The following is a 72089-nucleotide window of genomic DNA, read 5'->3' as shown; positions in this document are numbered from 1 at the left end:
GTTCCAAGACTTACCGCGACTGCGTTTGACGGCATGGCGGTTTGAACGCCGGATCCTAAGGGAAAAGGCATTCCGGAAGAGGTCATACCTACCCTGGTCAAAGCCAGGAAGGAGGTGACCGCACAACGTTATCACCGCATGTGGTAAAAATATGTTGCGTGGGTGAGGCCAGGAAGGCCCCACGAAAAAATTTCAACTAGGTCGATTTCTGCACTTCCTGCAAACAGGAGTGTCTATGAGCCTCAAATTGGGGTCCATTAAGGTTCAAGTTTCGGCCCTATAGATTTTCTTCCAGAAAGAATTGGCTTCAGTTCCTGAAGTCCAGACGTTTGTCAAGGGAGTATTGCATATACAGCCCTTGTGTGCCTCCAGTGGCACCGTGGGATCTCAACGTAGTGTTGGGATTCCTCAAATCATATTGGTTTGAACCACTCAAATCTGTGGATTTGAAATATCTCACATGGAAAGTGACCATGCTGTTGGCCCTGGCCTCGGCCAGGCGATTGTCAAAATTGGCGGCTTTGTCTTACAAAAGCCCATATTTGATTTTCCATTCGGACAGGGCAGAACTGCGGACTCGTCCCCAGTTTCTTCCTAAGGTGGTGTCAGCATTTCACCTGAAACAACCTATTGTGGTGCCTGCGGCTACTAGGGACTTGGAGGACTCCAAGTTGCTAGACGTTGTCAGGGCCCTGAAAATATATATATATATATATATATATAATTCCAGGACGGCTGGAGTCAGAAAGTCTGACTTGCTGTTTATATTGTAGGCACCCAAAAAGCTGGGTGCTCCTGCTTCTAAGCAGACTATTGCTCGTTGGATTTGTAGTACAATTCAGCTTGCACATTCTGTGGCAGGCCTGTCACAGCCAAAATCTGTAAATGCCCATTCCACAAGGAAGGTGGGCTCATCTTGGGCGGCTGCCCGAGGGGTCTCGGCTTTACAACTTTGCCGAGCAGCTACTTGGTCAGGGGCAAACACGTTTGCTAAATTCTACAAATTTGATACCCTGGCTGAGGAGGACCTGGAGTTCTCTCATTCGGTGCTGCAGAGTCATCCGCACTCTCCCGCCCGTTTGGGAGCTTTGGTATAATCCCCATGGTCCTGACGGAGTCCCCAGCATCCACTAGGACGTTAGAGAAAATAAGATTTTACTTACCGATAAATCTATTTCTCATAGTCCGTAGTGGATGCTGGGCGCCCATCCCAAGTGCGGATTGTCTGCATTACTTGTACATAGTTATTGTTACAAAAAAATCGGGTTATTATTAGAGATGAGCGGGTTCGGTTTCTCTGAATCCGAACCCGCCCGAACTTCATGTTTTTTTTCACGGGTCCGAGCGACTCGGATCTTCCCGCCTTGCTCGGTTAACCTGAGCGCGCCCGAACGTCATCATGACGCTGTCGGATTCTCGCGAGGCTCGGATTCTATCGCGAGACTCGGATTCTATATAAGGAGCCGCGCGTCGCCGCCATTTTCACACGTGCATTGAGATTGATAGGGAGAGGACGTGGCTGGCGTCCTCTCCGTTTAGAATTAGAATAGATTAGAGAGACACTTGATTTACTAATTTTGGGGAGCATTAGGAGTACTCAGTAGTGTACAGTGCAGAGTTTTGCTGATAGTGACCAGTGACCACCACTTTTATTTATAATCCGTTCTCTGCCTGAAAAAAGCGATACACAGCACACAGTGACTCAGTCACATACCATATCTGTGTGCACTGCTCAGGCTCAGGCCAGTGTGCTGCATCATCTATTATCTATATAATATTATATATATCTGTCTGACTGCTCAGCTCACACAGCTTATAATTGTGGGGGAGACTGGGGAGCACTACTGCAGTGCCAGTTATAGGTTATAGCAGGAGCCAGGAGTACATAATATAATCCGTTCTCTGCCTGAAAAAAGCGATACACAGCACACAGTGACTCAGTCACATACCATATCTGTGTGCACTGCTCAGGCTCAGGCCAGTGTGCTGCATCATCTATTATCTATATATAATATTATATATATCTGTCTGACTGCTCAGCTCACACAGCTTATAATTGTGGGGGAGACTGGGGAGCACTACTGCAGTGCCAGTTATAGGTTATAGCAGGAGCCAGGAGTACATAATATATTATATAGTGAGTGACCACCAGACACACAGTGCAGTTTATTTAATATATCCGTTCTCTGCCTGAAAAAAGCGATACACACAGTGACTCAGTCAGTCACATACCATATCTGTGTGCACTGCTCAGGCTCAGGCCAGTGTGCTGCATCATCTATATATATTATATATCTGTCTGACTGCTCAGCTCACACAGCTTATAATTGTGGGGGAGACTGGGGAGCACTACTGCAGTGCCAGTTATAGGTTATAGCAGGAGCCAGGAGTACATAATATTATATTAAAATTAAACAGTGCACACTTTTGCTGCAGGAGTGCCACTGCCAGTGTGACTAGTGACCAGTGACCTGACCACCAGTATATAATATTAGTAGTATACTATCTCTTTATCAACCAGTCTATATTAGCAGCAGACACAGTACAGTGCGGTAGTTCACGGCTGTGGCTACCTCTGTGTCGGCACTCGGCAGCCCGTCCATAATTGTATATACCAGTGACCTAACCGTGGTTTTTTTTTCTTTCTTTATACATACATACTAGTTACGAGTATACTATCTCTTTATCAACCAGTCTATATATTAGCAGCAGACACAGTACAGTGCGGTAGTTCACGGCTGTGGCTACCTCTGTGTCGGCACTCGGCAGCCCGTCCATAATTGTATATACCACCTAACCGTGGTTTTTTTTTCTTTCTTTATACATACATACTAGTTACGAGTATACTATCTCTTTATCAACCAGTCTATATATTAGCAGCAGACACAGTACAGTGCGGTAGTTCACGGCTGTGGCTACCTCTGTGTCGGCACTCGGCAGCCCGTCCATAATTGTATATACCAGTGACCTAACCGTGGTTTTTTTTTCTTTCTTTATACATACATACTAGTTACGAGTATACTATCTCTTTATCAACCAGTCTATATATTAGCAGCAGACACAGTACAGTGCAGTAGTTCACGGCTGTGGCTACCTCTGTGTCGGCACTCGGCAGCCCGTCCATAATTGTATATACCACCTAACCGTGGTTTTTTTTTCTTTCTTTATACATACATACTAGTTACGAGTATACTATCTCTTTATCAACCAGTCTATATATTAGCAGCAGACACAGTACAGTGCGGTAGTTCACGGCTGTGGCTACCTCTGTGTCGGCACTCGGCAGCCCGTCCATAATTGTATATACCAGTGACCTAACCGTGGTTTTTTTTTCTTTCTTTATACATACATACTAGTTACGAGTATACTATCTCTTTATCAACCAGTCTATATATTAGCAGCAGACACAGTACAGTGCGGTAGTTCACGGCTGTGGCTACCTCTGTGTCGGCACTCGGCAGCCCGTCCATAATTGTATATACCACCTAACCGTGGTTTTTTTTTCTTTCTTTATACATACATACTAGTTACGAGTATACTATCTCTTTATCAACCAGTCTATATATTAGCAGCAGACACAGTACAGTGCGGTAGTTCACGGCTGTGGCTACCTCTGTGTCGGCACTCGGCAGCCCGTCCATAATTGTATATACCAGTGACCTAACCGTGGTTTTTTTTTCTTTCTTTATACATACATACTAGTTACGAGTATACTATCTCTTTATCAACCAGTCTATATATTAGCAGCAGACACAGTACAGTGCGGTAGTTCACGGCTGTGGCTACCTCTGTGTCGGCACTCGGCAGCCCGTCCATAATTGTATATACCACCTAACCGTGGTTTTTTTTTCTTTCTTTATACATACATACTAGTTACGAGTATACTATCTCTTTATCAAGCAGTCTATATATTAGCAGCAGACACAGTACAGTGCGGTAGTTCACGGCTGTGGCTACCTCTGTGTCGGCACTCGGCAGCCCGTCCATAATTGTATACTAGTATCCATCCATCTCCATTGTTTACCTGAGGTGCCTTTTAGTTGTGCCTATTAAAATATGGAGAACAAAAATGTTGAGGTTCCAAAATTAGGGAAAGATCAAGATCCACTTCCACCTCGTGCTGAAGCTGCTGCCACTAGTCATGGCCGAGACGATGAAATGCCAGCAACGTCGTCTGCCAAGGCCGATGCCCAATGGCATAGTACAGAGCATGTCAAAACCAAAACACCAAATATCAGTAAAAAAAGGACTCCAAAACCTAAAATAAAATTGTCGGAGGAGAAGCGTAAACTTGCCAATATGCCATTTACCACACGGAGTGGCAAGGAACGGCTGAGGCCCTGGCCTATGTTCATGGCTAGTGGTTCAGCTTCACATGAGGATGGAAGCACTCAGCCTCTCGCTAGAAAACTGAATAGACTCAAGCTGGCAAAAGCACCGCAAAGAACTGTGCGTTCTTTGAAATCCCAAATCCACAAGGAGAGTCCAATTGTGTCGGTTGCGATGCCTGACCTTCCCAACACTGGACGTGAAGAGCATGCGCCTTCCACCATTTGCACGCCCCCTGCAAGTGCTGGAAGGAGCACCCGCAGTCCAGTTCCTGATAGTCAGATTGAAGATGTCAGTGTTGAAGTACACCAGGATGAGGAGGATATGGGTGTTGCTGGCGCTGGGGAGGAAATTGACCAGGAGGATTCTGATGGTGAGGTGGTTTGTTTAAGTCAGGCACCCGGGGAGACACCTGTTGTCCGTGGGAGGAATATGGCCGTTGACATGCCAGGTGAAAATACCAAAAAAATCAGCTCTTCGGTGTGGAGGTATTTCACCAGAAATGCGGACAACAGGTGTCAAGCCGTGTGTTCCCTTTGTCAAGCTGTAATAAGTAGGGGTAAGGACGTTAACCACCTCGGAACATCCTCCCTTATACGTCACCTGCAGCGCATTCATAATAAGTCAGTGACAAGTTCAAAAACTTTGGGTGACAGCGGAAGCAGTCCACTGACCAGTAAATCCCTTCCTCTTGTAACCAAGCTCACGCAAACCACCCCACCAACTCCCTCAGTGTCAATTTCCTCCTTCCCCAGGAATGCCAATAGTCCTGCAGGCCATGTCACTGGCAAGTCTGACGAGTCCTCTCCTGCCTGGGATTCCTCCGATGCATCCTTGCGTGTAACGCCTACTGCTGCTGGCGCTGCTGTTGTTGCCGCTGGGAGTCGATGGTCATCACAGAGGGGAAGTCGTAAGCCCACTTGTACTACTTCCAGTAAGCAATTGACTGTTCAACAGTCCTTTGCGAGGAAGATGAAATATCACAGCAGTCATCCTACTGCAAAGCGGATAACTGAGTCCTTGACAACTATGTTGGTGTTAGACGTGCGTCCGGTATCCGCCGTTAGTTCACAGGGAACTAGACAATTTATTGAGGCAGTGTGCCCCCGTTACCAAATACCATCTAGGTTCCACTTCTCTAGGCAGGCGATACCGAGAATGTACACGGACGTCAGAAAAAGACTCACCAGTCTCCTAAAAAATGCAGTTGTACCCAATGTCCACTTAACCACGGACATGTGGACAAGTGGAGCAGGGCAGGGTCAGGACTATATGACTGTGACAGCCCACTGGGTAGATGTATGGACTCCCGCCGCAAGAACAGCAGCGGCGGCACCAGTAGCAGCATCTCGCAAACGCCAACTCTTTCCTAGGCAGGCTACGCTTTGTATCACCGCTTTCCAGAATACGCACACAGCTGAAAACCTCTTACGGCAACTGAGGAAGATCATCGCGGAATGGCTTACCCCAATTGGACTCTCCTGTGGATTTGTGGCATCGGACAACGCCAGCAATATTGTGTGTGCATTAAATATGGGCAAATTCCAGCACGTCCCATGTTTTGCACATACCTTGAATTTGGTGGTGCAGAATTTTTTAAAAAACGACAGGGGCGTGCAAGAGATGCTGTCGGTGGCCAGAAAAATTGCGGGACACTTTCGGCGTACAGGCACCACGTACAGAAGACTGGAGCACCACCAAAAACTACTGAACCTGCCCTGCCATCATCTGAAGCAAGAAGTGGTAACGAGGTGGAATTCAACCCTCTATATGCTTCAGAGGTTGGAGGAGCAGCAAAAGGCCATTCAAGCCTATACAATTGAGCACGATATAGGAGATGGAATGCACCTGTCTCAAGTGCAGTGGAGAATGATTTCAACGTTGTGCAAGGTTCTGATGCCCTTTGAACTTGCCACACGTGAAGTCAGTTCAGACACTGCCAGCCTGAGTCAGGTCATTCCCCTCATCAGGCTTTTGCAGAAGAAGCTGGAGGCATTGAAGAAGGAGCTAAAAGGGAGCGATTCCGCTAGGCATGTGGGACTTGTGGATGCAGCCCTTAATTCGCTTAACAAGGATTCACGGGTGGTCAATCTGTTGAAATCAGAGCACTACATTTTGGCCACCGTGCTCGATCCTAGATTTAAAGCCTACCTTGGATCTCTCTTTCCGGCAGACACAGGTCTGCTGGGGTTGAAAGACCTGCTGGTGACAAAATTGTCAAGTCAAGCGGAACGCGACCTGTCAACATCTCCTCCTTCACATTCTCCCGCAACTGGGGGTGCGAGGAAAAGGCTCAGAATTCCGAGCCCACCCGCTGGCGGTGATGCAGGGCAGTCTGGAGCGACTGCTGATGCTGACATCTGGTCCGGACTGAAGGACCTGACAACGATTACGGACATGTCGTCTACTGTCACTGCATATGATTCTCTCAACATTGATAGAATGGTGGAGGATTATATGAGTGACCGCATCCAAGTAGGCACGTCACACAGTCCGTACTTATACTGGCAGGAAAAAGAGGCAATTTGGAGGCCCTTGCACAAACTGGCTTTATTCTACCTAAGTTGCCCTCCCACAAGTGTGTACTCCGAAAGAGTGTTTAGTGCCGCCGCTCACCTTGTCAGCAATCGGCGTACGAGGTTACATCCAGAAAATGTGGAGAAGATGATGTTCATTAAAATGAATTATAATCAATTCCTCCGCGGAGACATTGACCAGCAGCAATTGCCTCCACAAAGTACACAGGGAGCTGAGATGGTGGATTCCAGTGGGGACGAATTGATAATCTGTGAGGAGGGGGATGTACACGGTGATATATCGGAGGGTGAAGATGAGGTGGACATCTTGCCTCTGTAGAGCCAGTTTGTGCAAGGAGAGATTAATTGCTACTTTTTTGGGGGGGGTCCAAACCAACCCGTCATATCAGTCACAGTCGTGTGGCAGACCCTGTCACTGAAATGATGGGTTGGTTAAAGTGTGCATGTCCTGTTTTGTTTATACAACATAAGGGTGGGTGGGAGGGCCCAAGGACAATTCCATCTTGCACCTCTTTTTTCTTTTCTTTTTCTTTGCATCATGTGCTGATTGGGGAGGGTTTTTTGGAAGGGACATCCTGCGTGACACTGCAGTGCCACTCCTAGATGGGCCCGGTGTTTGTGTCGGCCACTAGGGTCGCTAATCTTACTCACACAGTCAGCTACCTCATTGCGCCTCTTTTTTTCTTTGCGTCATGTGCTGTTTGGGGAGGGTTTTTTGGAAGGGCCATCCTGCGTGACACTGCAGTGCCACTCCTAGATGGGCCCGGTGTTTGTGTCGCCCACTAGGGTCGCTAATCTTACTCACACGGCTACCTCATTGCGCCTCTTTTTTTCTTTGCGTCATGTGCTGTTTGGGGAGGGTTTTTTGGAAGGGCCATCCTGCGTGACACTGCAGTGCCACTCCTAGATGGGCCCGGTGTTTGTGTCGGCCACTAGGGTCGCTAATCTTACTCACACAGCTACCTCATTGCGCCTCTTTTTTTCTTTGCGTCATGTGCTGTTTGGGGAGGGTTTTTTGGAAGGGCCATCCTGCGTGACACTGCAGTGCCACTCCTAGATGGGCCCGGTGTTTGTGTCGGCCACTAGGGTCGCTAATCTTACTCACACAGCTACCTCATTGCGCCTCTTTTTTTCTTTGCGTCATGTGCTGTTTGGGGAGGGTTTTTTGGAAGGGACATCCTGCGTGACACTGCAGTGCCACTCCTAGATGGGCCCGGTGTTTGTGTCGGCCACTAGGGTCGCTTATCTTACTCACACAGCGACCTCGGTGCAAATTTTAGGACTAAAAATAATATTGTGAGGTGTGAGGTATTCAGAATAGACTGAAAATGAGTGTAAATTATGGTTTTTGAGGTTAATAATACTTTGGGATCAAAATGACCCCCAAATTCTATGATTTAAGCTGTTTTTTAGTGTTTTTGGAAAAAAACACCCGAATCCAAAACACACCCGAATCCGACAAAAAAAATTCGGTGAGGTTTTGCCAAAACGCGTTCGAACCCAAAACACGGCCGCGGAACTGAACCCAAAACCAAAACACAAAACCCGAAAAATTTCAGGCGCTCATCTCTAGTTATTATTGTTGTGAGCCATCTTTTTTAGAGGCTACTTCATTGTTATCATACTGTTAACTGGGTTCAAATCACAAGTTGTACGGTGTGATTGGTGTGGCTGGTATGAGTCTTACCCGGGATTCAAGATCCTTCCTTATTGTGTACGCTCGTACCTAACTGAGGCTTGGAGGAGGGTCATAGGGGGAGGAGCCAGTACACACCATGTGATCCTAAAAGCTTGCTTTTGTGCCCTGTCTCCTGCGGAGCCGCTATTCCCCATGGTCCTGACGGAGTCCCCAGCATCCACTACGGACTATGAGAAATAGATTTATCGGTAAGTAAAATCTTATTTTTAAATACAGTAGGCAACAATACGTCTCACCGTCGTCCAGTGCATCATGCAGTGTATACAGACAGCACAAATTATCATGCTGTCGCAATGTGCTGTCACTGGGTACATACATCGTTTAGTGTGTACCCAGAATTACCCTGCTTTTCCATCCACCATCACTCCCTTTCTTCTTCCAGTTCTTCATCCTTTACCATCCCCTTCTTCTTAAGTTGAAGGCGAGGGAGTCCTGCTGGTGCCGATCAATAGCAATGTGGAGGAACCAGAGGATGGCAGGTAAGCACAATCTTCTGTTTGAAATATTTTTTTCCCTATAACGCTGCTGCCTGGTGGCAGTAAAATTTGCCAGTTTTCACCAGTGATAATTCCCCATATGAAAGGCACAAGTATTATGGCGGTACTTGCATAGGCGTTCACAGAACATTTTATTAGGGGGTGCACGACTGGAGTGGCGTGCCTAGCACCGCCTACTGGGTGTGCCTAGCACCATGTATTTTAGCAGTCAATACCTTCAGTAGTATAGATATATATAGTCAGTGAAAGGCTGCAGCACTCACAGGTCTTGTAATCTATATGCAGGTTACATACAGGTCCACCTCACCTTAGAAGGACACTCCAATTCATATACAGGTCAACATTTCATTTAATTTCATAACATTTCGTATGCCCTGACAAAATTCAATATAATAAAATACAACGCTGACCTGTATATGGACTGCATACAGATTACAAGACCTGTGAGTGCCGCAGCCTTTCACTGACCACACACACACACACACACATATATGTACATACATAATATATATATATATATACATACATTATATATATATATATATATATATATATATATATGGCGCGATATAAAGGATAATATATATATATATATATATATATATATATATATATATGATGTATGCATATATATTATGTATGTATATATATATATATATATATATAGAACCATATACTGCCGGCACTCCACTAAGCATGCAACTTGCTCCGGTGCCACATCAGGCTAAACACAAATCTATGTAAGAAGGCACTCTGAAGACATCAATATTGGCAAAGTACACGTTTTGCTACTTTGCCAATATTGATGTCTCCAGAGTGCCTTCTTACATGGATTTATATATATATATATATATATATATATGTAAAAAAAAATATCCTTTATTTATATGGCACCACAATATATATAGAAACAATCCAACAGGGGGCACTCTCCAGACTTCTATATATGTAAAATGAAGAATAATAAATTTTTTGAACATACTCAACTTGCACATGTTATTTCCCAAATGGAAGTGGAAACATTTGGGAAGTAACCTGTGCAAGCTGAGTATGTTCAATAAATGTATTCTTCTTCATTATATATAGAAGTCTGGAGAGTGCCCCCTGTTGGACTTTTTCTATATTCATGATACCTTGGTATCCGGTGGACACCCCGGCTGCTGATTTTTCCTGAGTATGTGAGTGCGACGTGTGTTTGTGTGCTGAGCCAAGCAATCAGTAGTTTATTGCGTGCACCTATAGACTATAGGTGCACTCAGGAAACTACTGATTGCTTGGCTCAGCTAATGCATGCCGACTCTCCTGCCTACTGATTACTTTCTCCCACTCCTACCTTCAAGATTTTTCACATGCTCATCCCTTTCTCTGGAATTCCCGACCTCTCCCCCTCCAATTCTCCACCTCTTTACAAAACTTCAAATGGGCTCTCAAGACCCACTTCTTCACCAAACCCAGCCAAATCTCATCCTAACCCTCTGTTCCATGATGTCTATCTAGCTCATCTGTGTCACCCCTGACTGTCTGCCCCTCCCCTTTAGAATGTAAGCTCTCACGAGTAGGGCCCTCTTCCCTCATGTGCTTATCCTTTTCTTACTTTGATTTTCTTCAACTGCACCAAATCCCATAGTTTTCTGCCACCTGATACTTATCCCAGTGTCCTTTGCTGATATAGCAATGTTTATTTACCCTTTACGTGTCATATTTTGTCTTCAACTGTAAAGGCCCATACACACTTGACGATAAAATGAGCGACGTCGTTCATTTCAGCCCTCATCAACGGCGTCGCTCATTATATCGTCAAGTGTGTATGCATCCGACGACCACCGATGCGCGGCCCCGCGGGACGTTAGCGACCCTCGCTTATCTGTGGAGCATGTATGCTCAATTTCCACTATGGTCGTTACCGACCAGAGACGTCGTTGAATGTGTATGGTGTGAACGACCAACGACCAAGCCACTGTTCACCAGCCCTGTTCCCAGCTCATTAGTTTAATAAACTGTTCAGCTTGGATGCTTCAACGATGAATGGTCTTTGGTCTTTGGTCGTTGGTAGTGTGTATGCTCATGTCGTTTGCTCAGCTGTTCAAGGGAAGTTCAAGGGAAGTCGTTAACGATGGTCGTTAACGACGTGTGCATCGTCAAGTGTGTATGGGCCTTAAGTTGCTGTTTTCCGGTTTTGATTATTTGTTTATGTACTCTGTAATTGGGCGCTGCTGAACCCTTGTGGCGCCATGTAAATAAATGATAATAATAATAGTAATAATAGTAATAATAATAATAATTTTAATAATAATGCCCAATAGTATAAAAATGTGCAGTATTCAACTCATGAAGCCACTGATGTTGCTCTAATTAATGATCCTGGGTTATTTCAGTCAGGTGGTGATTTGCATACTGCAGGTAGGTGCACAACATATCATTACCCTGGACAGGCATTATTCCTACAGCCACACTGCTCCACGTGCTTTTGGGTAAAAGTCATCTGAATCAATTTCCTACCAATAAAATGGTGTTTAGAAGCACCAAACGAATGTCTAACATGATTCAATTTATTTGGGGATTTGAAGTTCGATTTAGAGTTCGACATCAAATCGATTTGCAAATCAAGTTTTAGTAAATAAGGGGATCTTATATTTGACTATGGGAAAACATTGATGTTTTTCAGAAATTCGGTTTTTAGTGGGATTTAATTTGAATTTGACATTTTATTTTGCATTTAGTAAATCTCTTCAATCAAAATTGAATGGAAATCAAATTCCAATTCCCTAGAATATCAAAATTGAACTTTAGTAAATATACCCCTAAGTACCAGTCTCTTAACCCATTATTAAGCTTTATAGATACAGTACATTCTCCTGAAAACTGCCATTTTTTAATGGGTAAATTATGCTATTTAAGCCCCTCCAAGTGCCTAATTATTGACTAGGAGGGGCGTACCAGAGGTTCTGCACTGTGTCTGGACATTTTTACCTTGAAATAAAGATTTTTCCCTACCTTTTCATCTGCGCAGAGAGGTGCGCACAAAACAATGTGCAATTCCTCTGACACAGCACTGCCAATTTGGAATTGGATTGCTAAAGTGATTTGCAGCATGAGTACACTGTGAGAATAGCTCTCAGCACTGAACTCGCACCTACCTGTAATAGGATTGAGCTCATTGTCTAGGGGGGCTGTCGGGATTCTGATGGCCGGGATGCCGCTGTCGGTATTCTGACCACTGTCATCCCGTCCATCGATGTATCATACCGAATCCTACCAGGAGATGTTTGTAAAAAGTTCTCAAGTTCTCAAACTTGCTTAAGAATCTTTATTTACAAAGAGATGTTCAATCAGAATACAATATAAGTGCTGTAGACATGGATACAATTATTTTCTTCATAAAATAGGGGGTCATCTCCTACAACAGACTTCTGCTTCTTCAGTGGCTGAAACTATAGGGAACTAGTGTTCCAAATCCAGGGAGGCTGCCTCTGATGTTATACCACACAGGTCAACATTACGCCTCATCTTTGCATAACCGTTCTCTCCCCACATCTTGCCCCAGCTGTGTGAAAATGGAAATGGGAAGAAAAAGGGAAAATGTTTTATTTTTAATACAACAAAACATACAAAAGCAATTTAAAACATTTTAATCAGACCTAGTTACCAGCCCGTCAAAATGACGGAATAACATAACAGTAAAGTCAGCGCCGGCGCCTGTGCGCGTCCGAATGGAGCAACAATTGAATTTCTGGACAGTGACTGGGAGGTAACTAGCAGTACATACTAAATGGTCCATTCAGTGGGTGTATTATTAGGCTTACCATAATATCCTTTTAAACTGGGACACTCATGGTTTACACAGGTTCTGTGGCTGAATAAAAGCAGGTGACATGCAGGCTTGAATTACTGTAAGCCAACCACAGAACCTGTGTAATTTATGAGTGTCCTGGTTTAAAGGGATAGTACGGTAAGCCTAATAATACACCCACAGACTGTATTATGGGACTTAGGAGTTTGTAGGCCATTTGCATGTATAAACTCATAGACAGATGGCCGCCAATACATGCTGCTTCATGTGACTCAGGTCCTTTATGTGCAGTGATCATCTGTCTACATTGCCTGTGTCCAATAGGATTTTTGGCTTACAGCTACAGCTGGGAGTATCCCAATTGTGTACAGCAAATCATATACAGCTCGTCGCAGTCATCATTAGCACGTAACTTGTACCAGAGATTAGGAACCTGCACGTCATGTCCCTCCAAACAGGCACCTATGCAACTTGTAGTTGGCTATCTTGAGTGGATTTCAAGTCAACTACCCCTTGCAGTAAATTGGCCGTATATACATGCCCTCTCCGACCCCTGTCCCATGGAGCCATAAGTGCAAAATACAGGTGAGTCAAAATGGCAAAAGACACTCATCATAAGAAACCACATATGAGCAATAAAAAAGAGCAAGTTGCTGAGAAAATATGATGCAACATGTATTTACAATCAAACTTGAATGAGGCCCAGTATCATTTTTTTGTTAACATTATTACATTTACAAGTTCCATGTCTCAGAAAATACAAAAACTTGCCACTGTAAACATTCACATTTAGAACATACCTGTTCCTTATGATCCAGTAATCAATATCCTCATCTTCCTCTTCATCATGCTCTGTGCCGTATCCCACAATAATGACTGCATGATTTGCCTCTTTGCTACAGTCGCCAGTAAAAATACCTTAAATAACAATGCATATTAATACTACTATAATCCTTTATTGCTATAACATTTTTCACAGTGCTGTATAGTAAAGTTGCTACTGAAATGAAACCATACATTAAGGGGAGCCGAGAGGAAGGTGGATACTAATTATTTGGGCCCAGGTCTGCTGTTCCTCCCCTTCTTCGCTGTCAGTGGCAGTAGCCTGTCTCCTGGGTTGCAGTGAGGTCCAGTGAGGCTGCATGATTTTTATTTTTTCATATTTTTTTTGAAGGGTGCATGCTTATACATCCCCAATTAGGCCACGTCGCCTACAGTACCCAGGTTCTCTCCAGCCCTACATCATCATCTGTGTCCTCCACTTCGGCTTGTTTGCCAGTATATAACTGTCATTTTATATAATGCAGATTCAGGGGTGTGAATTGTCAACCTTTTTGTGAATTATACAAACTACTGTACCTTAAATATATATATATATATATATATATATATATACATTTGTGCACTTTAAGACCTATATTCAATTCCCTGCAATGAGCAGTCATGAAGTAAAGCTTAGCTAATCACATTGAAATATGCTTACTGCGCAACTCTATACGGTTCAACTGAAATTTGTCGAAGTAGGCGGATTGCCCTCCCCAAAAAAATGATAATAATTTGTGGGATGTCCACATTCCGTTATAGTGAAGTGAAGCCCCTCCCAAAGCAATAAGATATTGTTTTCAATTGGCAAAAAATTTGAGACTACAGTTATTTGAGCTGCTGTGACATAAATCCACCTTTCTACACAATAATTTTTTGCAAAGTAAGCTTGCAGGCTTTTAGGTCAGCATCTACCTATTTAGTTAGAAGAAGCCCCATCCCAGCATGGAAACATACTGCAGAGGAGTGAAAGTCTACTTGAAAGACATACACTGTATAATTAAAGAAAAAGTTTTTTTTGTGATATGGATGTTTCTGTAAGGAAAAATGAACACCTCAGTCTGGTATGAAATGCACGGTTAGGTACAGAGAAGTAAGACATGGGCATAGACTTTGGAAGCCCTGGCAAACTCTCAAGGTGGACCTCCTATTTGATTTTTATAAACCCTTACTGTAGGTCTATATGTTTTATCATATCTGAATAACTTTTGTATCATGCATATTAGAAATATGTGAGGTGACAAGATCGTTTCAAAGGTTTGTAAGTGTATAGTTTCTGTGACATGTAAAGTGTATGTACAACATGGCTGCTAAGCTGTGTCCTTTAATTGACATAACTTTATTCAGGAAAATGGGAGAAGGAAATTTTATGTTTAGGGAATAGATAACGATCTCTTACCTAGTACCAGTCATAAATGTTTGGGGGCAGAAAACTGCATCCTTCACTTTTAAAACAACCAGACCTGATCAGGAAAAAAATCCCCAGGATGCAACACTCAGCTGCAATTCTCCTTCCTGTATAAGCCTGCCCCCAAACTCCCATTGGCTAGTTACAAAGGGGTAACAATAGAGTCAAGGATGAGTATGGATAATCTTCCTTTAAAGTAGAGCAGATTATAACAGGACTGGAAAATTATTATTTTGAAAAGTTTAAAAGGATTTAATTTGTTTTAGATCATAAGGCTGAACTATTTGCTATAAGTATATGCTCTATAGCCAAATAAATTTTACTGTTGTATAAATGTGTAAAAATATTTTTTTATAAATATATGCTTTACAGAAATTTGCATAATGTAACTGCACCTACAGTAGACTGAGACAATTGGTGGATGAAGAGGGCATAAATCTTCCATGGACGAAAAATCATCAAAAAATATAAATGGTACATCAAGTTTAGATATTTCATATCATATTTCTTTAGACATCAGAAAATGTAGTCAATAAAATATATTTTAAGTCAGGCTCATCTTCATACAATTACTGAGTTAAACAAGGTTATAATTTTTTCTTACACAGTGTAACTTACCTTTACTATACATCTGAAAGTCATCACTTGCATCAATTCCAACTGTAATAGGTCCATCAAATGCCACAGATGATGCCATATTGTCTTCTCCAGGCAGAACATAGTATTTGCTCACATTAACTGTTACTGCATTATCAGGTTTGTATAAACAGGTGAATTGCTGAGCAGGATGACATGGAAAACAGTGATTGATCAACGGCTAGATTTCATTCATAATATTAGCTACTTGTTAATCCACATCAATTGCACAAATTGTGCATAAACTGTCTACGTAAAACGTCCAGTAATGACGGGTGTTTGTTTTGCTTGAGGATGAAATTCAACTAATACTGTAACTATACAGAGTATATCTTTTCTTTTTTTATAGCTGACAGAGGTTAATTGATCTCTGTGTAACTGGTTTATGGTGGCCTGAAATGCTCTGAAATGTTTTGCAGCTGGATTTGTAGAACCCTGGACAACCTGGTTTTATGAACAGTCTTACTGTATATGGACAGGGACCTCTTTATATTAAAGTACTATTTACTTATCAGTTCATGAAGAATGCCATTAATTGTATAATAAATAATACAAGTCACATGATCCTACTGTACCTTCTGTGAGTACTCATAATCTTTGGCCAGCATGACTCCATGATGTGACAGATACTGCATTGCAGCTTTTGGAAATCCTCCGCAGCAGCCCTCATTTACGCTATCGCAATCTACAAGCTGCTGCTCGCTCAGCACAAGTAGCTCCTTCTTCTTGAGGCAATAATGTGTTTCAAGCACGCCCACCTTAAAACATATAAAGGAGTATTTTAGAATAATATACTGTTGTGATTTTGCAATACAATAATGATATAAAATCACATGTATCTTTCATCACTGGCTGCAAATGGTTGCTCTGGTTTATTGTTCGGGTTATAAATAAAGCATGTACTGTATGCCTTGTTTCCCATTGTATAGTGTCTAGTTCCCCATGGTTTTATGTAGATAATTATCACTGTATCACGGAATAATAAAAGGGTGCTATATTACTGAGCTGCACCATCATCTTTAAATAATATTATGTGTCCCTATCTGTATGGTAATCTCTGAAAAAACATTCTTAGCACTTTCCAAATCTGTGCATAAGTTTTCTTGTAGACACTAACACTAATAAGAGAATGTATGATAGAGTGACCTCGGCGCCCCCTTTCAGTGGCTGGGTGCAGAAGTAATTACTGATGATTCACTTTTTTAACCCGTATAATCAGTAAATATCTCAAAATGAATGCCATCCAATTATATAAAAAAATGACAATAAATTTAATACAATGAGATAAAACAAACATGCATAAAATATTTCTAAGGACAAATGTCCCAAACTCAGAATGAAATCGTACCCATAGGGTAGCAAAGGAGCCGCAGGTGGTATATACAGCAGGGTGGTCCAGAAGTCTATCTGCAAACATCCTGGATCCGGAAGTGTGGATGTCCAATAGCCATCAAGCCCTGAGGAAGATGTTATACACCTCGAAACGCGTTGGATATTGGACATCTACATGTTTGGCTATTGGACATCCACACTTCCGGATCAAAATTAAAAGCGTCTGAGGAGAAGCGAAAACTTGCCAATATGCCATTTACGACACGGAGTGGCAAGGAACGGCTGAGGCCCTGGCCTATGTTCATGGCTAGTGGTTCAGCTTCACATGAGGATGGAAGCACTCATCCTCTCGCTAGAAAACTGCAGTGCCACTCCTAGATGGGCCAGGTGTTTGTGTCGGCCACTTGGGTCGCTTAGCTTAGTCACAGAGCTACCTCATTGCGCCTCTTTTTTTCTTTGCTTCATGTGCTGTTTGGGGACTATTTTTTTGAAGTGCCATCATGTCTGACACTGCAGTGCCACTCATAGATGGGCCAGGTGTTTGTGTCGGCCACTTGGGTCGCTTAGCTTAGTCACACAGCTACCTCATTGCGCCTCTTTTTTTCTTTGCATCATGTGCTGTTTGGGGACTGTTTTTTTGAAGTGCCATCCTGTCTGACACTGCAGTGCCACTCCTAGATGGGCCAGGTGTTTGTGTCGGCCACTTGGGTCGCTTAGCTTAGTCACACAGCTACCTCATAGCGCATCTTTTTTTCTTTGCATCATGTCCTGTTTGGGGACTATTTTTTTGAAGTGCCATCCTGTCTGACACTGCAGTGCCACTCCTAGATGGGCCAGGTGTTTGTGTCGGCCACTTGGGTCGCTTAGCTTAGTCATCCAGCGATCTTGGTGCAAATTTTAGGACTAAAAATAATATTGTGAGGTGTGAGGTGTTCAGAATAGACTGGAAATTATGGTTATTGAGGTTAATAATACTATGGGATCAAAATGACCCCCAAATTCTATGATTTAAGCTGTTTTTGAGGGTTTTTTGTAAGAAAACACCCAAATCCAAAACACACCCGAATCCGACAAAAAATATTCAGGGAGGTTTTGCCAAAACGCGTCCGAATCCAAAACACAGCCGCGGAACCGAATCCAAAACGCAAAACCCGAAAAATGTCTGGTGCACATCACTAATATATATATATATATATATATATATATATATATATATATATGAAAAAGGGAAGGATAAAGGTTCAAGCGACCAAATGGTGTCTATATGTTAATAAATAGCTTTAAATAAGCATAATTACCAATGTATAAAAAATTAGAAAACCAGTTTTCTAAAAATAAAGGGGAATTTATTACAGATAGAGTTAACAATTAAACAAAAAACCCTTGAAGAAGTCTAAAGAATGAAACATGTTGGACATTCCCTCTATGACCTCCTTCACAATAAGATAAGCTCCTCCTATTTTTATTTGTATCCTGATAATCTTAATTTTGTTTTTTAGTGTATTTTATATATGCAAAAATTGTTTTTTACTTGATGCAAAACTCTTTTTATCTAAAAAAATTTTTTTCATTGTTAACTCTATCTGTAATAAATTCCCCTTTATTTTTAGAAAACTGGTTTTCTATTTTTTTTATACATTGGTAATTATGCTTATTTAAAGCTATTTGTTAACATATAGACACCATTTGGTTGCTTGAACCCTTATCATTCCCTTTTTCATAAATTTGTTACAGTATCTCACCAATACTGTATTATTTAAGGGTCAGCTGATGCCTATATATCTCTAGGAGTGTCACTTAAAACAAAAAAATATTTTTTTGTGGTTACTGTTGGTCTTAATCACAATTGGCACCGCCTTTTTTTGGGGGTATATATATATATATATATATATATATATATATATATAATATCTCTGGGATGTGGTTACATGACTGCGGTTGGGATCCCTGCAGTCAGGATGCTGATGCCAGGATCCCGATTGCTGGCAATGCTGACGTCAGCATGCCGACACACAGGGACTATTCCCACTCATAGTTGTCCATGACACCCATAGAGTGGGAAAAAAACGAGCCTGCTGCGTGGCATGCGAAACGAGCCAGCAAGGGGCTCCGTTGTGCTCACCCCCCAGCCAGCATTCTGGCGGACAGGATCCCGGGGTTGGTATGCTGACCTCCGGGATTCTGACCGCCGGCAGAACAATCCCAACCCATATAAGTGTATATATATATATATATATATATATATTTATTCAGATGCACATTGTCTGAGCAACACGTTATTATGCCCCACAAAGTAATTCCCATTGCACCATATTAAGCCCCCACAGTAATGCCCCTGAAAACATATTAAGTCTCAACAGTAATGCCCCTGACTCCGTATTGTGCCCCACAGTTATGCCCATCACCATATTATGCCCACACAGTTTTGGTGCTCAATGCCACAGTACCTGCTTATTGTCAGGGGTTCTGATTGTTGTCAGTGGATCCCGGCCGCCACAGGTCTAAGGCAGGGCCGTCTTTTTTCGTATGGGCTCAAATGCACTTGCCCAAGGGCCCCAGGAGTATAAGGCCATAGACAGACAGCTGAGGCCTCCCACTTTCCAGGGGTACCAGATTTTTGAAAATCGGCCATAGGGAACTTGAGCTATCCGACTTCGAAACAGTGGTCCCCATCCGAGCCTGTTAATTGCTCTTCCCAGCCAGATATCTCGGGTTCTGTCTGACTTAGAGTTTTTTGAGGATATACTCCAAAAGCTAGGACTCTCCCCTTTCAGTGAACACTGGCAGCTTGTCTCTACTATGCCCAGAACCAGACATATCAGCCTTCCAGCAGCTGGTCCCTGCTCCAGCTCCACATGCCTGGTATGCAGTTTTATATTTTCATCAGTGGATTTCTCTGGCTCCTGAACTCTGATACCCAAGTCCCCAGTACCTCTGAAAGGTGGGACTCTTTAGTGTTTTACCCCACTCAAAGCTAAGAAATCTATTTCCAGGAACTGGAGACATCTGCAGTCAAGCAAGCTGTCCTCCTACCAGAAAATGATGAACATTAAGCCACCACTATCAACCCCTTCCCTGTGTTTTAAACACCCCCTGCCACCCTGGAAGTCATGTACCAGGGCCCCTTAATTCAGCCCAATGCCCCTTTTTCAGTTTAGAAAAAATTAGTGCTCCAGGTCCCAGATGCTGAGCGGAAGATTGAACCCCCCCCTACCGCCTTCGGGACATCAAAGCTGCCACTGATTGCACCTCCCACCCCTACCGCTGCAGGATGGGTAGCGGCCCCAGTGCATTGCTTTGCCCAGAGGCCTACACTGCTGTTAAGATTGCCCTGGTTCAAGGTCCCAGCAGACGGCGCTATTAGCGCCTGTCCCCTTCAAACTTTTGAAAATGTCCCTCCCAAAATGGCCACTGCCTCCTCTAGCATCTTTAATAACTGTCTCCTCTGAAGCGATGGCCATTTTGGGAGGATATTTTCAATAGTATTCCACCCGGAATACTGTCTGCTGCACTGACTTAATTGCGGGATGCAGGAGGTGAGTTGTGGGCGAACGGGCGCTGCAGGGCAGTGGCGGCAGCTGGTTTGAGTGGCCTGGGCCCTCCTCTCTCTGTCAGAGTGGCCGGGCCCGGGACAGTTGTCCCCACAGTACTCCCTTGATGGTGGCACTGGTAGGGAGGTGTGATATTACAAATGTAGTACAGTTTATTAGAGGGTATTGCACTATGGGCATCAAATAACTGGAGAATCTGACATCCTATATTGGGGATGACTGTGTGTCAAACAAACCATCTAAAAATGTGTGTGCTTAGTGGGAAATAATTGTGGTGTTGTCTATGAGTCATCAACCCAATCACAAAGTTGTTTAGAAGATCTACTGAATAACATTTCAGTTTAACCACCAGACCCAGTAAGTTCACTGGTCCTGTTGTTGCGTTTTCTATTCCTCCTTTGGTGATCTTTATTGTCTCCTTGGCGACAGCAGCTGCAACCAGACATTGAAAACATCTGTCCTGCTATTTTCCAGCGGCAAGTATCACACTATAGAAGATCACCTGGCTACACACAACTGACAGCAGTGAACCACATGAGTGGCTTTGCAGCATGAAAAGCCTCCCCTTCAACTTCAACCAGCAAAAATAATGCTACATTTTGATAAATGATAAACAGTCATATTTCAAGGGCCTAATTTAGAGGCGATTGCTGTTACAACAGAGATCACACTCTGAAGCCCTTAACACATGTGCACGTACAACGTGCGCACTGCGCATTTGCAGCCAGTGAGATGTGAAAGCATTTTACTGGTTTTATCGCCTCTGCCTGATTGACAGGCAGAGGCGGTTGTGGGGCGGGAGGGGGCATGACAACGGCCGTTGGGGGGGTGCAGTCCAGACAACGCAGGCATGTGCGAGGGCGCGGAGGCTGCATGATGTCACACGCAGCCGCTGCGACCCAGAACGTGGCGGGTAGCCACCTGCCAGCACAGCTGGGCTGCGCAGGCACAGAGCTACTTGATGGGCGCAAAAGCATCGCCACCGTGAGGGAGGAAGGGGGGGTGGGGTGCAGGGCCTGACATGTGAGACAGACTAGCCCTGTGCTAGATGTGCTAAATTTAGCACACCTATGATCAGCTCTGAATCACCCCCCATGTTTCTTTCATCATTCCAACTGTACTGATCATTGGAAATTCCCAACCATTTTTTATTCCTGCTTCTTTATGGTCGGCTCATTCTGTATTGTATTCTCCAGACCTCTTAGATTGTAAAATCATTTTGGCTGGATCATCTTTGCATTCTGTTTTATGTCACTTTATGTCATGTTTGTGTCATATTCCCTCTATGTACTGTGCAATATGTTAAGACTTTATCAATAAAATACAATAACAGATCTTTGATTAATCTAGCTCCAGTTAGCAATAGCAATTTAAGTTTGTTGCAAAGAACATTCTGTGCAATAAGTGTTACTCAATCTCTATTTATTTTTAAAGTTTGTAACATATTCCTGGAAATGTAAGAATAGGACAGTAATTATGTATATTTATAACACACAGTACCCATTTGTCTTATGTGTGGCCTTTATGGGAGCATAGCTTCTTATGGTATAGAGCAGGGGTGGGGATCCTTTTTTCTACCAAGGGCTTTTTGAATATTTATAATATCCTTCGGGGGCCGTACAAAAATTATCAACTTAAAAATTAGCCTGCCCCCAGTCAGTAGTTATGCCCCATTAGATATGCCCCCAGTTAGCTGGGGCCGGATCAAGTGGCTTTGCGGGCCTTATACGGCCCGTGGGCTGAGGTTCCCCACCCCTGGTCTAGAGATTATGTACATATTCAGAATGTCGACACTAGAATGTCAATATGGTCAAAATATAAACATTTCCATTATGGGGACATGGGCCTAATTCAGATCTGTTTGCTCGCTAGCTATTTTTTACAGTGCTGCGAACATATAGATGCCGCCTATAGGGGAGTGTATTTTAGCTTTGCAAGTGTGCGAACGCGTGTGCAGCCGAACAGTACAAAAACAGTTTGTGCAGTTTCTGAGTAGCTCTGACCTTACTCAGCCGCTGCGATCACTTCAGCCTATTTGAGCCCGGAATTGACATCAGACACCCGCCCTGCAAACGCCTCGACACGCCTGCGTTTTTCCAACCACTCCCAGAAAACGGTCAGTTGCCACCCACAAACACCCTCTTACTGTCAATCTCCTTGCGAACGGCTGTGCGAATGGATTCTTCGCTAGAACCAGTGCATAACAATGATCCGCTTTGTAACCATACTGCGCGCCTGCGCATTGCGGTGCATACGCATGCGCAGTAGTTACCTGATCGCTGCGCATGGAAAAACGCTAGCGAGCAAACAGATCTGAAATAGGCCCATTGTGCATTTGTCAGACGCAATGTCATCAGTCCATGTTATTGTTAGTGAGTTGAATGAGGTTAGGGTGTAGGACATTTTGATTAAGTATTGATTGTCAACAGTCTGGTGTCGATATACTGATTGTCAGCATTCTGTACCACAGCTGTTTCGTTACCATCTCTTAATATGTTCTTGTATATTTTACAGTATGTGTTTGCTTTCTCTCTCTATTCTATAATGCATTAGAATTATTACTGTCAAAAAGTAATTATATGTCTACAGTTAATGACGTAACATCTGCACAGATAGAAAGTTGTACTAAATAGCTGAATAAATAATACATAAATAAAATACTACCGTAGCAAATGCCCAACAGGATCCACAAAATTGCCCTTGATTTTTTATCTCTGTCACACATTTTGAATCCCTCCAGTCAACGGATTTTGGTAAGTCCGGGTTTTTTGCATTAACCTGCACAGGAATATTGTTGTGGACCGACAAGTTATCTTTACTGGACAGGCAATTCATGGAGCTACGTTCCTCTGGTGTCTGAAACAATAACATTACATAATATAATAAATGACAGATATTAACTCTGCACAACGTGGGTGGGAGTGGGTGAGCTATTTTTAGCTACGGAAGTGGACTGCAATTTGAATAATGTTTCTAAATCTTTATTACTTTGTAGTTTTATCTTCTTTGCTGGATCAAGGGTGCTGGGAAACAGTTCACTGAACCAAGGGGGCTTGGCTTGAACATTTTTGGGAACAACTGGCCTACAGTACGCTAAACATGCAAAATTAATAATGGTCCTTTTTAGGAATGTTAGTTAAGATATCCTTTGAAACATCTTCTCATTTGTTCTGTGTATATTAATTCTACAGCTTCCTACAAACTATATATTTTGCCAAGTTATTTGTTTAGGACTTGTTCTATTAAAAGTAGACCACAATTGTTCAATATACTGTATGAAGAAAATATGTTAATTTAGGTTACTGTATGTAAAATAAAATTATCCTGTAAATTATATATTTATATTTGCTGGCTATTGATGTGTGTCACATGACTCACTTGAAAATGAAATGCATAGTTCTCATTAATGTAAAAACTAGACTATGCACAGGGTACTGTCTTGCTTCATCTTATATGTGATAAGGCAGAGGTTCTCAAACGTGGTCCTTGAGGCACCGCCAATGCTCCAGGTTTTAGGTATATCCATGGCTCAGCAGAGATGGTTAAATCAAATTGACTGAGGTGCTAATTAAGTCACCTGTGGCCAAGCATGAATAAACTTAAAACCTGGCCCATTGGGGTGCCTTGAAGACCGCATTTGAGAACCTCTGTGATAAGGAATGGTGTTTTATGAACTGTATAAAATGACTTGATATGCAGCATTGTGCTCTTTATATGGTCACATATACTGTATACTTGGTTGGCAGTAATAACCTTACAAAATTACAAAAACAAATAAAAAACATAACTTTTGGAATGCACTCTTTTTTTCTATTGTGATTATTTTAAATTTTTGTTCTGAAGGGCTCATAACTTTTTTTGTGCCACATAATTGTGAGTCGAAAACCGGTCCATTGTGTAAAAGAGAACAAGGTCAGCAATTGCCGGATTGTTAACTTAGAGCAGCATTTCCCAAACACCGCCATTACAGTTAAGGATATACAGTGGGGATTGAAAGTTTGGGCACCCCAGGCAAAAATTCATTTTAATGTGCAAAAAGAAGCCAAGGAAAGATGGAAAAAACTCCAAAAGGCATCAAATTACAGATTAGACATTCTTATAACATGTCAAAAAAAGTTTGATTTTATTTCCATCATTTACACTTTCAAAAGAGCAGAAAACAAAAAATGGCATCTGCAAAAGTTTGGGCACCCTGCAGAGTTAATACCTTGTACTGCCCCCTTTGGACAGCTGAGACCTTGCAGTGTCATGGATTGTTCTCAATCATCGTCTGGAAAGACCAGGTGATGTCAATCTCAAAGGTTTTAAAAGCCCAGACTCATCTGACCTTGCTCCAACAATCAACACCATGGGTTCCTCTAAGCAGTTGTGTAGAACACTGAAACTGAGAATAGTTGACGCTCACAAAGCAGGAGAAGGCTATAAGAAGATAGCAAAGGGTTATCAGATGCCCATATCCTCTGTTCGTAATGTAATTAAGAAATGTCAGTCATCAGGAACAGTGGAAGTTAAAGCAAGATCTGGAAGACCAAGAAAAATATCAGACAGTACAGCTCGCAGGATTGTGAGAAAAGCAAGTCAAAATCCACGTTTGACTGCACAATCCCTCCAGGAAGATCTGGCAGACACTGGAGTTGTGGTACACTATTCCACTATAAAGCGATACTTGTACAAATATGGTCTTCATGGAAGAGTCATCAGAAGAAAACCTCTTCTACATCCTCACCACAAAAATCAGCGTTTGAAGTTTGCAAATGAACAAGCCTGATGCATTTTGGAATAAACAGACAAGCCTGATGCATTTTAGAATAAAGTTCTGTGGACTGATGAGGTTAAAATCAAACTTTTTGGCTGGAATGAGCAAAGGTACATTTGGAGAAGGAAGGGCACAGAATTTAATGAAAAGAACCTCTGTCCAACTGTTAAGCATGGGGGTGGATCAATCATGGTTTGGAGTTGTATTGCAGCCAGTGGCACAGGGAACATTTCACAAGTAGAAGGAAATATGGATTCAATAAGTTTCCAGCAAATTTTGGACGCTAACTTGATGCCATCTGTGAAAAAGCTGAAGTTAAAGAGAGGCTGGCTTCTACAAATGGATAATGATCCTAAACACACCTCAAAATCCACGATGGATTACATCAAGAGGTGTAAACTGAAGGTTTTTCCATGGCCTTCACAATCTCCTGACCTCAACATAATGGAAAATTTATGGATAGACCTTAAAAGAGCAGTGCGTCACAGACAGCCCAGGAATCTCAAAGAACTGGAAGACTTTTGTAAGGAAGAATGGGCGAAGATACCTCAAACAAGAATTGAAAGACTCTTGGCTGGCTACAAAAAGTGTTTACAAGCTGTGATACTTGCCAAAGGGGGCAGTACAAGGTATTAACTCGGCAGGGTGCCCAAACTTTTGCAGACGCCATTTTTTGCTTTCTGTTCTTTTGAAAGTGTAAATGATGGAAATAAAATCAAACTTTTTTTGACATGTTATAAGAATGTCTAATCTGTAATTTGATGCCTTTTGGAGATTTTTCCATCTTTCCTTGGCTTCTTTTTGCACATTAAAATGAATTTTTGCCTGGGGTGCCCAAACTTTCAATCCCCACTGTACATACTTGAGCACATGTCAGTGAAGTGCAGTCAGGGTAGGCAGGGGAGGCAGAGCCTTTCCTGTCATACTCCATTACATTCCAGAGATTTGACTATAAAAATGATTACAATAATACAAAGATGATATTTAGGACTAATAAAGCTCACCACCAAATTTATATATATATATATATATATATATATATATATATTATATACAGTATACTGTGTAAATCGAGACACGGAATTCTAGTCTTTAAATTTCAATTTATATACTCACTTTATCGGCAAACTGGTTCATGGCCATTGTATATTTAGTGAGACCTTGTTCAAACAGTTGATTGTGTTTCTGCACCTTTTTCCAGGTTTCATCCCAAGCTTTCCTCCGAAACTGCTCATCATGTACAGTGACATATTTCTTTTCTGAATACAATGTATTATATACAATCAGTGATTACAGGATTGTATCATTATTGTCTCAATATAATGCTTACTTCATACTTTATAGACATTTATAAAATGCTGCGGCTATTATTGTCAAACAAACAAGACTCTAGAAGAACCTTTAAAGTAATCAATATATTAACTGAATGCTGGAGGTGTTGCATGTTTATTGATGGTCAAAGTCATTAGTATATGTACAATTATTAAAATAATAAACTGTATATACCAGTTAACATATACTGTATATACCAAGGTTATTTCATCATCAGAGGGGGCCTGTGTGCTCTCTTCAGGGCAAATCCTGTGCATAGGAGGTCTAGATAGTGGCCTAGGGTGACCTAGCCCAGAGAGAGGAAACGCCTGGTGGCTGTGGCAATGAAAGGGCCGGCAGCCAGGACTGCAACATTACAGTACTATAATGAGTCTGAGTGACTCAGTATAGTACTTCGTCACTGCAGTGCGTGCCACGGAAAGTGAAGAAGGGGGGGTTGCGGTCAGGTCAGAGGGGAGCCCATCTTCTCTCTCCTCCTCTGCTGTGGCAGTGCTAAAAGCAGAGGAGAGGAGCCACTGCTCCCCTACCTCTACAATACATGAGCCTGACTGACTCAAATCAGTTTCTGACTAACTCATTTTGTAGGTAAGTGCAGACTGGAGAGGGGTGGGGTACAGTACATTGTGGGATGCAGGGCTTGGTGGGGGGATGGGCACTGTACAGTGTGGGATGTAAGGGGGGGCTCAGAACAGTGTGGGATGCGAGGGGAGCACAGCATTGTGTGGGATGTGGAGGGGGCAATACAGCACAGTGCAACACAGTACAACACAATGTGGGATGGGAAGCACAGCACAGTGTGGGGTGGGAGCACAGCACAATATGGAATGGGAAAAGGGGAGCACAGCACTACGAGGCAACGCCCTTGTTGTTGGGCCATGTCCCCTTTTCAGGCATGCACAATGGGTCCTACGTGAAGCAGCTCCAGCCAAAATCTTGCCTAGGTTACCAAATTGGTCAGGGCTAGCCCTGACTTTCTCTGAATGCCTCACCTCACTCCTGGGCAAGAGTCTAGCACTGTATCAGAGTCAACTGAGCATGCACATTTGTTCAGAAAAATGGTGCTTCCTGGTGATTCTTTGACTAAATATGACATTGGCTACAAGGTCAGTAAACTTAATAATGCAGGTTATGCGGATGACTGCCCCTTTACTCAGGGACACGTGTTAACACCAATGGCAGATCTACATTTTTGTGGCCCTGAAGTTTGAACTGTTATGGGGGCCTTTTTGCAACTAGCAACAATAGGGCAACATCCAACAAGATCCAAAGGGCCTTGCTGCCCTTGAAAGGGCCTCCAGGCCTAAATGGCAGAGAACAGGCTGGTGGGATGGAATCACCTCACAGACACTCTCCTTTCAATAGAATCCCCACTTCATTAAACACCTCTCAGGTCTTTCTTTTCTCCCTCTCTTCAATAAACACTTGACAGTACACACCACTCAGCCCTCTTGGGCTCCGCCATTACTGGGAATGTCACTAATATAAGTTCTACAGGCTGTTGGGAATTGTAGCTTAAAATGGATACACATTTTACGCTATTTGTAGACTGTATTATTCCCCCCATTACTTCACTCCTTCATATTGGCTACATTCACCCAGAAACCGATGTGCGCAAAGCACAATGCCAGCTTGCTGACCAAATTTTAGAAGTGGAGAAAGGGAACCCAGATTTGCTGGTTTTTGTCCTCGGGGACTTTAGCAAGGGGAATTTAACTTACAATCTCCCCAAATACAAACAATTAAATGTCCGATCAGGGAAGAGAAGATTTTGGATCACTGTTACAGCATTATCAATAGAGCTTACCATGTGGTGCCCCAAGCGGCTCTGGGACTATCTGACCATGCTCTTATTCATCTGATCCCGGCATATAGGCAAAAAGTAAAACTTTCTAAACCTGTCATGAGGAGATCCAAGAATTGGAACAACAGAGAAGCAGTGAAGGAACTGCATGACTGCCTTGAAAATACAGACTGGGAAATGTTTAGGACTGTCTCCAATAGCTTGGATGAATATACAAAGGCTGTGACCTCATACATTAGTTTTTGTGAGATGCTTGTATTCCAACACAAACCAGGGTGAGATACAACAATGATAATCCCTGGTTCACACCAAGACTCAGACACCTTTGTTTGGAGAAGGAGATAGTTTTCAAGCGTGGAGACAGAGACAGCTTTTAATTGGCCATGTCCACGTTTGGCAAGGTGATCAAGGGGGCCAAACGACAGTACTCTGAGAAGCTGGAACAACAATTTTCAGCCAATGACTCATCATCAGTCTGGAAGGGACTTAAGGAGATTACAAACTGCAGTTTACCTACAGAGCCAAAAGGTCAGTAGACGATGCAGTTAACATGGGACTCCATTTCATTCTCCAGCATCTAGACTCTCCAAACACCTATGCCTTGATCTTGTTTATAGACTTTAGCTCTGCATTCAACACCGTTGCCTCAGTACTTCTCCAAGACAGACTATCCCAGCTGAGCATGTCTTAGCTCATCTGCAGGCGGATCACTGATTTCCTGACAAACAGGAAGCAGTATGAGGCTGAGTAAGTTAGTCTTGGAGCCCTGCACCACCTCCAAAAGGCTCTGTGTTCTCTACCCTGCCCTTCTTGCTCTACACTAACAGCTGCACCTTTAGCCACACATCAGTAAATCTCTTGAAGTTTGCTGATGACACAACCTTAATTGGATTAATCTACAGTGGGGATGGGTCTGCCTACAGAAAGGATATTGATAACTTGGTTCTTGGTGCAGACAGAAGCACCTGTAGCTGAATGCTCCAAAAACTGTGGAGATGGTAGTTGATTTCAGGAGGAACCCAGCGCTGACTGCCCTCCTCATCATATGTGACTTCCCAGTTAACTCTGTGGAGCCACTCAGATTCCTGGGCACTATAATCTTCAAGGACCTTAAGTGGGAGGAAAAAAATCACCTCCATCATTAAGAAGGTGCAGCAGAGGATGTTCTTCCTGAGGCAGCTGAAGAAATGCAACTTTCTGCAAAAAAGTATGGCCCAGTTCTACATGGCCATCATTGAGTCCATCCTCAGCTCATCAAGTACCATCTGGTACACTGTTTCCAATGCCAAGGACAAAAGCAGACTACAGCGGATTATAGGGTCAGCAAAGAAGGATATCGGCAGCGACATGTCATCTCTCCTGGACCTATACCCTCCAGGACCAGGAAGAGAGCAGGAAAGATCATCGCTGACCCTTCCCACCCCAGTCACCACATCTTTCAGAGATTGTCATCTGGAAAAAGGTTTCGATCTATCAAGATCAATTTCTGACGCCACATGACAATTTCTTCCCCATCGCAGGGGGCTCATCAACAAGCCCCCTGCCTCTCACTGTCTGTGGGATTTACTGCCATACCTTAACCCCACTCTTGCTTATACAAGTGCAATTATTATATTTTATTTATATTTATTGTAATTATTTTTTTACTTTTTAGCTATATCTTGCTTATGCAGCAACCTCACCAAGTTAGTTTCCTTGTATATGCAAATGTACTCTACTTGTCAATAAAGAGAATTCTGATTGAAATCACAGAGCTAGACTACAACTCCCAGCAGCTTCTGCGGTACTAAGCAACACACATCCAAGCTGTAATAACAGCTATGCTGTACTAGAAGTTTGGTTGTGATGGTATCAATGATTTTATTGAAAAATGAATTCATTAGAAAAAAAGTAACTTAAGGGCCCCTCCAGAATTAGGGGCCCTGATGCTTTAGGAGCCCTGAAACTTAAGCTTCATTAGTTTCAATATAGATAGAGCACTGCTTACCAGAAACCCAGAACCCATTATTGATATGATGCTAATGTACAGTATACTGAATTCTGCCCCATCCATTGCCCTGACAACAACTACCTGATCTCAATTATACTTTGATATACAAGTACTGGTAAATCTGTACCCTACTGTATTTGTATGCAAATCTAGAGCTTAAAGGGTCATCTTTATCTGCTACAAAAAACCTTATTACAGTTCCCTCGCTATGCAACTTGGACAAATACATATGACTGACTGTAGTTTAATGTACAGTATATATATATATATATATATATATATATATATATATACACATACACCTAGACTCACATTCACCATATGCATACTTTTATTGTGTTTTTCATACATGTAAATTATACTGTACGTTACCGTATTTGGATTTCCATGCGTCCCACTCTTGGTCAAGGAAATGTGAGGCAGAGGCACAAATGACGACAGCAGCCAGAATGCACAGCTGCTTATCCAAATGCATCCTGAAAGTGACATTTACCAGCAAGTTAAACCTAAAATGTTACATAAGGTAATATAAAAGAGTAAGTTTTGTTAAGTAGAATCTAATTACAATATTATATATATATATATATATATATATATATATATATATATATATGAGAGCAGTGGAGAACAGCGCCTAGGTATATCTAATAGAGACCAAAGTCAGGAGAAGAATTTTTTCTTTTTACACAACACTCCTCATCTATAAATGAGTGGCAGCTTATATACAGTATGTGAATAAAATGTGAAAAAAAAATGAAGTAAAACAAGCGCCTAATCGTGTTGGTGAAATAAAAACCTGTGCAGTCAGGTGCAGTTATTAAAATAAATAACAACTTAGCTTTAAATACTTTCAGGCTGATGACATTTGAAAGCCGAACATGTAAAGAGAAAATAAAAGCAACATAGTGTGTACTGTTTTTAAGACACAATATTTTCTGGTGATATCAGAAATTAGGAATGTGGCTCATTCCAATTATATAAGTAAGCAGGATTGATGATAAAAACTGAAATGTATATAAGATGAAAGCTAAAAGAGACAAAAATTTCATTACAGCTTAAAAGCTAGGAATGTGGCTCATTCCAATTAATGTTAGGCAAATGTAATAAAAAATAACAATTTAATGGACACAATCCTGCCACGCTTAAAAGTAACAAACGTACAAGACAATTAAAACAAGTAGGCAATTCATCTGTCCATAAATGCAGGTAGCACACGTACACGATTGAAAAATAAAAACGGCTTATCTATCCGCATGTAGGGAGTCCAAGGGGTAAGTAGCAGGTCCCTGATCCAACGCGTTTCGTCCTATTAGGTGGACCTGCTACTTACCCCTTGTACGTTTGTTACTTTTAAGCGTGGCAGGATTGTGTCCATTAAATTGTTATTTTTTATTACATTTGCCTAACATTAATTGGAATGAGCCACATTCCTAGCTTTTAAGCTGTAATGAAATTTTTGTCTCTTTTAGCTTTCATCTTATATACATTTCAGTTTTTATCATCAATCCTGCTTACTTATATAATTGGAATGAGCCACATTCCTAATTTCTGATATCACCAGAAAATATTGTGTCTTAAAAACAGTACACACTATGTTGCTTTTATTTTCTCTTTACATGTTCGGCTTCCAAATGTCATCAGCCCGAAAGTATTTAAAGCTAAGTTGTTATTTATTTTAATAACTGCACCTGACTGCACAGGTTTTTATTTCACCAACACGATTAGGCGCTTGTTTTACTTCATTTTTTTCACATATATATATATATATATATATATATATATATATAAAATGATCTCAGCGTAGCTAGGCAATATATGACACGTATAATTTGACAGCAGATAAGAACCACTGGGCCCATCTAGTCTGCCTATGCGCGCGCACGCACGCACGCACGCACGCACACACACACACACACACACGCACACACTAACACACACACACACACTAACACACACACACACACACACACACACACACACACACACACACACACACACAAACTAAGGTTAACTATTGTCAAGAGCCAAGTAACCTACCAATATGATTTTGGAGTGTGGGAGGAAAACGAAGCACCCAGAGAAAACTGGCACAATGCTAACCATTACACAATCTGTGCTGCCCTGTAATTAGCCACATAAGCAGGCTACTGTATGTGAAATGTTTTGACATAAACATTTATCTGAGATTGATTTTCTTATAAAATCCCTTAATTGTTTCTGAAAAAACAAACAAACAAACAAACAAACAAACAAACAAACAAACAAATAAATGGCTCAGGGGCTGAGTCTCAGTCAGATGCAGCCACATCAGTGTCTATGTAACTTGCATAGTTGCATCTGTACTTATGCTAATGCCGCTACAAAGCCCTTTCCTGGTATACAACTGCATGTCTGACTGTGCAAGGACTAAGGAGCCCACTTTGAGTGGCTATCAGACTCAGCAATCATGCTTGGTGCATCTTCAGTCACAAGATTAGACATACCATAGAAACTTGCTCTATGGCAGGTGCAGATGTTCCAGCTGAGTATGATCTACTATGTGAGTGACTCAGTGTCTCTGTATGCAGCCACTATCAGCAACATGCCCATGACACGCCCATAAGATGCAACATTTGCATGCATCTGATTAGCCACCACCCTTGTCACTTTCCACAAATGCCCAATACATTTCCAGTATACTTCCGGGACTGTGTTTCTAAATCTGTGCAGATGAAAAGCATTGCTGCACTGCGTCTGACATCGCCTCTGTACCCAACTCAGAATCAGACCCTCTTTGTGCTAATGCTCTAACATAAAGTGGCCTGTGTGCTGATGCTCTAGCATAGAGTGCTCTGTGTGCTAATGCTCTAACATAAAGTGGCCTGTGTGCTAATGCTCTAACATAGGGGGTAATTCCAAGTTGATCGCAGCAGGAAATTTTTTAGCAGTTGGGCAAAACCATGTGCACTGCAGGGGGGGGCAGATATAACATGTGCAGAGAGAGTTAGATTTGGGTGGGTTATTTTGTTTCTGTGCAGGGTAAGTACTGGCTGCTTTATTTTTACACTGCAATTTAGATTGCAGATTGAACTCACCACACCCAAATCTCTCTCTGTCTGCACATGTTATATCTGCCCCCCCTGCAGTGCACATGGTTTTGCCCAACTGCTAAAAAAATTCCTGCTGCGATCAACTTGGAATTACCCCCATAGAGTGCTCTGTGTGCTAATGCTCTAACATAAAGTGGCCTGTGTGCTAATGCTCTAACATAGAGTGCTCTGTGTGCTAATGCTCTAACATAAAGTGGCCTGTGTGCTGATGCTCTAGCAAAGGATGCTCTGTGTGCTAATGCTCTAACATAAAGTGGCCTGTGTGCTAATGCTCTAACATAGAGTGCTCTGTGTGCTAATGGTCTAACATAAAGTGGCCTGTGTGCTGATGCTCTAGCATAGAGTGCTCTGTGTGCTAATGCTCTAACATAAAGTGGCCTGTGTGCTAATGCTCTAACATAGAGTGCTCTGTGTGCTAATGGTCTAACATAAAGTGGCCTGTGTGCTAATGCTCTAACATAGAGTGCTCTGTGTGCTAATGCTCTAACATAAAGTGGCCTGTGTGCTAATGCTCTAACAGATGAGGTCATTCAGATCTGATCGCTGCTGTGTATTTTTGGCTTTTTGCACAGCGGGCGATCAGGTACTAACTGCGCATGCATATGCACCGCAATGCGCACGCACATCTGACAGCAACAAAGGGCTTCGCTGGTCAGCAACGGGATGGTACAAAAAAATCTGTTTGCACGTGCGTTTTTTGTAGCGCTGCGATCAGGTCAGAACTGCGCATGCGTATGCACCGCAATGCGCAGGCGCATTGCACAGGTACAAAGTGGATCGTTGCTGTGTGATGGGTTTTATGAAGAATCCATTCGCTCAGGCGATCGCAATGAGATTGACAGGAAGAAGGCGTTTGTGGGTGGCAACTGACCGTTTTCAGGGAGTGGTTGGAAAAATGCAGGCGTGTTCAAGCGTTTGCAGGGCGGGTGTCTGACGTCAATTCCGGACAGGCTGAACTGATCGCAGCGGCTAAGCCCTGGGCAATTCAGAAGCTGCACAAAGGCTCGGCTGCACATGCGATCGCACATTTGCACAGCTAAAATACACTCCCCGGTGGGCGGTGACTATGCAAACGTAGGACCCCCATATCCACTCTTTCCTTCATAATTTCACCGGGACGGCAGCTTTGTGTGACATGGCAGGATGAAGAATTAGGCCTTACAATTAGCTTAATCATGTGATTGCCTTGACCCCAAATTATATATACAAAACACACCACATATAACTATAAGTGTATAGCAGTGAGTCATCTATTTCTATTTAAACAATGTATTACACTATTTTCAACAATTAATAATCTATAAATTACTCCCAATTGAATGAAGATAAGATATCAATAACCCAAACAGCTGTATGGCATGTGCTGAGTGACAACTCTCTTTTACTACCTGACCACAATTATACTATGATATACAAGTACTGCTTGTGTCATGTTGTCCTGCGCTGTGATCATTGGAAAGTGACCGTACACCAGACACTCAAAGTCTTGAGAGAAATATGAATATGATGATTGAGTTACAATGTTCACAGCAGAGAACTGACCAACTAACAGGGGTTGTTCTGGATTATAAAAGTGCTTGTTGAAACTGTTGTGAGTACTGCATTTGTTATTGTAATCAATAAGTCACTAGCTGACAAACAAGTTCTGCATCCTTTCAGTAACTGCAGCTCAGGTCAATGCACTCCCAATGGATGTAAAACTGCCTATTATGTACTCTTAGCAAGGGTGTAAATAACAATCACTGGGCACCATTTTAAAAGAACTTCCGGTGTCTTCAACCACCAAGAAATACCTCTTTGGACCCTGAGGCCGTCCATTCTGCTCTTCTGATCCTGCACGTATAGTACACAGTGGATCTGATTGCCCCAAATTGTCTCAGAAGAGCAGAGTGGGGTCCTCTGGTATAATACGGTAGGTAATGCTTTCTTCTCTGGTTATGAATTGTTAGGCCCCTGAAAACTATGCTTCATTCTTAAATATTTCTGGTGCATATTGAATTGATCCACATTCACATTTTAATACACTTTTGATACAGTAACAGTATAAATAATGTAATCAGGCACTTGCATTTACAGTATGCTTTGTACATATAAATCTCCTATGAATGTTTTTTTGACCGCCTGTTTAGGCTGGGACAAAGGTACTAAAAGGATACAACATGTCATTTAAAAGCATTTTATTTTATTATTGTTTTCATTATTTTTTAGCATTTGTTTTCTAAAAAATAAATGCTTTTGCACAAATAATCTTACTTGTGTGAATGTTACACTGGGGTATTCAGGGTCCTCCAGAAAATCCAGATACAGCAGTCAACTGTAGAATATAAATTATTTGACATAACATTTTTTAATTTCATACCATCAATGCATAATATCATGTACATCAGGCATTCCCAACCCCAGTCCTCCAGGCAGTCTAGCAGTCCAGGTTTTAGTGATATTCATGGTTGAGCACAGGTGACTTAATTTGTACTTCAGTTATTTTGATTTACCCATCTGTGCTGAAGGCTGGATATCACTAATACCTGCACTGTTGTTGTGTGCCTAGAGGACAGAAGTTCGGAATGCCTGCTGTACTGTAAATACTTGTTTCATTAATTTGTTATGGTATCAGATGTCATTAAAGTCACTTTATACATGTTTCCTTGTAACAAACGTGCTATAGATAATCCACCAGAATCCTTAAAGTATAATGTACCTCCCAACATGACCCTCTCCAGGAGGGACAGAATACTCTGCTCCTGGACTTCCCTCTTAATGTATGATTGCCATCACCTGTGCTGAAACACCTTTCTTATCCAGTAACCTGTACAACACAGGTGCCGGCAATCATAGAGAAAGAGAAAAGTCCAGGAGCAGAGCATTGTGTCCCTCCTGGAGAGGGTCATGTTGGGAGTTATGGTATATATGTTTGTGCATTAACTTTTCACAATGATTCTCAGACATGTGAGAATATTATTTTTCAGCAGGAAATGTTCTACAACGATCTATTTAATTTATATTGTGTTTGAGAAAATATAATGCAATATTCCTTACAAAATGTCCATTGTTATACAGTATGTTGTACACGTTTCTTTTTATATAGAAATTGCACAATCATTTATTGAGCGATACAAGGAAATTACACAAACAATACCTTTTTTACAAGATGCAGTATTATTTCTATTGTTTATTAACCATTTCTGTTTAATGACAATGAAAGTTTGCTTTTTCTAGTATAACAGTGTAAATAGCACGCAATCACACAATAGAATCATGTTGTTTGAAAGTTCAATAACACATGGTACTGACCTGAATGATGTGATCCAGCAGTAAGTGTTAAAGTTCTGCATTGGCAAATCTGTATATATATGTACGCATTCAAATGCCATCTAAAATGTTATCAGCATTATCTCAAAACCAGTGAACGTTTCAGTCCACTGTACAATCAGATAACTGGCAGCAGTTGAACAAACAAAGATAGTAAAATACACGTTTTTTTAGGAGATGTCAGAAGAAATAAATTTATCTAAATTTTGAGGAGATACAGTATAAGCACCCTTTTTTATTTCATCTTTCTGGCCTAGGGTGATTAAGGGTTAAATATTTACATTAGAACACCAGTTAGTGGACAGTGTTTCGTGGCCAGCCTTAGGTTCTTTATTAGCCATCCTATAGGTAACCAGGTTGGGGTTACGTGGCCGGCGCACCAGATCCTATTGTGGTCTTGCTGCACTCGCCATGCTGCGGGCACGGTGGCTCGCTGCGCTCGCCACAGTTTCTGTTCCCCCTCCATGGGTGACGTGGACACCCATGAGTGGGAATAGCCCCTGTTAGCCAATATTCTGGCTGGCAGCAATATGAGTCTTCGGGATCCCGGCCTCGGTATGCTGACCACCGGGATCCCATGCGCCGCCCACCTGACCACTTCACAGGTATCCCATAGACTTTTTTTCCCTCCAGTTTGTGATCGAACAAGAGCAGGCTGACAAAATGTTGTCAAAAGCTTTACCCACAGTCATTAGTTTTCTTATATGCCTTGTTTGTTTAACTTTTTCTTTCTTCCCTTCAACCTCTTTGCCTTTCCTTTATCCATTTTCTTTTCTTTTTTTTTTACCTCTTTGGACCTTCCTGCAGCTTTGATTCTCCCCTGTTAATTTATTGTCAGTGCCCATTCCCGCTGTTATACTGCCCCTCCCTGCAGCTTGATTTAGGCTGCTTGGTTTCTTAGCACCACAGCCACTGCTTTACTCAAGTGCAGCGCATGTCTCCGCACCTCCATTAGCAGCTCCATGGGTTGCCAGGATCTTTTTTTGATCCACTGCTTCCCCTGCCCGGCTACAGTCCTAGTTTGCAAGAGGTGCTGGGACCCACACCAGCATCTCTCAATCAGCCTCATGGTCTTTCCAGCTGCCCCAGAGCTTCAGGAGCTGGGGCAGAGGAGTCCCTAGAGGGGTGCAGTGGGTGCACCATGCAATGGGGAATATTCCTCTGGATCCAAGGTTGCATTTGCCGTCCTTTCCATGACTGCATCAGTTGAGCAAGTCCTTGCAGCTCCCCAGAGTGCTCTTTCTCATTTTCCAAATGACAGCAACGATTCATCCAGTTCATCTTATAAGCCGTGCAAATTCATGGGCTATCTTGTGCAGCAGTTTATGCAAAAGTGTTAGGGCCCAAGATCCCCTGGGCCTGCTGCGGAGAATGCTCAAAATAGCTATCTACATTGGCGGTCAGGTATGCTGGGCAGTGGGATGCCCCTTAAGCATTATGCCCATATAGTAGAAGTCCCCTTACACGTTACGCCAACACAGTAGTACTCCTTATACAGTACACGGTATGAGACACAGGTGTGCCCCTTAAACATTATGCCTACACAGTAGTTGCGCCCTTTACATAATAAAAGAGTGAAAATCATTCATGAGTGCACTGACAAAAAGTCAATCACATCCATATGTAGTAAAATTCAGAGCCTGAGTCTGAGACCAGGGCTGGCTGTCACTCACCAGTCACCACCACACCACAGGTCTCCTCCCGATTCCTGACTCCCCCACTCCAGTCCAGGTCCGCACCACAGCCCACAGCCCATCCGTTGCCAGCAGTGTAGCAGTGTGTTAACACCCATAGCACTGCCGCTGCCCTATTGGATGCATGCCATTAAGGTTAATTGAGCCTGTCACTCTTTCTCAATAAAAATTCTGAGTGGGCAGCATCTGCTAGGAGTCAGAGCAGGCAGGTAGACAGACACACACTTTATCAAGTTCCATTCAGAGGAAGCAGGCTATATGGCAGTGAAAAATCAATTGCATTTGGGATGAACATTGCAACCATTGGTCGCAATGTGTATCTGTGATGGCAAGCTGAGTAAGTCTGGGCTTACTCAGGCTTGTAGTCGCAGGGCGGCTTGTGAGGCCAAGGAAACTGTGTCACATAACTAGAGATGAGAGGGTGCGGTTCCCTGAGAACCGAACCCTACCGGACTTCACTACCCAAGCCAGGATCCAAGTCTGGGTCGGATTTTCCCACCTGACTCGTAACCAGAATGAGGCAAAACGTCATCATCCCGCTGTTGGATTCTCGCGGGTTTTGGATTCCATATAAGGAGCCGCGCGTCACCGCCATTTTCACTCTGGCATTGGAGAGTGTAGTGAGATGACGTGTCTCCATCCTCATTGTCTGTGCGGGAGGGAAAGTGAGGTGGCGATTCCAGTGCTGTCTTGTGCTGCTCAGTCAGTAGTGTCTTATGCTGCATCAGTCCAGTGCTGTGTTGTCCTGCATCAGTACAGTGGTAGTGTCTTGTGCTGCATCAGCCCATTCACAGTGGTGGTGTCCTCTGGTGCCATATGTTCAGTGCTGCTGTATAAGTCCAGTCCAGTGGTGCTGTGTTGCGCTGCATCAGTCCAGTGGTGGTGTCATGTGCTGCATCACTCCAGTCACAGTGGTGGTGTCCTCTGCAGCCATATGTCCAGTGCTGCTGTATAAGTCCAGTCCATTGCAGTGGTACTGTGTTGTCCTGCATCAGTCTAGTGGTGGTGTCCCTGTGCTGCCGTATATGTCCAGTGGTACTGCCGTATATGTCCGGTGATACTGCCGTATATGTCCAGTGGTACTGCCGTATAAATCCAGTGGTACTGCCGTATAAATCCAGACCAGTGATACTGCCGTATACAGTACGTCCAGTGATACTGCCATATAATTCCAGTGATACTGTCGTATATGTTCAGTGATACTGCCATATATGTCCAGTGGTACTGCCGTATAAATCCAGTCCAGTGATACTGCGGTATATGTCCAGTGGTACTACCATATAATTCCAGTAATACTGCCGTAAATGTCCAGTGGTACTTCCGTGTAAATCCAGTGGTACTGCCATATAAATCCAGTCCAGTGATACTGCTGTATAAGTCCAGTGGTACTGCCGTATAAGTCCAGTCCAGTGGTGCTGCCATATAAGTTCATTGGTGCTGTCCTGTGCTGTATATTATTTACTCCAAATAAAAGGGTTATGAATATTTAATCCAAATAATATTTACAGGGTTTGCCCTGTGTGGCGTAGAGGTACGCTCTTCTGTGCTGCATTTTGTTATATAACTCCAGAAAAATATGGAGAACAAAAATTTGGAGGATAAAATAGAGAAAGATCAAGAACCACTTCCTCCTACTGCTGCTGCTGCCACTGCTGTTGTTGCTGCTGGGAGTCAATCGTTATCAGAGAGGGGAAGTCGGAAGACCACTTGTACTACTTCAACTAAACAATAGACTGTCCAACGGTCCTTTGCGAGGAAGATGAAATATGACAGCAGTCACCCTGTTGTAAAGCGGATTACTGAGGCCATAACAACTATGCTGGTGGTAGACGTGCATCCGGTATCAGCCATTAGTGCAGTGGGACTGCAGTGCCACTCCTAGATGGGCCAGGTGTTTGTGCCGCACACTTGTGGCTTAGTCATACAGCTACCTCATTGCACCTCTTTTACTTCTTTGCATGATGTGCTGTTTGGGGACTAGTTTTTTGAAGTGCCATCTTGTCTGCAACTGCAGTGCCACTCCTAGATGGGCCAGGTATTTGTGCCACACACTTGTGTCGCTTAGCTTAGTCATACAGCTACCTTATTGCACCTCTTTTACTTATTTGCATGATGTGCTGTTTGGGTACTAGTTTTTGAATAGTGCCATCCTGTCTGACACTGCAGTGCCACTCCTAGATGGGCCAGGTGTTTGTGCCACACACTTGTGTCGCATAGCTTAATCATCCAGCAACCTCGGTGCAACCTTTTGGTCTAAAAACAATATTGTGAGGTGTTCAGAATAGACTGGAAATGAGTGGAAAGTAATGCTATTGAGGTTAATAATACCGTAGGATCAAAATTACCCCCAAAATTCTGGGATTTTAGCTGTTTTTATGTTTTTTTTTTAAAAAATCATCCAGATCCAAAACCAAAACATGAAAGGGTGGTTTTGCCAAAGCCAATCCAGATCCAAAACATGAGCATGGAACCAGAACCAAAACCAAAACACAATTCACGAAAAGTGCCCGCCGCACATCTCTACTCATGACAGTTCTTTGCCTCACCTGTGGGAACAAAAAAAGGCCCAAATTATGTAATGTTAGCTGTTTTCATCAATTAAAAAAAAAAAAATACAGATCCAAAACCAAAATATGTGAAGGCAGTTTTGGCAAAACCGAATCCAAAACCAAAACACAAAGGGGGTCATTCCGAGTTGTTCGCTCGTTATTTTTTTGTCGCAACGGAGCGATTAGTCGCTAATGCGCATGCGCAATGTCCGCAGTGCGACTGCGCCAAGTAAATTTGCTATACAGTTAGGAATTTTACTCACGGCATTACAAGGTTTTTTCTTCGTTCTGGTGATCGTAATGTGATTGACAGGAAGTGGGTGTTTCTGGGCGGAAAATGGCCGTTTTATGGGAGTGTGTGAAAAAACGCTGCCGTTTCTGGGAAAAACGCGGGAGTGGCTGGAGAAACGGAGGAGTGTCTGGGCGAACGCTGGGTGTGTTTGTGACGTCAAACCAGGAACGACAAGCACTGAACTGATCGCACTGGCAGAATAAGTATCGAGCTACTCAGAAACTGCACAGAGAAGTCTTTTCGCAATATTGCGAATCTTTCGTTCGCAATTTTGATAAGCTAAGATTCACTCCCAGTAGGCGGTGGCTTAGCGTGTGCAAAGCTGCTAAAAGCAGCTTGCGAGCGAACAACTCGGAATGACCCCCACAGCTAATATAGATCCAAAACCAAAACACGGGGTCAGCGTACATCTCTTCTATTGACAGACGATCTATTATTTTTATCCTTTATGTATACTGGCTCCACAAAGGATCTGCAGAGCCCCATTATAGAGTACATAGACAATATATGACAAGTACCGGGTAAATAAACATAGCTACATAAGCAGATGACACTGACATTAGTATCAGAGTGGCAGAAAACCACAAGATTTGGTGCTGTCTAAGATAAGAGAAAGACAAGCACATGAGGGTTGAGAGCCCTGCTCGTGAGAACTTACATTCTAAGGGGGAGGAGCAGACAGACAGACATAATACTTCCAGAACACTTCTGGTCCAAAGCATTTTGGATATGGGACACTCAACCTGTATAGTAAAAAAATGTTTACTGTGTTATATGTTAAGAAATGTTAAAGAAAATAAAAATAAGATTTTACTTACCGATAAATCTATTTCTCGTAGTCCGTAGTGGATGCTGGGGACTCCGTCAGGACCATGGGGATTAGCGGCTCCGCAGGAGACAGGGCACAAAACTAAAGCTTTAGGATCAGGTGGTGTGTACTGGCTCCTCCCCCTATGACCCTCCTCCAAGCCTCAGTTAGGATACTGTGCCCGGACGAGCGTACACAATAAGGAAGGATATTGAATCCCGGGTAAGACTCATACCAGCCACACCAATCACACCGTATAACTTGTGATCTAAACCCAGTTAACAGTATGACAAACGTAGGAGCCTCTGAACAGACGGCTCACAACAATAACAACCCGATTTTTTTGTAACAATAACTATGTACAAGTATTGCAGACAATCCGCACTTGGGATGGGCGCCCAGCATCCACTACGGACTACGAGAAATAGATTTATCGGTAAGTAAAATCTTATTTTCTCTGACGTCCTAAGTGGATGCTGGGGACTCCGTCAGGACCATGGGGATTATACCAAAGCTCCCAAACGGGCGGGAGAGTGCGGATGACTCTGCAGCACCGAATGAGAGAACTCCAGGTCCTCCTCAGCCAGGGTGTGCCCCTGACCAAGTAGCAGCTCGGCAAAGTTGTAAAGCCGAGACCCCTCGGGCAGTCGCCCAAGATGAGCCCCCTTCCTTGTGGAATGGGCATTTATATATTTTGGCTGTGGCAGTCCTGCCACAGAATGTGCAAGCTGAATTGTACTACACATTCAACTAGCAATCGTCTGCTTAGAAGCAAGAGCACCCAGTTTTTTGGGTGCATACAGGATAACAGCAAGTCAGTTTTCCTGACTCCAGCCGTCCTGGAAATCTATATTTTCAGGGCCCTGACAACATCTAGCAACTTGGAGTCCTCCAAGTCTCTAGTAGCCGCAGGTACCACAATAAGCTGGTTCAGATGAAACGCTGACACCACCTTAGGGAGAAACTGGGGACGAGTCCGCAGCTCTGCCCTGTCCGAAAGGACAATCAGATATGGGCTTTTGTGAGACAAAGCCACCAATTCTGACACTCGCCTGGCCGAGGCCAGGGCCAACATCATGGTCACTTTCCATGTGAGATATTTCAAATCCACAGATTTGAGCGGTTTAAACCAACGTGATTTGAGGAATCCCAGGACTACGTTGAGATCCCACAGTGCCACTGGAGGCACAAAAGGGGGTTGTATATGCAGTACTCCCTTGTCAAATTTCTGGACTTCAGGAACTGAAGCCAATTCTTTCTGGAAGAAAATCGACAGGGCCGAAATTTGAACCTTAATGGACCCCAATTTGAGGCCCATAGACACTCCTGTTTGCAGGAAATGCAGGAATCGACCGAGTTGAAATTTCTTCGTGGGGCCTTCCTGGCCTCACACCACGCAACATATTTTCGCCACATGTGGTGATAATGTTGTGCGGTCACCTCCTTCCTGGCTTTGACCAGGGTAGGAATGACCTCTTCCGGAATGCCTTTTTTTCCCTTAGGATCCGGCGTTCAACCGCCATGCCGTCAAACGCACCCGCGGTAAGTCTTGGAACAGACATGGTACTTGCTGAAGCAAGTCACTTCTTATCGGCAGAGGCCCTGAGTCCTCTGTGAGCATCTCATGAAGTTCCGGGTACCAAGTCCTTCTTGGCCCATCCGGAGCCACGAGTATAGTTCTTACTCCTCTATGTCTTATAATTCTCAGTACCTTTGGTATGAGAAGCAGAGGAGGGAACACATACACCGACTGGTACACCCATGGTGTTACCAGAACGTCCACAGCTATTTCCTGAGGGTCTCCTGACCTGGCGCAATACCTGTCCAGTTTTTTGTTCAGGCGGGACGCCATCATGTCCACCTTTGGTCTTTCCCAACGGTGCACAATCATGTGGAAAAAACTTCTCGATGAAGTCCCCACTCTCCCGGGTGGAGGTCGTGCTGAGGAAGTCTGCTTCCCAGTTGTCCACTCCCGGAATGAAAACTGCTGACAGTGCTATCACATGATTTTCCGCCCAGCGAAGAATCCTTGCAGTTTCTGCCATTGTCCTCCTGCTTCTTGTGCCGCCCTGTCTGTTTACGTGGGCGACTGCCGTGATGTTGTCCCACTGGATCAATACCGGCTGACCTTGAAGCAGAGGTCTTGCTAAGCTTAGAGCATTGTAAATTGCTCTTAGCTCCAGTATATTTATGCGGAGAGAAGTCCCCAGACTTGATCACACTCCCTGGAAATTTTTTCCTTGTGTGACTGCTCCCCAGCCTTTCAAGCTGGAATCCGTGGTCACCAGGACCCAGTCCTGAATGCATAACTGTGGCACTTTAGTAGATGAGCACTCTGCAGCCACCACAGAAGAGACACCCTTGTCCTTGGAGACAGGGTTATCCGCTGATGCATCTGAAGATGCGATCCGGACCATTTGTCCAGCAGATCCCACTGAAAAGTTCTTGCGTGAAATCTGCCGAATGGAATCGCTTCGTAAGAAGCCACCATTTTTCCCAGGACCCTTGTGCAATGATGCACTGACACTTTTCCTGGTTTTTGGAGGTTCCTGACTAGCTCGGATAACTCCCTGGCTTTCTCCTCCGGGAGAAACACCTTTTTCTGGACTGTGTCCAGAATCATCCCTAGGGACAGCAGACGTGTCGTCGGAGACAGCTGCGATTTTGTAATATTTAGAATCCACCCGTGCTGTCGTAGAACTACTTGAGATAGTGCTACTCAGACCTCCAACTGTTCTCTGGACCTTGCCCTTATCAGGAGATCGTCCAAGTAAGGGATAATTAAGACGCCTTTTCTTTGAAGAAGAATCATCATTTCGGCCATTACCTTGGTAAAGACCCGGGGTGCCGTGGACAATCCAAACGGCAGCGTCTGAAACTGATAGTGACAGTTTTGTACCACGAACCTGAGGTACCCTTTGTGAGAAGGGCAAATTTGGACATGGAGGTAAGCATCCTTGATGTCCAGGGACACCATATAGTCCCTTTCTTCCTGGTTCGCTATCACTGCTCTGAGTGACTCCATTTAGAATAGGTCTCACCGAGCCGTCTGGCTTCAGTACCACAATATAGTGTGGAATAATACCCCTTTACTTGTTGTAGGAGGGGTACTTTGATTATCACCTGCTGGGAATACAGCTTGTGAATTGTTTCCAATACTGCTTCCCTGTCGGAGGTAGACGTTGGTAAAGCAAACTTCAGGAACCTGCGAGGGGGAGACGTCTCGAATTTCCAATCTGTACCCCTGGGATACTACTTGTAGGATCCAGGGGTCCACTTGCGAGTGAGCCCACTGCGTGCTGAAACTCTTGAGACGACCCCCCACCGCACCTGTTTGTACGGCCCCAGCGTCATGCTGAGGACTTGGCAGAAGCGGTGGAAGGCTTCTGTTCCTGGGAATGGGCTGCCTGCTGCAGTCTTCTTCCCTTACCTCTATCCCTGGGCAGATATTATGGGGACGAAAGGACTGAGGCTGAAAAGACTATGTCTTTTTCTGCTGAGATGTGACTTGGGGTAAAAAAGGTGGATTTTCTAGCTGTTGCCGTGGCCACCAGGTCCGATGGACCGACCCCCAAATAACTCCTCCCCTTTATACGGCAATACTTCCATGTGCCGTTTGGAATCTGCATCACCTGACCACTGTCGTGTCCATAAACATCGTCTGGCAGATATGGACATCGCACTTACTCTTGCTGCCAGAGTTTCGCATATATAGAAATGCATCTTTTAAATGCTCTATAGTCAATAAAATACTGTCCCTGTCAAGGGTATCAATATTTCCAGTCAGGGAATCCGACCAAGCCACCCCAGCGCTGCCCATCCAGGCTGAGGCGATCGCTGGTCGCAGTATAACACCAGTATGTGTGTATATACTTTTTAGGATATTTTCCAACCTCCTATCAGTTGGCTCCTTGAGGGCGTCCGTATCTGGAGACGGTAACGCCACTTGTTTTTATAAGCGTGTGAGCGCCTTATCCACCCTAAGGTGTGTTTCCCAACGCGCCATAACTTCTGGCGGGAAAGGGTATACCGACAATAATTTTCTATCAGGGGAAACCCACGCATCATCACACACTTCATTTAATTTATCTGATTCAGGAAAAACCACATGTAGTTTTTTCACACTCCACATAATACCCTTTTTTGTGGTACTTGTAGTATCAGAAATATGTAACATCTCCTTCATTGCCCTTAACAAGTAACATGTGGCCCTAAAGGAAAATACGTTTGTTTCTTCACCGTCGACACTGGAGTCAGTGTCCGTGTCTGTGTCGACCGACTGAGGTAAAAGGACGTTTTAACGCCCCTGACGGTGTTTTAGACGCCTGGACAGGTACTAATTGGTTTGCCGGCCGTCTCATGTCGTCAACCGACCTTGCAGCGTGTTGACATTATCACGTAATTCCTTAAATAAGCCATCCATTCCGGTGTCGACTCCCTAGAGAGTGACATCACCATTACCGGCAATTGCTCCGCCTCCTCACCAACATCGTCCTCATACATGTCGACACACAAGTACCGACACACAGCACACACACAGGGAATGCTCTGATAGAGGACAGGACCCCACTAGCCCTTTGGGGAGACAGAGGGAGAGTTTGCCAGCACACACCAAAAACGCTATATTATACAGGGACAACCTTTATATAAGTGTTTTTCCCTTATAGCATTTTAATATATATATACATATCGCCAAATAAGTGCCCCCCCTCTCTGTTTTAACCCTGTTTCTGTAGTGCAGTGCAGGGGAGAGCCTGGGAGCCTTCCCACCAGCCTTTCTGTGAGGGAAAATGGCGCTGTGTGCTGAGGAGAATAGGCCCCGCCCCCTTTTCGGCGGGCTTCTTCTCCCGTTTTTCTGAGACCTGGCAGGGGTTAAATACATCCATATAGCCTCCAGGGGCTATATGTGATGTATTTTTAGCCAGAATAAGGTATTATACATTGCTGCCCAGGGCGCCCCCAGCAACGCCCTGCACCCTCCGTGACCGTTGGTGTGAAGTGTGTGACAACAATGGCGCACAGCTGCAGTGCTGTGCGCTACCTTCATGAAGACTGAAAAGCCTTCTGCCGCCGGTTTCTGGACCTTCAATCTTCAGCATCTGCAAGGGGGGTCGGCGGCGCGGCTCCGGGACGAACCCCAGGGTGAGACCTGTGTTCCGACTCCCTCTGGAGCTAATGGTGTCCAGTAGCCTAAGAAGCCAATCCATCCTGCACGCAGGTGAGTTGAACTTCTCTCCCCTAAGTCCCTCGATGCAGTGAGCCTGTTGCCAGCAGGACTCACTGAAAATAAGAAACCTAAAAACTTTTTCTAAGCAGCTCCTTAAGAGAGCCACCTAGATTGCACCCTGCTCGGACGGGCACAAAAACCTAACTGAGGCTTGGAGGAGGGTCATAGGGGGAGGAGCCAGTACACACCACCTGATCCTAAAGCTTTAGTTTTGTGCCCTGTCTCCTGCGGAGCCGCTAATCCCCATGGTCCTGACAGAGTCCCCAGCATCCACTTAGGACGTCAGAGAAAGGTTAATAAGTCAATTACACAGATGCATTATTATTCTCTTCCTCTTTGACATATATACTGTACAGTAAACTTGCAGTCAGCAAAAGGACATTGGCCCTCATTCCGAGTTGATCGCTCGCTAGCTGCTTTTAGCAGCATTGCAAACGCTAGGCCGCCGCCCTCTGGGAGTGTATCTTAGCAGAAGTGTGAACGAAAGATTAGCAGAATTGCTCGAAAATCTTTTCCTGCAGTTTCTGAGTAGCTCCAGACCTACTCCTAGATTGCGATCACTGCAGACTGTTTAGTTCCTGGTTTGACGTCACAAACACGCCCTGCGTTCGGCCAGCCACTCCCCCGTTTCTCCAGCCACTCATGCGTTTTAGCCTGACATGCCTGCGTTTTTTAGCACACTCCCGGAAACGGTCAGTTTCCGCCCAGAAACACCCACTTCCTGTCAATCACACACCGATCAGCAGAGCGACTGAAAAGCGTCGCTCGCCCCTGTGTAAAATTGCTTAGTTTTGTGTGAAATTACTTGGTGCGTTCGCCCTGCGGCCCATACGCATGCGCAGAACAGCCGGTTTTTAGCCTGATCGCAATGCTGCGAAAAACAGCAGCGAGCAATCAACTCGGAATGACCCCCATTGTCTTTAAAAATGTCTATGTATAGAAAGAAATGCGTTGATATCTGTCTCTTGCCTGGCAACAATTACACTTTCTGAGTATGGTATATTCTAGATATATGGAGCCCAGTTCTCCAGAATGCCAAATGGAAGTTTGTTCCACTCCCTGTTGCACTGCCAGCTGTCCTACTGACACAGGGTTAAAAGAAGATGCCTGGTACAGTTGAAAGGGGTTCACTACGATATGCCGGCGGTCGGGCTCCCGGCGACCAGCATACCGGCGCCGGGAGCCTGACCGCCGGCTTACCGACAGTGTGGCGAGCGCAAATGAGCCCCTTGCGGGCTCGCTGCGCTCGCCACGCTCCGCACTATTTTATTCTCCCTCCAGGGGGGTCGTGGACCCCCACGAGGGAGAATAAGTGTCGGTATGCCGGCTGTCGGGATCCCGGCGCCGGTATACTGTGTGCCGGGATCCCATCAGTCGGCATACAGAAGACCACCCGTTGAAAGGAGACATTTCAATTTTCCTTTTCACATTGTAGTATTTGTACTATGGGGGTAATTCCAAGTTGATCGCAGCAGGAAATTTTTTAGGAGTTAGGCAAAACCATGTGCACTGCAGGGGGGGCAGATATAAGATTTGCAGATAGAGTTAGATTTGGGTGGGTTATTTTGTTTCTGTGCAGGGTAAATACTGGATGCTTTATTTTTACACTGCAATTTAGATTGCAGATTGAACTCACCACACCCAAATTGATCTGTCTCTGCACATGTTATATCTGCCTCCACTGCAGTGCACATGGTTTTGCCCAACTGCTAAAAAAATTTCCTGCTGCGATCAACTTGGAATTACCCCCTATATTATTGCTATTGAGTAGTGTACTTTGAATAATTATTATTTGTGTATTTACATATTTATTAAAGAATTTAGGCCCTCATTCCGAGTTGTTCTCTCGCTAGCTGCTTTTAGCAGCATTGCACACGCTAAGCCGCCGCCCTCTGGGAGTGTATCTTAGCATAGCAGAATTGCGAACGAAAGATTAGCAGAATTGCGTATAGAAATTTCTTAGCAGTTTCTGAGTAGCTCGAGACTTACTCCTACACTGCGATCACTTCAGTCAATTTCGTTCCTGGTTTGACGTCACAAACACACCCAGCGTTCGGCCACACACTCCCCCGTTTCTTCAGACCCTCCCGCGTTTTTCCCTGACACGCCTGCGTTTCTCCGCACACTCCCAGAAAACGGTCAGTTTCTGCCCAGAAACACCCACTTCCTGTCAATCACACTCCGATCACCAGAACGATGAAAAAACTTTGTTACGCCGTGAGTAAAATACCAAACTTTTGTGCTAATTTACTTGGCGCAGGCGCACTGCAAACATTGTGCATGCGCAGTTTGCGACTAATCACTCCGTAGTGAAAAAAAAGTAATGAGCGAACAACTCGGAAAGACCCCCTTAGTCAAGAGATATGCACTTGACCATTTTTGACGGTTTTGGTTCTTATTTTTTTATCCGGTTCTGGTTTTGCTAAAATTTCATGGCTGGTTCTAAAATCACATAATTTAATCCTTTTTTATTCCTAGAGTAATATTAACCTCAATAACATTAAATTTCCGGTCAGTTTTGACCACATAACAGCTCACAATAATGTTTTCATTCTCTTTAGTAAATAAGAAAGAACTTTAACAAGATGCGCAATAAAACTTTGGGTGCAGCTACAACCTGCACAATTAAGTGTACATCTCACATACACTTAAAACATAGGAGAAGAAAAGAAGATATTGTACAAGAACAGAAGCGCTCTCCAGGTACCATGTTAATTCATAAAAACACCACAGTGTAACATATGTAAAGGAAACTGATTCACCAAAATAAAATCCTCTCACACTCCTTCTGAGATACAGTAAAACCAAATATTGGTGTGGACTCCTCCTCTTCAGGATTATTCTCAGCAGCAGTATTTCAAACACTTTAAGTGAACCAGAAAGATATAGGTGGTCATTCCGAGTTGATCGCTCGTTTTTTTTTTTTCGCAATGGATTTGATTGAGGATAAATGGAGACACTAAAAAGAGCCAGACATAGTGTAGCAATCTTTTAAAATGAAAATATTTAATGTTACAGATTGCACTTACAAGACACTTAAGTAAAAACAGCATATCACAATAGACTCCATCAGACACAGCAATCTCGATATTATACCCTGGGAGGTTCCTGGTACTCTAGATGGTTTGGCAGTGGATAGGTCCCAAGCTCCGGATGCCCAGTTCCACACAGGAAAAAACAGTTCCTCATAATGATGATCCGGTCCTGGAGTCCAAAACATACAAATACGTGAGCCATGCTTAACGCATTTCAGACTGGTTAGTCCTATTTCAGAAGGCTCATAATGTCCGTATTTATACCCTATACAAGTTGGATCCACAGGTGAACCTCGTCGCCGCTAACCGGCGTTTCCCCGTTACTGCGCATGCGCAATCGATCCGGAAGGCGTAAGTCAGTCATGCGTTCCACGAACCCGGAAGTTGCGATGTTTGCATTCCACAGCAAACGTTGTTATTTCCCAGTCACAAGAACGATAGTTTGTATTTAAAAAGTGACGGTAAATTCCACCAAATAACGTCCAAAAGTGTGTATCCACAAGATATCCATATAAAAAAAAAACCATGAAACAGCATAATTACCATTTAAAAATAAAAATAAAAAATTATTAAAAAGACACAAGTTCTAGAAAACAAATAGAATGTATATAGCAAGAATCAAGTCAGGAAATCAAGTCTGGGAAATAACAACGTTTGCTGTGGAACGCAAACATCGGAACTTCCGGGTTCATGGAACGCATGACTGACTTCCGCTTCGGTCTGTATGTCTGGCTCCTTTTAGTGTCTCCATTTATCCTCAATCAAATGTGGGAAAGGAGACACAATGGCCCTCATTCCGAGTTGTTCGCTCGCAAGCTGCTTTTAGCAGCTTTGCACACGCTAAGCCGCCACCTACTGGGAGTGTATCTTAGCATAGTAGATTTGCGAATGAAAGATTAGCAGATTTGCGAATAGACAGTTCTTAGCAGTTTCTGAGTAGCTCGAGACTTACTCTGCCACTGCGATCAGTTCAGTCAGTTTCGTTCCTGGTTTGACGTCACAAACACACCCAGCGTTCACCCAGACACTCCCCCGTTTCTTCAGACACTCCCGCGTTTTTCCCAGAAACGGCAGCGTTTTTTCGCACACACCCATAAAACGGCCAGTTTCCGCCCAGAAACACCCACTTCCTGTCAATCACACTATGATCACCAGAACGAAGAAAAAACCTTGTAATGCCGTGAGTAAAATACCTAACTTAATAGCAAATTTACTTGGCGCAGTCGCACTGCGGACATTGCGCATGCGCATTAGCAACTAATCGCTCCATTGCGAAAAAAAAATAACGAGCGATCAACTCGGAATGACCACCTATATCTTTCAGGTTCACTTAAAGTTTTGGAAATACTGCTGCTGAGAATAATCCTGAAGAGGAGGAGTCTACATCAATATTTGGTCTTACTGTATCTCAGAAGGAGTCTGAGAGGATTTTATTTTGGTGAATCAGTTTCCTTTACATTTCTTACACTTTGGTGTTTTTATGAATTAACGTGGTACCTGGAGAGCACTTCTGTTCTTGCACAATATCTTCTTTTCTTCTCATTCGCTTTAGGCCAAAGACTACAGCGAGCTGGCTGGTTACTAAGCAACAAAGCAGCTGCACAAATGCACGGCAGTTTATAGCACATCTATGAGACATTGCCACACAGCATAGTATTTATATGTTATGGATTCACAGTAGGGTATGGCCTTCAGAGTCACAGAACTTGTGCATTATGGATAATCAGTAGGGTACGGCCTTCATTGTCACATTACTTATATGTTATGGATACACAGTGGGGTACGGCTGGCAGAGTCACAGTACTTGTACGCTATGAATACACAGTGGGGTACAGCATAAAAGAAAAACTATTTTTTTCACTTTTTTAAAATTTGTTTTTAACTTTATTTTAAATTGTGTTAGCAAATGACACTGCAGATTCACACTGCTTTTGTGAATGCAGTGGGGTACAGCCTGCAAAGTCACAGTACTTGTATGATATAGATACACAGTGGAGTACAGCCTGCGTTGTCACAAAACTTGTATGTCATGAATACGCAATGAGGTACAGCACAAAAGAAAAACAACTTTTTTTACTTTTTTGCTTTTTTCAACCTTTATTTTTTAATTGTTTTTACTTTTCTTGACTTTTTCTAAGTTTTTTTTTTTTTTTGCTTTTTACCATTTTTTCAAACCTTAATCAATTTTTTTTTACTTTTCTTTTAATACTGGAGCAGATCAGATGGACACTGGCTTTGTCAGCATTGGAGTGGATCGACACTGGACAAGCACATCATCAGCACAGGAGTGGGAGGACAATGGACAGGTGCGTCATCAGCACTAGAACAGATGGACACTGGACAGGTGCGTTGTCAGTTCTGGAGCAGAAGAACACTTACAGGTGTGTTGTGAGCACTGGAGTGGATGGATACTGGACATTTGCGTCATCAACACTGGAGCGGATGGACACTGGACAGGTTTGTCAGCAGCACTGGAACAGATGGACACTGGACAGCCACTTCATGGACACAGCACAGCCACTTCTGGATGGACACAGCACAGCCACTTAATGAACACAGCACAGCCAATTAAGATGGACACAGCACAACCACTTGTATATGGAGTCTGGATACTGCACAGTCACTCGTATGGACACAGTACAGTACAGCCACTTGTATGGAGTTTGGACACATGACAGCCACTTCAACCAGCAGAGTACAGTGCAGCATACAGCAGTGTGCCTGAGAACAGAGTCCCTGCCACTGGTCCCTTATATAGAATCCATAACCCGTGAGAATCTGACATTCAGGATGATGACGTTTTGCCTCAATATGGTATCCAAGTCTGGCGGCAAAACCAGAGACGCAGCTCAGATTTACTTGGATCCCGGAACTTTGGGTGGTCTTGGATTCCAAGGAATCTGAACCACTAATTTACTCATGTAGATTGGAGTATTTATACCTACTAATAAATATTGTTTTTTTTTATGTCCCCTTATCTTTATGTAAGGTTTATTTTGTCTCTACAGTACTGTATCCAATACATTTTACAAAGATACATTTCAGCAGGCCAACATGACCTTTTTACGGGTGTAGTATTGTATGCCGGCGGCCGGGCTCCCGGCGACCAGCATACCGGCGGAGGGAGAAAAAGTGTCGGTATGTCGGCTGTCAGGATTCTTGCGCCGGTATACTGCGTGCCGGGATCCCGACAGCCGGCAAACTGAAGACCACTCCCTCTTTACCACACCATTGTATAGTTACTCTCATTAACTCATAGTCATCTCATTCCTTGAGATACAGTACACCAGGGTTAAAAGAAGATGCAGAGACACTTCTTGTGCTGTGAGCTAATAGGCGCTCCCATTATCTGGTCATTGGGCCTAATCCTGATTTGCAAGTAAAGCTAAAAAAAAAAGCAACTGGGCAAAACCACATTTGCACTGTTAGTGGGGCAGATTTAACATGCAGAGCGACTTAGATTTGGGCGGGGTGTGTTCAACCTGAAATCTAAATTGCAGTGAAAAAATAAGCTGTCTAACATTCGTGGGCAACATGTAAAAGCAGCCAGTATTTACTGTGCACAGAAAAAATATAATGTCTTTTCTCCCCTTGTATTGCAACGTGGTTTGTTACAGACACAAAGTTAATAGCTTTTTTGCTTTACTTGCAAATCTGAATCAGGCCCAATGTCTCAGACAAGAGGTTAATAGCAGAAACCTGGCACACATTGTCATTATTTTTTCCATCTTTGCTATTTCCCTACATGATGTGAGTGCATTAAATTATGTCTTTTAGAAATTGCATACATTATTCAGTGGTAATTTCAGATCTGTTTGAAGTTTATGTTGTGATTAAGTACCGCTAATTATCTCAAAATGACTATTATTAACCGGTCACTGTTTCACACAAGCGGCTTATAGCCGAAACCAGGCACACATTTCATAGATTTTTTCTGCTGTTTTCCTACAGTGATATTACTGCATAATTATAATGCTACATTATCTATTATGTCTTTCAGAATTGCATATATTATACTACAGTAGTTTGGGACTGGTTTCAAATTTATGTTGTGATAAGGTACCGTTAATTATCTTAATTTTGCTATTTATTTTTTCTTGGTACCAACATTACACATGTGGATATACAGTATGATGATTCTAATTGGTTCAATTAATATACTATGGCTTGTATGATTGATATACTATGGCTTGTGTAATTGAGATTTTCATTTACATGAGAATCTCCTGTGTTCTGTTTCTGCTCAGTTCAAAAGGTTTGTGCTAACTGAAATTTACAAACCCATGTGGATCTATTTTGTGATTCTTCTCTGGTCAACATAAGGGGCAGACATCTGAACCCATTATACAAGACTTTGAGGAAACTTTTCTACTATTCTTAGGATACAGTATTTGTATAACTCATGTGTATGTGTTTTATGTTTGTCCTCATTCCTCTTTACAAAACTGTTTCAGTTCAGCAATATTCTTGGGTTGTCTGGTGTGATTCGCTCTCTTGAGGTCATGCCACAGCATCTCAATCGGGTTGAGGTCAGGACTGGGCCACTCCAGAAGGCGTATTTTCTTCTGTTTAAGCCATTCTGTTCTTGATCTACTTCTGTGCTTTGGGTCATTGTCCTGTTGCATCACCTATCTTCTGTTGAACTTCAATTGGTGGACAGATGGCCTTAAGTTCTCCTGCAAAATGTCTTAATAAACTTGGGAATTAATTTTTCCGTCGATGATACCAATCTGTCCAGGCCCTGAGGCAGCAAAGCAGCCCCAAACCATGATGCCCCCTCCACCATACTTCACAGTTGGGATGAGGTTTTGATGTTGGTGTGCTGTGCCTTTTTTTCTCCACACATAGTGTTGTGTGTTCCTTCCAAACAACTCAACTTTGGTTTCATCTGTCCACAGAATATTTTGCCAGTAGTGCTGTGGAACATTCAGGTGCTCTTTTGCAAACTTCAAACATGCAGCAATGTGTTTTTTTGGACAGCAGTGGCTTCCTCCATGGTATCCTCCCATGAACTCCATTCTTGTTCAGTGTTTTACGTATGGTAGATTTGTCAACAGAGATGTTAGCATGTGCCAGAGATTTCTGTAAGTCTTTAGCTGACTCCAGCTCTAGAATTCTTCTTCACATCATTGAGCATTCTGTGCTGTGCTCTTGCAGTCATCTTTACAGGACACCCACTCCTAGGGAGAGTAGCAACAGTGCTGAACTTTCTCCATTTATAGACAATTTGTCTTACCGTGGACTGATGAACATCAAGACTTTTAGAGATACTTTTGTAACCCTTTCCAGCTTTATGCAAGTCAGCAATTCTTAATCGTAGGTCTTCTGAGAGCTCTTTTCTGCGATGCATGGTTCAGATCAGGCAATGCTTCTTGAGAATTGCAAACTCAAAACTGGCGTGTGTTTTTATAGGGCAAGGTAGCTCTAACCAACACCTCCAATCTCGTCTCATTGATTGGAGTCCAGGTTGGCTGACTCCTGACTCAAATTAGCTCTTGGAGAAGTCATTAGCCTAGGGGTTCACATACTTTGTCCACCCTGCACTGTGAATGTTTACATGGTGTGTTCAATAAAAACATGTGAACATATAATTGTTTGTGTGGTATTAGTTTCAGGAGACTATATTTGTCTATTGTTGTGACTTAGATGAAGATCAGAACACATTTTACGACCAATTTATGCACAAATCCAGGAAACTCCAAAGGATTCACATACTTTTTCTTGCAACTATTGCCCGGCCGAGGTAATTAGCCATGGTAATTTACTGTGGCTAATTGGATACCACCCACAGTCTTGTTTTATTACTGTTTTTTAGATGCGTCATCGCTTGGAGAGTGATAAAATGGAGAGAGATAAAATACCAGCCAGTCAGCTACTAACTGCCACGTTACAGGCTGTGTTTGAAAAATGACAGGAGGTGGTTGACTGATACTTTTTCTCTCTCCATTTAATCACTCTTCAAGCGCTGATGCATATAGCCTGTAGAGTGCTACAGAATATGCTGCCACTTTATAAGTAAATGTATAATCAATTTTTAATACCAATAATGCTAATTTTACTACTGCTACTGCTACACTTTCCAACCAAATGCATTCTACTTATCCTTAATTAAGAACATCACATTCCCATAATTAGTTTAAAGCTTTGTACTGTACTCTTCTATAAGATATTTGCACAAAAATACAAGTTCAAACAGTCTCAAACTTGCTTATGAATCTTTATTTACAAATTATGCTACAGAAATTAAAGAATACAAGAGAAGTACTGTAGGCATGGTTACAAATATGTTTTGTTTAATAATATAGGGGGTTAATCCATATAGACTTTTGTTTTCTTCAATGATGAGACTACAGGGAACTAGTGCACCAAATCCACAGAGGCTGCCATTGATGTTATACCACACAGGTTAACGTTACGCCTCATCTTTGCATAGCCTTTCTCTCCCCACTCCTCGCCCCAGCTGTGTTAAATAAAAAGAAATATAATGAAAAATGTGTTATTGTTAATACAATAGAACATCTTAGAAGCAATTTAAAACTTTGAAATTCATAGTCTCCTTCCTCTGCGGCTATAGGCCCCCATATATCTGGCCTTCATTTCCCCCTACACTACCGGAACTGATCTATCAATGATCAGCGACCCTTCAAAGAATTGGGCAAATTCTTCATGCCTAAAATCCCGGATTTGTAGATCCTGAACATAGTGTTAGGACTGGGGAATCGAGATCTCCAAACTTGCTGAATATTCCTGATTCCATGACCCAGTGTCGGAGATTGAGAAATTATGACAACCCGTCACAGAAGTATGGAGGCCTTAACCCTGTATGAAGAATTCTGAAAGCCAATGAGGTCATGTTAGACATTAAATACCTGCAAGCAAATGTGTGACTACACATTCACAGATTCCCTTCAACATATATAGTGAATTGCTTTATTGTGTTGCTCATATTATATTAATTATTCTGCATTCAAATACACTAACAGAGATTTTTTCTTCTGGTTGACATGTACTGTTTACTTTATGCTATGTCTCCTATTAATCACGTATATAACAATTTGGCACACACTATTGTAATACGTTGTCTCATTTACAGTATTGTGGAATTGGTTGTAAAGCAACAGTTGAATTTGACGGAATCAATTTTTTTAATCATTTGTACCCTTATCTGTCCCATGTCGCAGAAACTACAAAAACCTGATTGCTGCTGTGACTATTAACATTTAGGACATACCTGTTCCTTATGATCCAGTAATCTATATCCTCATCTTCCTCTTCATCATGCTCTGTGCCATATCCCACTATAATGACTGCATGATTTGGCTCTTCGCTACAGTCACCAACAAAAATACCTGATATAACAATGCATATTATTATCATTACTATTATCCTTTATTGGTATAACATATTACAGAGAGTGATTAAATTAACTTTTTTTTTTAAAGTCTTGCATTTGGCCTGTACTAGACCTAATGTTCATTAGTTCTCATACATTTTAAACACTAGCTGTTGTGTACATGAGTCTCCTATCCAGGGCCGGCTCTACCATTAGGCAGATTTAGGCGGCTGCCTAGGGGCGCCAGCTCCTGGAGGGCTCCACTGAATTCATCTAGCAAAAAACTAATGGATGTCTCTGTATGCGGCCTCCTCCTTTACACTGCGCTGGCTGCTGCTGCGGGTCTAATCAGGTGCATCTACCACTATAAGGCTGTACTACATAATGCCTCAGCGCTTCCTCTGTGCCGACATGAGTAACATCAAGTCATGTGAAGGCACATAGGAGGCAGATGTAACTATGGTTCCCGAGGGGCGCCCCCATGGCCGCTCTTCATAGCCCTGATGCACCTCCTGCAGGGGGGGTTGCAGGTTAGGGGGCACCAGGTTGAAGCTTTGCCTAGGGTGCATAGAGACCTTGCACCGGCCCTGCTCCTATCATATGCATTAATGTGGTATATATAGACATGATCACCATCATGTGCTTTGTTAGTAATCATAAAATCATATGCTACATTACAGATGTGTCCTCACACATCTTTACAGTACATTATTGCTTGGCATGGCATTGCCATAATCGTGGTACATTGTACCAGCAGCAACCTATTGTTCTGCTGCTATTAGCTGGAGTATGCATACGCACGCTCTCACGAATGCCGCATACAAAAAATAACCATAGGAATGGGTTGCGGGAGAACAGCTCCACGCTGCCCATTCCTATTGAGTGCCTTCCCCTATTGCAGCGGACAGCCAAAGCATCGCTCTCCCGCTGCCTGTGGCTGCAATGTGACTTTTTCCCGTACGTAGGCTCACGCTACATTACGCTGTACCGGGACCACCAGGCTGGAATACAAACGCATCGCAGTCAAGAATGTGTGAGGACACATCTGTATACTGCATTCCCAGGAGAATGGTGTGTTCACTACAGTGCAGCATCTGGTAAATTATATTGTAACAACTTTTAGTATTTACTATGCATATTTATAAAGGGGCCCAGACCATGCACTGTAGCACACATGTCGTCTACATGCCATGTCTTCTGTAATGGTTGACCAAGCCTTTGAAGTGTCTGTCCAGGACCCCTAAGCATGTGCCCCTATCACTGCATTCTCTTGGTGGGCTCTTCATGCCCCAACAGTCTTGAATAAACAATAATTTTAAATGCTAATTTTATTTCTCTTCAAATAAATCAATTTTGTTGCTCCCAAAACGTGCTGCCTAAGAGACAGCTGACTCAAGTTACCTTATGAATGGATATTTACTAGTTTACATTAATGTACATATTTGCAAAAGTATAGTGGAAAACTCTGGTCAAACTATATAATACAACAGTAGACATATTCTTTATGCACACCTATTAAGGGCCTCACTATTTTAAATAATATTTCCAAAGCAACCAATCAACTCTAGCTTTCATTTATCTAGCACCGTCTCTACAATGAAAGAGAGACGCTGCTTTTGGCAACTTCTCCACTTTATCTCTCTCTAAGGCTTGATACATTTCCCCCAAGAGAGAGAAAAGAGGATGTGGGACAGAGAGAGAGAGGGACTAGAGAAAAGGAGGTAAGGAGAGAGTATAGGTGGGTAGGTGGGAGAGAGAAGGGGCGGTGATGGTGGTGACAAAGCAAATAAAGTAAGACAAGGCCGGGCATTACAGATAGTAATTCATATTTCTATGGACTGCAGAACATGGGTGGCATGGTTAATCTTTATATAACTACTCAGTTAGGCCAGTTGAGTTAAACAAGATTATAATTTTCTGTTACACAATGTCATTTACCATCATTGAACATCTGAAAGTCATCACTTGCATCAATTCCAACTGTTATAGGTCCATCTAATGCCACAGATGATGCCATATTGTCTTCTCCAGGCAGAACATAGTATTTGCTCACATTAACTGTTACTGCATTATCAGGTTTGTATAAACAGGTATATTTCTGAGCAGGAAACATGGAAAACAGTGATTGATCACCTAAGATATTTCCTGTATAACATAGTCAGCAATTTTCTAATCCACAACAATTACACAGAACATGCATGAAAGGCCTTTGTAGGATGTCCAGGTTGGTCTGAGGATGAGACTCTAGTGATGCTGTAACTAGTATATTGGAATCTACAAAATGTATTACTACATTCAAAAAGTATAATAATGTGTTATGTGGCTGGTTTTGTTATAATTGTTGAGTAAAGTGACAAAAGGAAAATGTAAAGATTAGAAACTCTTATCATCAAAACTCTGTTGCTCAGGATATGTACTGAGTTTTTTCTAAGTTGATAAAGTCTAATTGTGGAGCTTTTGTGAACGCTACTTTCCTATTGGTATGCTTTCAGTAAGTCAACATTTACTGGATGGAATTCAAATGTTTAAAAAAGTCAGTTGGGTGTATGTTTTTTCCTGTCTATTAGATAGGAAAAAACAGACTCCCAACTGACTTCAAACATTTGAATCTCCCCCACTGTGGCAAATGTTATGATGTGACGGCTAAAATGTTGATCTCTAACATTTAGAAAATGTTGACATTACAGTTAGGGTTACTGGTTAGGGTTATGGTCACATGTTGACATTGTGAATATTTCAACATGTTACAAGTCAACATTGTACATGCTGACATAAAGAACATGTGCCAGAGGCCTTGACATAAAACATGTGCCAGAGGCTTCCATATTTACCCCCTGTACATGTATGGATTCTTAACACAAAGCTCTATTTATTGATTGATTAAGACTTGTATTATTTTTATGATAAATATTAAAATGTAATGATCCTACCTTTTCTGAGTACTCATAATCTTTGGCCAGCATGACACCATGATGTGTAACATATTCCAAAGCATTTGTGGGCAATCCTCCACAGCAGCCTTCATCTACATGATCACAGTCTACAAGTTGCTGCTCGCTCAGCACAAGTAGTTCCTTATTCTGGATACAATAATGTGACTCAATCACACCCACCTTAAAACATACAGTTTAGAATTTAGTAAAACATACAATTTAGAATTTAGTAAAACACACAGTTTAGAATTTAGTAAAACACAGAATTTAGACTTTCGTAATTCTTTGAAATAATATAACATTGGGAAAAAGCAGTTAATTAGAGAAAGATTTTGCTGCTGTGATCAGGTCTGAATTAGGCCCTAAATCTACACTGATATATGTTGTATTACCGTTGCAAATGCCCAGCAGGAGCCACAGAATCCTCCTTGATTTTTAATCTTTGTCACACATTTTGAATCCCTCCAATCAACGGAGTCTGGTAAGTTAAGGTTTTTTCCATGAACCTGCACAGGAATATTTTTCTTGGATGATAAATTCTTTTTTGAGGACAGGCAATTTCTGGAGCTACGTTCCTCTGATGTCTGAAACAATAACATTGCATAATAAACAACAGGTACTGTATTACCTACACCAAACATACTCAATGTATTATAATGAATTTTTGTAGAATGTTAGCTAAAGTATCATTTGAAATAGCTTCTGTTCTAATTTGTTATTTATCTGTCAATTAATCAACCCTTGCTACAAACTATATCTTTTCCCAGGTCATTTTTTAGTGGTGTGCTTTTGATAACTCTAGCCCACATTTGTTCAATATATAAAGAAAAGGTATGCATGCAAGTGTGCAGTCAACATATATCTTTCTTTTTGGTGACCAGTGATGTTACCTGTATCACATGACTCATTTAAGTGAAATGTATAGCGCTCATTAAAGTAATAATAAAGGACTCGAAGTCGCTCTACAGATAACAATAACATAGTACATAGTACACAGGATTTAGTATTACAGCACATAGGAAACCACACTGAAAGAAACAGAGAACCTAGAGTGAACAATAAGCACATGGCAGGGTTGGTGCAATCATTTTGGGTAATAGTTTCGATGGGTTATATATTCTACAGAGGAAAGGTACCAAGCGAGGCAGCCATCTTGGTCACACTTTGCAGGATCACCCTGGGTGGAATAGGTCATGCCTAGTAGAGGGGACACAAAAGGGGGTGGTTGCAGCATCCTCAAGCTCAGAGTAGGTTTCCAATATAACCATCGTCTCCATGTATCTTTCACCGACGTGTGTAATAATATACACCCTGTATGAATAGATCAACATGTAGTACATCCAGCCCATGGAGGAACCATCTGTCAGCCACCTGGCGTGTACTGCGTAAGTTGCTGCTGGCAGGGTGTACAAATAGTAGAGGTACAGCATACAGTGGGGATAAAAGTACACTCATCTGTCCCACTTCATCTTGTTACTGAAAAGGCATATGTTTTATCACCTGTATAAAATGACACGACTTGCAGAGTTTTGCTCCTTATACAGTCACAGAACTTTTTGGATGGCAGAAATAACCTTATATTACAAAAACACATATTTTGGAGTGTACCCTTTTCTCTCTATTGTGATGGATTGTAGCTGGGAATTTTTTTGAAAAGGTAAAAGGCAGTCTGATATGTAACGTGGGAATAATTAAAGGGGATTTTTGCTTTACAGAGATTATACATTCTAGCAATAGATTTAGTAATGTATTTAAAGTTACCCATTCCTGTATATGGTATAAATAGATAAATGAAATTATAGTCTTCAAACTGTGGTTGAAATTTAGACTCACCATATCAGCAAAGTGGTTCATGGCCATTGTATATTTGGTAAGACCCTGTTCAAACAATTGATTGTGTTTCTGCACCTTATTCCAGGTGTCCTCCCAAGCTTTCCTCCGAAACAGCTCCTCCTGTACAGTGACATATTTCTTTTCTGCACGTACAATGTATTATATGCAGTCAGTAATTACAGATTATGATTATTGTATCATTATTGTCTTAATATAATGATCACTTCATACTTGATAGCAGTGATGTGCGGTGAGGTGAGGCAGAGGCTTTCTTGTCATACTAACGAATATCGCCACTGTTTTGACTATATAAAGTATATGAAAAATACAAAGAATATATTTGAAATATCTTCTTTGTATTATTCTAATCATTTTTATAGCTGGACTAAAATGTCTGGAGTAAAAAGTCTATGGCAGGTAAGGCAGTGCCTCCCCTGTCTATATTTTCCGCACATCTCTAATTAACACTCACCAAATTTCCAGCAGTATATACTGCTGCACCTGTGTATAATGCCCACATGACCCCTTTGGCTCATATATTGTGTGTAAATATGGTTCTGGTGCTAGCCATTTACCTCACCGCACGTCCCTGCTTGATAGCTATCTATTAAATGATGTAGCTATTACATCATATAAAAACAAGACTATAGAAGGATAGTTAAACTAACTGACAGGATTCCTGAATATTGGTGGTTTGCATACTTTCTGATGCTTAAAGGCATTGGGTTTTTTTTCGAATTGTTGAAAAAGACTAATTGCCTTAGAGCAGTGGTTCCCAAACTTTTTTGAATCATGGCACCCTAGAGTATCAGAATTTTTTGTCCAAAAGTTTCATGTTAAGAAATTCAGAAAAAAAACATTAACTTGAGTATGAATTATGTCATCCTTATATAATTAACTATTACAAAGACCACGGCACACAGTTTGGGAAACACCGCCTTAGGGTAATAATGTTCATGTTGGAAATTAATGCTGAATTAATAATATTTGCTATAAAAATATAATGTTTTGCTCTGTAAAACAGGATACCTATTACTAAATATAAATAAATTTAAGACTTAGGGAGTGCTCTGTTTTTTTTTTTTTTTACATTTATTTATTACCATGGGATGCGGTCAGGAAGCTGGCATTCGAAATACCTGTGCAAAATCCCAGTGCTGGAACTCCAAAATCAATTGGAACACCGACACCAGAATCCCAACTGTTGGCATCCCGAACATAAGTATGCCGGGGTCTCCTAGACTTTAGCTGCACACAGGGGCGGGAAGGGGGCTTGGTTTAGGCTGCGGTGGGGGTGGGGTGTGGCAGGGTTAGGCTGCGGTGGGGGTGGGGGGTGGAAGGGTTAGGCTGCAGGGGTCAGGTTTAGGCACCACCAGGGAGGGTTAGGGTTAGGCTGCTGGGGGGGGTGGAGTTAAGCATACTTACCCGACCCCGGGATTCGGTGCATTGGAATGCCAGTGTCGGTCTGTCCTATCTGCCAGGATTTTGTATGTATTCCTATGACACAACTTAAGGTATTGCCTATTTGATTAAATAATCTATTCTGATAAGATAAGGAAACACACTCTTTGCTAAGATACAAAATCTCCCTTTTCTGACAACAATTATCTTTTTCTGTCTGATCATGTTAATATTTTGATATACAAATAATGCCAAATTCTTTTGGATCTTTGTTGGCATCACAGGGGCATATTCAGTTAGCTGTGGGTTGAGCCATATGTTTTTTGTGACCGGAGCTACTGTAATGAATTGCAGACCTGCGATCAACCCACAGTTATTGCTTATTTCTGCTTTATGTGAGGTGATTAGCAAAATATTGTTACCATATTTGGATTTCCAGGCACTCCATTCTTGGTTAAGGAAATGTGTGGCAGAGGCACATATGATGATCGCAGACAATGTCCAAAGTTGCTTATCCAAATGCATCCTAAAATATTTACAGGAAATATAAAGTCAAAATTATTCAATTAGGTTGCATTAAAGAGAATGTTTTGTTATTAGGTAGATATTCATTTGAATATTCTGTATGGTTAATGAATCACATACATGTCTTGTATAACTGACAATGGGCTCTTTTTACTTTAACTTGTTTATTAGAGTTGCACATTTTTCACATTTAATATTAGAGATATTATTACAAAATAATGTATATAAAGATCAATATGATTAATGGAATTACAATGTTCTTGGCAGATGACTGACCAATAGTAACAGGTGCATGATTAGTATGGTGCATGATAAAACTATAGTGAGTAATATACTGTACTTTAGCTACATTTGTTATTATAATCAATACTATACTGTAGGTGACTATTTCAGAAACAAAGTTCCACAACCTTCCAGTATAGTACATGCAGCTCAGGTCGGGTCCCCTGCCTATTGTTATGTACTCTTAGTAGCAGTGTAAGTAACAATCACATTTCGAAAGGATCTTCTGTATCTGTACCTCACAAAAAAACTGCTCTGGAACCCAAGGACCCCACTCTGTTCTTATATGTGGACCCTCTGGTATAGCAGGTAATGTGTTCGGCTCTGGTTATGCGTTGCAGAGTCCCTGAAACCTAGGCCTCTTTCACATATATTTTTGGTATTTAAAATGTACCCATATTCACATTTCAATAAAACCGTAACAGTATCATTTAATAATATAACCGGGCACTTACATTTATAGTATGGTTTACATATATATCTCCTGTGTTTGTACAGTATCTAGAAAGCTGCTTTTTGGATTACCAGGCAAAATAAAAATTATTCTATATGGTCATATAAAGACTTGACAGAAAAATACAGAAGGAAGTGAGAAACAAAAATCAATTGTAAGTGAATTGCCCGAACAGGAGTCACCTTCATGAAATATCAGCTTTAGACCACAACTGAATAGTGCCCTCTCTTGGCCAAATGCCTATATCAGTCACTGACTTTTGATTTTGACCATGGCTCTCCAAGACACATGAGCATAATTATACTTCAGTGGGAAAGGTCCTATACATTTCTATTTAATTTATATTATGTTTGAATGACTACTGTTCTAGTAAATTGTTCCTCATAAAATGTCCATTGATAATACTGTATATACAGTAGCAGTGTTGGACTGGGTTGTGAAGGGACGTACTGGATGAATGGAGCTGTAGGGGCCCATGCTTAAGAGACATGGCAAACCATTACACAGTACATAACCTATATATATATATTAACACAACAACTAAATTTGATTGGACCCTCTAACAGAGTAGCAATGTAAAAAGCAAGTGCACAGTCTGGAACTTGACATTAGAGGAGGGATTGGGGCCCACATGCACTGGGGCCCACCAGGGATTTCCCCTGCTCCCAGGGAAAGTCCAACCCTGTACAGTAGTGTATACATTTCTGCTTACACACAAGTTGTTCAATCACTTCATGACATACTATAAGGAACTGTGGGGTAGATGTATTAACGTGGAGAAGGCATAAGGAGGTGATAAACCAGTGATATGTGCAAGGTGATAACGGCACCAGCCAATCAGATCCTAACTGTTAATTTACATATTGGAGCTGATTGGCTGGTGCCTTTATCACCTTGCACATATCACTGGTTTATCACTTCCTTATGCCTTCTCCAGGTTAATACATCTGCCCCTGTATTCCAAAAACATATATAACAAAACATTATGTAACGTTATATAAAATGTAGTAAAATTATTATTGCTTATTAACCATTTCTTAATAATGGTAATGAGTTAGAATTTTTTTTTAAATAGTGTAAATAGCACACAATCACATAATTAAATGAATGTTATATATTGCAAGTTCAAAAGCATGTGGTACTACTGACCTGATTGATTGTGTCCAGCAGAAAGTGATAAAGCTCTACAAAATCAAACCTATATATACACATTCAAACAAGCTCTATTTACGTTATCACCATTATCTGTCAACTTGCAGGTCCCCTGTACAATCAGATAACTGGCAGCGGTTGAACCTAGAAAGATGGTAAGAGATATGGTATAGTTTTGGGTATGTCAGTTAGAGGGTAAATAGTTGGGGGATGGGGGAATACATATACATACAAATTGAGAAGGAGAAAGATAATATGCATGACAGTAATTATTACATTATTATGCAATGGTCTGTCTAAGTCACCCCTTTTTGTATTGATTACTTGTATTTTAGGTGTATCGAGCCGTATACAGAACAAGCCACTAATGGATACTCAATCAATCATAAAATGCCTTGGTAATCCTTAGTAAACAAGCCACATGGTAGCTGTAGTAAATAAATAATTAAAATGTAAAATTCCACAAAACAGAGCGCTGATAACACTGTTATCTACTTTACATTCTATCAGTTTCAATTATGTCATCATTTTGCTTGCTACATTTGTGTAATTTGTGCAGAACTAATTATGTTTTCGTCTGCAAAGGTCTTTGCTCACTTTGTTTTGTGTTCATCTAAAATTGGCATTTACAATATTTAACTGTAAAAGAGAGAAATCAATAAGGGACAATGCAAAACTGCAAAACCACTGTGCAAGTTCTCTTATGTGATGTCATGTCCTACTGTTGCCTAAATGCATTCATCTTTATGGGTGAGCAAATGGACTTGCGGGTCACAATGGCAATGTCAGCGGAAGATGTTGAGCAGATTGGAGACATTTCTTGAAAAGTGCGGAGAGGCGCACAGGTGCAACTAGTTTTTTACTGATTTAGAGATTTAGAGGTACATTTACTAAGCAATGATAAGAGCTGAGAAGTGAGCCAGTGGAGAAGTTGCCCATGGCAACCAATCAGCACATGACGTAACATCTATAATTTGCATACTATAAAATGAAACAGAGCTGCTGATTGGTTGATGGGGAAATTTCTCCACTGGCTCACTTCTCCGCTCTTATCACTGCTTAGTAAATGTACCCCTTAATTTATTGTGTACTCATCTTTATTTTTTATTTTTCTCCTTGCAAAAATGATTCAATTTTGTAGTTCCCCCAATGTAATAAAAAACTTAAAGCAAAGAAAAGTAGCATTTGTAATAGAACCAGTGTCAATGTCACCCAAAGCTCATGAGTAATAGAAGACATAAGGGTAAACTCAGCAGTGTTTAGGATAAAAATGCAAGATTAAATAAATATAAAGGTTGTAGGGGGGATAAAAAGAACTACTATATAATTAGAGTAGGTTAGGTACAGTCAGTAGGGGTACAAGGTGACACCAAATCCTAAACCTAACTAAAATTTCCCAAAATAAGGATCAAATCCTTCTGGAATGTGGAATAAACATTGCCAATATAGCCATCCTGGCCTGGAGCCTGGTCTTTTGGCAAGTATACAGTCTTCATACCCTCGTCTGCGCTTGGTGAACCATCAAATCAGACAACCTGCAGGGAGGCATGATCTAAGCTTAGGTCCATATGTCTGCTAATGCCAAATCTATTCTACAGTAGGACCTGTGGACATGTCAATTTTGCACCTTTGTGTGCTTTGCCTGTAAAACGTCAATAATCTGATTGAAGGCATCGGACTGATCTTGGGAGGCTAGGAGTTGAGATGTGGGATCTGGAGCCATGCTAAAATTTCCAAGGATAATGACTGCACCCTTACAAATGTTCTGAAGCTCAGTGGATAAATGACTAAAAGAATGTTGTTTAGTGTTGGCAGCACATAGAGTGACTATGGTGGTTGGTTTATAATTTAACATGCCAACAAGGATAAATTGTGTGCTGTTAGGAGTAGGACACACTTTGTGATGTAAGTGGGAGCAGGAATTTCTAAATGTTCCATTTCGGTTTGTCAACTTTTATTGCGAGTCCTTTTTTGTGGATTTATTAAAGTCTTAATAAATAAATTTGATCTGTTGAAGCTGGTTTGTTTCCCCTGTCACCCTCCTATTCCACTACCTGGGAGCAGATGAAATGTTGAATTTGTTCTGACTGGAGACTCTTAGCTGGTAGGGCTACTGCCCTCTTGCTATTGTCAAACATTCTAAAACGTTAGGTCTAATTCTTATTTTTACTTGCAGTACAGGCTTTTAACACAAGAGGGTAAATGTAATAGGATCCAAGTTCTTAAAAGGTCCAAGTTTAGCATTAACTAGCACTTTCTTAAGACCCACACATGTAATAGGGTGTGAGAACATGCAAACCCGCATGTTTCTTCCTTTACCAAAACTCTCAATGTGCAAACTTGCATTCAGATGTTTCCCTATGGAAAACATACAGCTCACCCAAAACCTTATTAGATCTCACCTACAGTAAAAAATAGATCAGGTTCAGATAGGCAAATTTTAACAGAAGTATGAACAGATGAGTGAAATCTGTATATGCTTCTGTATGGTAAGCTTAGGAGGAGAGGGAGGAGTCAAGTATTACTACAAGACAGTGCACTTGGGGGCTAGAGGAGATAGTATTGCCATTAATAGATAATGAGATTGTGGGAGGTAAGGCTGGAAGGGTGGGAAAATGAGCAGCTCAGTCTTCGACATGTTAAGTTTAAGAAAGCGCTGGGACATCCAAGAAGAGATAGCAGAGAGACAGTTGAATATATGAGTGAGGAGAGCAGAGGATAGGTTCAGAGGAGGAAAGGTAGATTTGATCACAGCGATTATATTGGAAGTTAAAGTAGCTAATAGTTTCAACTAAAGAAGATGTATTGAGAGAGAAAAGGAGAGGACCAAGAAAAGAACCCGGGGGGTGGGGGGGTGTACCTACAGTTATTGGATGTGTGTGTGTGTGTGTGTGTGTGTGTGGGGGGGGGGGGGGGGGGGAGTCATGAGAGGAGACAGAGAAGGAATGGTCAGAGAGGTAGGAGGACAGCCAGGAGAGAGTAGTATCATGCAGATAAAGGGAGCAAAGGATTTGCAGAAGGAGTGGGTGGTCCACAGTGTCAAAAGCAGCATGAGATGTGGGATGTGATGTCCTGATGTATGGAGTCAATCTTGGATGTGAAATAAGTGACAAAGTCAAGAGCAGATAGTGAGGAGTGGAAACGAGGTGGGAATTGGCAGAGGAGGGAGTTGACAGTGGCAAAGAGGTGCCAGGGGTTGGAAGACTGGGAGGAAATTAGATTTTTGAAGTATGACTGTTTAGCAAGAGAAAGGGAAGCACTGAAGGATGAGAACATAAGTTTGAAATGGAGGAAGTCTGCCTTAGAGCATGATTTCCTCCACTGTCACTCGGCAGTACGTGAGCATTTTTAAAGATATCTGGTGCATTTGTTGTGCCATGGTTGAGGTTTTAGTCTGGAGGGTGAATGGTGGCTGGTGGAGTGAAAGAGTCAGAAGCAGAATTAAGGGGTGGTCTTCAGTATGCCGGCGGTCGGGCTCCCGGCGACCAGCATACCGGTGCCGGGAGCCCGACATCCGGCATACCGACACTTATTCTCCCTCGTGGGGGTCCACTATCCCCCTGGAGGGAGAATAAAATAGTGTGGTGCGCGTTGCGTGGTGAGCGCAGCGAGCCCGCAAGGGGCTCATTTGCGCTTGCCACACTGTCAGTAAGCCGGCGGTCGGGCTCCCAGCGCCGGTATGCTGGTCGCCGGGAGCCCGACCGCCGGCATATCGTAGTGAACCCAAATTAAGGGATGCATTGTATAGGCAAGTGCTTGTTCAGGGCACGAGAGAGAGAGAATAGGATAGAGAAGTAAGTCGAACAGGGAGGAGAGGAATGAGGTGTAAATAGCCTCAATGTTACACTTACTGATGGTAGCCTTAGGAGGTAGAGATGGTGAAGCACAGAGAGATAAGTTAAAAGAGAGCAGGTGGTGGTCAGAGAGGGGAAAAGGTGTTAGGGTCTCCTGCCCTGTGCTGCCACGTCATCATGGCAACCGGGAGACAAGTGCTAGCGGAGTAACCTGAGCGCAGCTGATACTCCGGTTCGGGTCTTTTGCTGTGCAGTGGTTACAGGCAGGGGATCCGGTGCTGGTTTTTGTGCTCACAGTCTGTGAGGTCTGAGGGGGGCGTGGACAGCACCTGCTTTATAAGGCCTCTTCTCAGGTTAAGCAGATGCTGCTGAATCTTTGTTGGTTAGTCAGTTCCTGAAAGTTAGCCAGTACTGTGTAGCTTTGTATTTGTTATTGCTTACTGCAAATAGGCCTGGGGATTTGGTACTACACTCTGCCAATCCAGACCTAGCAGTAAGACTGGAGTCAGTCGTTTAGCCTGCTGAGGTTCTTTTGCTATTCTGTGAACCCAGCAGGTTTGTGGCTGTACTTTCAGACCTGCCTGCTTAATCCTCTCTCACTGTGCAGGGCGTTCATGTGTCAGTTTAGTGGCAGTAAGCTGAACCTGGGCGCTGCAAGTGAGAATTAGGATTGTGGAGACTCTCCTTGTGTCTATTATTCCGTCTCTGACCAAGGAGTTTACTGCCACACCCGTTGGTAACCCTTTAGGGTTTTGCTGTTGCCCTTAGCAACAGCATTTCGGGTTCTCTACGTATTAAACACAACATCTTGCTTTTTCCATCTGAGCATTTCTAATACTAGGGAGACACCCAGTTTCTTAGCCTCTGGGCTTCTCTGTTCACTCTGTGTTGGTTTTGTTACCCTATCACCTTCTGTGTACGTTATGTCATATTTCCCAGTCTGTCTGTGAGTTCATTTGTTTTGCATCCCTCTCTGTTCAGACACCAGTACATTCCTGCAGGCACTGGTGTGCATAACAGTTTAAACACCAGTACATTCCTGCAGGCACTGGTGTGCATAACATATTCAGCAGCCCAATACTCCTGTTGAAATTTTGTGGGAATATGGAGCATACCCCTCAAAATATGTTGCAACAGGTGGTCAATCAGGTGCAGGTCCTGACTCGTCAATTTAATGATTTGTCCATTAAAATGCACACCTCCCAGGCCGCTGGCGGAGCTCCCGCAGCAGCAGCACCTTCAGGGGTTAAGGAGCCGAAAGTAAATCTTCCGGATCGTTTTTCTGGAGATCGCTCGCAGTTCTTTTGTTTCAAGGAGAGCTGCAAGTTATATTTCCAGCTTAGGCCTCAGTCTTCTGGGTCAGAGATTCAGCGGGTGGGCATAGTGATTTCCTTGCTACAAGGAGACCCACAGGTCTGGGCATATGGGTTGCAGCCTGACTGTCCGTCGCTTAAAAGTGTTGATGCTTTTTTTACGGCACTGGGCATGTTGTATGATGACCCTGACAAGACGGCCTCAGCCGAGGCTCAGATTTCGATCCTTAAGCAAGGGCGAAGGCCAGTTGAGGTTTACTGTACGGAGTTTCGGAGGTTGGCCCATGATACCCAGTGGAATGACCCAGCCCTGAGACACCAGTACCGAAGAGGTCTTTCTAACCAGATAAAAGACCAACTGGTACAATATCCCTTGCCTGATAGCTTGGATCAGCTCATGCAGTTATCCATCCGGGTGGATAGACGGCTGAGAGAGCGTAGGCTTGAAAGGGAGACCGAGGTTTCCTTCTTTCCCAAGGGAACCTCAGACTCTGAGGAATTTTCCGAGGAGCCTATGCAGATTGGGGCTACCCGCCTCTCCTCGCGTGAGAAGACGCGGAGGAGACAGCAGGGGTTGTGTTTGTAC

At 42.6% G+C, this 72089-nt stretch overlaps 2 protein-coding genes across 3 annotated transcripts; both read right to left on the bottom strand.

The window, feature by feature from the left end:
* Window positions 1–12355: 12355 nt before the first annotated feature.
* On the bottom strand, window positions 12356–50815 carry LOC134932155 (uncharacterized). 2 transcript variants are annotated; one of them, XM_063926298.1, is made up of 9 exons: window positions 50478–50815; window positions 35823–35883; window positions 30853–30956; window positions 26474–26616; window positions 23266–23457; window positions 16294–16476; window positions 15701–15860; window positions 13653–13770; window positions 12356–12606 (listed from the first exon to the last, which is right to left on the bottom strand). In XM_063926298.1, the coding sequence occupies exons 3-9, from the start codon at window positions 30953–30955 to the stop codon at window positions 12504–12506; spliced, it is 1002 nt and encodes a 333-aa protein (XP_063782368.1). In that variant the 5' UTR covers window position 30956; window positions 35823–35883; window positions 50478–50815; the 3' UTR covers window positions 12356–12503. The 2 variants fall into 2 exon arrangements, with proteins under 2 accessions (XP_063782368.1, XP_063782367.1); XM_063926297.1 differs by lacking the exon at window positions 50478–50815 and adding an exon at window positions 36861–36893.
* Window positions 50816–56681: 5866 nt separating this feature from the next.
* LOC134935232 (uncharacterized) lies at window positions 56682–66422 on the bottom strand. Its single transcript, XM_063930421.1, has 8 exons — window positions 66394–66422; window positions 64406–64509; window positions 62583–62725; window positions 61142–61333; window positions 60747–60929; window positions 59755–59914; window positions 57715–57832; window positions 56682–56943 (listed from the first exon to the last, which is right to left on the bottom strand). The coding sequence occupies exons 2-8, from the start codon at window positions 64506–64508 to the stop codon at window positions 56841–56843; spliced, it is 1002 nt and encodes a 333-aa protein (XP_063786491.1). The 5' UTR covers window position 64509; window positions 66394–66422; the 3' UTR covers window positions 56682–56840.
* Between the last annotated feature and the right edge of the window lie 5667 nt (window positions 66423–72089).

Source organism: Pseudophryne corroboree, chromosome 6, assembly GCF_028390025.1.
Source record: "Pseudophryne corroboree isolate aPseCor3 chromosome 6, aPseCor3.hap2, whole genome shotgun sequence".
Taxonomy (NCBI): domain Eukaryota; kingdom Metazoa; phylum Chordata; class Amphibia; order Anura; family Myobatrachidae; genus Pseudophryne; species Pseudophryne corroboree.
Note: the sequence above shows the minus strand (reverse complement) of the source record. Positions and strands in the feature narration are given on the sequence as shown.

Excerpts from the sequence above, each read along its gene's own strand:
- LOC134932155 (XM_063926298.1), bottom strand. The coding sequence starts at position 30,955 with ATGCATTTGGATAAGCAGCTGTGCATTCTGGCTGCTGTCGTCATTTGT. Across the intron at positions 13,771-15,700 it reads CTTTCAGATGTATAGTAAAG|GTATTTTTACTGGCGACTGT; the intron begins GTAAGTTACACT and ends TTGTTATTTAAG. Across the intron at positions 12,607-13,652 it reads TACTGGATCATAAGGAACAG|CTGGGGCAAGATGTGGGGAG; the intron begins GTATGTTCTAAA and ends ATTTTCACACAG.
- LOC134935232 (XM_063930421.1), bottom strand. The coding sequence starts at position 64,508 with ATGCATTTGGATAAGCAACTTTGGACATTGTCTGCGATCATCATATGT. Across the intron at positions 61,334-62,582 it reads TGAACCACTTTGCTGATATG|ACATCAGAGGAACGTAGCTC; the intron begins GTGAGTCTAAAT and ends TTATTGTTTCAG. Across the intron at positions 59,915-60,746 it reads ATTATGAGTACTCAGAAAAG|AAATATACCTGTTTATACAA; the intron begins GTAGGATCATTA and ends TTTCCTGCTCAG.